Source organism: Lycium barbarum, chromosome 10 (assembly GCF_019175385.1).
Source record: "Lycium barbarum isolate Lr01 chromosome 10, ASM1917538v2, whole genome shotgun sequence".
NCBI lineage: Eukaryota > Viridiplantae > Streptophyta > Magnoliopsida > Solanales > Solanaceae > Lycium > Lycium barbarum.
The window spans coordinates 121,574,330-121,646,418 of record NC_083346.1 but is presented as its reverse complement, the minus strand read 5'-3'; the positions used below and the strand labels follow the sequence as shown (position 1 = coordinate 121,646,418).

The 72,089-nt window shown below is 35.1% G+C and overlaps 3 protein-coding genes and 2 long non-coding RNA genes across 5 annotated transcripts; 2 read left to right on the top strand and 3 right to left on the bottom strand.

The window, feature by feature from the left end:
* Nucleotides 1-2,502: 2,502 nt before the first annotated feature.
* Nucleotides 2,503-6,265, bottom strand: LOC132614919 (uncharacterized). The gene is made up of 2 exons (XR_009572504.1): nt 5,345-6,265; nt 2,503-2,663 (listed from the first exon to the last, which is right to left on the bottom strand). It is a non-coding gene; the product is annotated as an uncharacterized LOC132614919 (long non-coding RNA).
* An 18,130-nt stretch (nt 6,266-24,395) lies between these two features.
* LOC132613429 (protein ACCELERATED CELL DEATH 6-like) lies at nt 24,396-26,961 on the top strand. Its single transcript, XM_060327451.1, has 3 exons — nt 24,396-24,996; nt 25,804-26,294; nt 26,485-26,961. The coding sequence occupies exons 1-3, from the start codon at nt 24,396-24,398 to the stop codon at nt 26,959-26,961; spliced, it is 1,569 nt and encodes a 522-aa protein (XP_060183434.1).
* Nucleotides 26,962-29,538: 2,577 nt separating this feature from the next.
* On the bottom strand, nt 29,539-31,089 carry LOC132613428 (protein FAR1-RELATED SEQUENCE 1-like). Its single transcript, XM_060327450.1, has 4 exons — nt 30,139-31,089; nt 29,826-29,960; nt 29,680-29,742; nt 29,539-29,595 (listed from the first exon to the last, which is right to left on the bottom strand). The coding sequence occupies exons 1-4, from the start codon at nt 31,087-31,089 to the stop codon at nt 29,539-29,541; spliced, it is 1,206 nt and encodes a 401-aa protein (XP_060183433.1).
* A 90-nt stretch (nt 31,090-31,179) lies between these two features.
* LOC132613427 (protein FAR1-RELATED SEQUENCE 5-like) lies at nt 31,180-32,437 on the bottom strand. The gene is made up of 2 exons (XM_060327449.1): nt 31,846-32,437; nt 31,180-31,736 (listed from the first exon to the last, which is right to left on the bottom strand). Exons 1-2 carry the CDS (start codon nt 32,435-32,437, stop codon nt 31,180-31,182), a joined length of 1,149 nt encoding a protein of 382 aa, XP_060183432.1.
* Nucleotides 32,438-33,187: 750 nt separating this feature from the next.
* Nucleotides 33,188-34,108, top strand: LOC132613738 (uncharacterized). Its single transcript, XR_009572070.1, has 3 exons — nt 33,188-33,362; nt 33,583-33,618; nt 33,820-34,108. It is a non-coding gene; the product is annotated as an uncharacterized LOC132613738 (long non-coding RNA).
* Nucleotides 34,109-72,089: the final 37,981 nt, after the last annotated feature.

The window sequence follows — 72,089 nt, the reverse complement described above, 5'->3', positions numbered from 1 at the left end:
GTTGATCTGAATCTTTCCGCACTGGACTCCTCTAAATCTTGGCATTTCCGTGAGCAGGCAAAGGATTGTTGACCACATTGGGCTTAGCTTCAGCGAGCTGAATTACTCCTTCCTTAATTAGGGCTTCGATTTTGTTTTTAAGCCCATAGCAATCTTCAGTGGCGTGCCCAACAACTCCAGAGTGGTATGCGCAGCTTTTGGAACCATCAAACCATTTTGGGATAGGCTCGGGAATTTTTCCTTCAATCGGTTGTATTATGCCTGCTGCTTTCATTCTTTCGAACAATTGAGCCAAGGGTTCAGCGATCTGAGTGTAATTACGGGTGTTTTTGGTGTCAGGGTTTGGACGGGCTCTAGGCATAGTATGTGGTCGATTTTGGTAAGTTGGAGCTTGGTTGGGTTGATACGGGCGTGGGTTTTGATGCGGAGGCGCTCGGGGTTGGTAGTAGTTTGCTTGGGTGTTGTAAACGGGGTAAGGAGGTAGTGGAGCTTGGTAGGGTTCAGGGTAGTGGTAAGGGTGGAAAGTTTGTTGTGGGTGGTTAAAGTATGGAATGGCTTGGCTCGGCTCATGTCCTTGAGCGTTCATGACTGCAGCGACATCTTCCTTCTTCTTTTTAATCCCGTTGATAGAACCAGATTGTATAGCTTTGTTCATTGCTTGTAAAGCATTAAGATCCTGAATTTTCCCCGATTTGATTCCTTCTTCCAAGGCTTCTCCCATTCGAACAACTTCTGTGAATTTTTGTCCCATCATACCTATCATTTTCTCGTAAAATATGCCAGCCTGGCATTCAATGAAGGTAGCAGTCATTTCCCTATTATTCATCGGAGGTTGAACCCTGGCCGCTTCTGACCTCCAACGTAACGCATATTCGCGGAACGTCTCAGTTGACTTCCTGGTTAACTTAGTCATGTAAACTCTATCTGGTGTGATATCGGTGTTAAAACTGAACCTGTCCATAAAGTCTTGCGCCATGTCACTCCAACCACGCCATTTACGGACATCCTGTTGTGTATACCAAGTAAGTGCTTCGCCAGATAAGCTTCTTATGAAGAGCTTCATCCTTATGCTCTGGTCTCTGCCCACTCCAACCAGTTTGTCACAATAAGCCCTTAAGTGTGTATGAGGGTCGCCTGTTCCATTGAATGTATCAAATTTTGGCGGTTTGTAGCCTACGGGTAAATCGACGTCAGGTTGGACACAGAGATCCTCATATTCTATACTCTTAGTTCCTCTAGCAACTTGAAGGTTCCTCATTGCTTCTTTGAGACTGTGGATTTCTTTTAGCAGTATGTTATCTGCCCCTGCCTTTGCATCCCTTTCCATTTCTTCGTATTGATCTACCTCGGGTTGGAACCTGACCGTTACTGGGTTGGTAAAGGTTTGTGTTTCTGTGGCATATACCGGAGGAACATATTGTGCATTTGGGGTGACAAAGTGTGCCCCGTGCATATGCTGGGTTGGATAAGTCTGGACGATGGGGGTGTTTTGGACAAGAGGTGGTGTGTTATAATTGGTGTTTATAGGTGGTTGATTTGGTGGGTTTAGAGGAGTGGTCGTGGGTAGTGGATTAGTGTTGGTGGGTAAAGGAACATAGGGAGTATGAACTAGCGATTGACTTGGTGGGTTGACGGGTGGTGGATTATGAGTAGCATAGGTAGTGTAGGTGGGTGGTTGATTTTGTGGAGGAGTATAGCTAGTGTAAGTGGTTGGTTGACTTTGTGGGGGAGTATAGACGGATGTTGGATTTGGTGGATTTGCGGGGGTGATCGGAGGCAAGTTGTTGTTAGTAGGTGCATTGTTTTGGGGAGGAAAATGCTCAGGAACTGGGGATTCGAGTGATGGGAAACGAGGTGGTTCTGGTGCAGTATTGCTAGGTTCAGAAGGTGAATTTTGGAGTGTGATGGATAAATTGGTCAAGTCCCTAACCCGATTTAGTTCTCCACGTAGATTCTCAATTTCTTGAGTCAGGCGGGCGATATGTTCATCCCGTTGAATAGCAGTTCCATGTTCGGAAGTTTCAGGCGGATCGCTAGCGATCACGAGGTTTTCTACACCAGTTGGAACAGATGCGGCCGGATCGGACATAGTAATTTCATTTCCTTGGACAGCCCAACTACGTTCAGGTAACGATGACGTCTTTGACCTCGTGATGTAAGGATGGTCGGCCATCGAGCGTCAACACGAATCAACTCTCTGTTTGGGAATAAGATAAAATAGACATACAGTATAAACGATGTTAATCTCATGAACATATCTAGGTAAAGTCATGGTCACGTAAAGTCGAGTAAGGCATGTAGCGAATAATTTATCAAGTAGAGTCAAACAAGTTGTCAAACAAATGTAAACGATTATATCGAAACAACTAGCACGTCCTAATATGCATGTGACCTCTTTGCGCCAGAGGTGGGCCTAACGTTGTTTAAAGGATAAAATGTGCCATAATATGTCATCCCGTTGCTTTGATTATTTAAACAAATTCTATTTCCCCAACAATAAAGTACAAAAGTAATGTAACGTTTATTACATGTCAAATGAATACAACATAAAGTGTTTCCTAATCTAAATGAAGTGAATACAATTTCCTATGTCTAAATCTCAGCCTCGTTTTTGTGATGTCATTGATCTTCGTCATTCATTGTACTCCAATGCAAATCCATACCTGTCATAGAAACGTTAATCATCCTTCCCTTCTAAAGTTTAATTAATTAAAGCAAATAGTCAATATTTAGGCACAATTATCCTTCAAACATGCACATAAAGTATGATTGGTGTCACTTGGGGTCGTGAACCCGCTTGGACGTTTGGGTAAAGTCATCTAATGGATTTAATGCACCAAGGGTATTAAACCTCCTAGGTCATGAAATGTATGCTCTTAATAAAGGGTGTTGGTTTAGCTCTATCTTAGGCTGACTAAGAGTTGGCTTCCTATGACACAAGGTTCTCCCAAGCGGACAACTTTAGGAATTAAAGCAATGATTATAAGAAGTGGACCAGGCGCCTTTAAGAAAAGAAAAGACCTAACTTGTTTACAAAAAAAAGCTAAAATGAGTATGTATTACGTTGAATGGGTGATATCAAAACTAACTAATTATTTCTAACTGGTGCAGATATATGAACTATATTCTAAAACATAAAATATGATACTAAGCGAGTAGACTATGGATCAACTAAACTATTTAACACAAGAAGTTTAGATAAGGCAAGTAAACGGATCAAAGGGCTAAGATAGAGAGGTAAGAAGCCCTTCGTATAGGCCTCCCGAAATCAAGAATTGTGGTTGTTAAGCTTTGATCCATCATAGACACGGATCCAAACATGAGAGGAAGCGTAGTAGTAATTGATGTAGCGGCGTCACCGAAGTCTCAGTCTGAGACATGCTTGAGTAGTAGGAGTCTTTTATAAAAAACTCCATTTTTCACTCCAAAGTGTACATGTAAAGAAAGGAAGAAATAAAGAGATTAGTAAAACAACTCAAGTTTTAAAAGATGTTGAATAAAATAGATATAACCAAGTAACACACAACAAAGATACCATCAGGAACACGAAATACAAAAATGCCGAACGGGGTATCCATCTTGCAACTGATGGCACTCGGAACAACTTAAAAAAAACAACTAATCCATGATACATGCTTAACTTTCAAAGCATAAAAAAAAAATGATCCCCAAAGTCCATCACATTTAAACTACAGTGAAATGAATTCTCTAAGACATGAAGAGTTAATCTTTAACCACTATCCTTCAGGGCATGATATGATATTCTACAAGAAGACTTCTTTTAGTAGGAGAACATGTACCAAGGCTTAACAAAAATACATATTTGTGTGCATAAAGACATGGAGTAGAAGTGCAGCCATTGTACTAGATTCAAGGATTTCTCATTTTATTTAGAGGTAATGTGTAGACATGGTTTGCATCCCTTTTAATTGCTGTTCCACTGTCAACATAAACTACATAGAAAATTATCATATCGAGACACCAAAAAGAACTAATAACTTATAGTGAAACTGATCTCATGTAAACATCTAATCCTAAAACGAAGTCGTTCTTTAACTTATGGTGGCAGAAACGTGCAGGAAAGATGACTTCAGATTTGGAATACATATTTTAGCAAGAGAAAACAGAACAGACAGTCATTAAATCGAATTATAACCTCACGTTCTCAAGCCCAACAAAGCAGTGTTTTTTTAGTTCTAAAATTCATAACGAAACAGAATTTAAAGGATGGTCTTTCTTAATATCAAAATGAAGTCCAAACAAGCAAAATAGGCATTCTAATCCTCATACATTCATTACTTGAATTTAAATGAACCAAACAGGTCGACGGGACTACTACTGACTCGATCGAATATACCCGTTTTCATATGTCTCTGACATGGAAGAGATCAAAGAAACTTCGCAGCTAGGACTCTTAGACCTCATGCTTAAACTGATAGGCTAACACATCTTTTAAGATTGGACATAGTTAAATTATCACGTATACACTGGTGTTCAAACATTGCCACATTCATGCCAACAAATTATCCCTTTAAATATGATATTCAAATAGACACATATCAACACACATTAAGGCTAAGCTAACCAACTAATTTATATGCTAAACATATATGAATCTATACAAGCCGAATCTAAGCAGAAACTGGCACAATCATCTATTAACGTTAACCAATAGCGAACCAACCTAACAGCTAACTATCGAACAAATGAAACAAGCAAGAAAGTAATGCTAATAAATAGATAACGAAGAGAGATTTACCGACTTTAGTGTATACAGCCTAAATGGAAAAGAATCCTTATTCTAAGGATATCTACAATATGAAGAAGCACTTCGCGAATTAAAGACCTTCTAACGCCTAAACACAGAACCATTAATACAACTTGAGATCTGAACAAAATGGCGAGAGAAAAATAAGATAGCACGGACTTTAAACACCAAAATCACTTTAAACGACAAACAACAAATGACTGAACTACTCTAAACAGATCAAAGTAAACATGACTATGTCAAATTAGAGGCCAAACACTATCATCATAATCATCCCTACGTGAATTAATACGACCAGCTAAACAACAACAATACTGAAATTGAACTAAGCTAAAGTTAAGGTATAAACAAATAGATTCTATCAACTTCTAGACTGCCAAATTCGAATCAACTTCTAGACTGCCAAACTCGAACTAAATTAAGACGCGAACATACAAGAATCAGTAAAACCAAAACCAAACTAACCAATCCTGAACATGCTCGATATTACCAGTCGTAAACTAAAATTCAATCGAAACGAAACAATCATGCGAACATATTCGAAACTTCAGATTTGAAAGAAAAAAATATACTGACCTTTTGTGGGTGCAGTGAATGGGGCGTCAAGTCTCGAATCTACTCTCGTATTGACGAATTCGAAACTTCGAGTCAAAAAATTAAAATGTCTTTGTTATACTTTAAAGTTCTTTTGCCGAGCGGCGACGAAAGTTGATTGGATCACGAAAAACTTAATTTTTCGACACAAATTTCATAACAGAGAGTATTCTCTGATTTGAAACAAAATGCAAGACCCGATTTTGAAAATGAAAGCGAACCCAAGACTTTTAGAAAATACTCATGCATCACCCGTCCGTGTCCGATCAGTGTTGAATCTCCCCCCTTTTCTCGATCTGTTTTTTCTTCCTCATTTGCCTAACTTCCCCCAGATTTTATAGGACTTCGTTTGGTTTAAGAAAAGAGAGGAGCGTAAGAGAGAGACGAAGGAATGGGGGACAAGCGGAAGTGGAGAGGAGCGGGTAACGTGGGTGAGGATGAAAGAGAGAGGGGAGGTGGGGAGCACGATGAAGGATAAAAAAAAAAAAAAAAAGAAGATGACAAAGGAGGCGGAAGAAAGAAGAAGATAGGAAAGAAAGAGGGAGCGGGTAGGTTTAGGGAGAATAAGAGATTGAGATGTAGTCCAAAAAAAAATATATGTGGAGCCCATTAAAGAAAAAGTGGAAGAAGAAATCAGATTGTGGCGTGGTGAAATGAAGAAAGAGGAATGCTGCAAAGTTTTTTATTTATTTATTTATTTATTTTCTCTTTTGTTTTTCTTTTGGGGTAGATAGCTATTATCAAGAATTTCCCCCTTGTAAAATAATGTTTTGATGAAATAAAAATTATAATACGTTGTTTTAAAATACGAGCTTCAAAATGAGTCCAACATTGATATACTTCCGAGCAATTGCTTATGAGATGAAAATTGTTGATTTTTTCTCCTCTATTTAATTATTTTGGGCTTCCAATTTAATGACTGGTATAATATATATTATGTAAAGAAAATAAATAATTAATATGTAAAAAAAAATAGATATTTTATAAAATGTTGTCTTGTAATTAATTTAACGAGTCCAAACTCGAAAAAAAATAAAATGATGACAAAATCATCTAAAATTTGTAGTAAAGTGATACATGTAATGTAAAAAAATAAAAGTAATGATATTAGTAGAAGTGGCAAAAATATTGTGAAGATAAAGTATTTAGCTCGTCAGTAAATTTAGAAAACCGAGTAAATTAAATAGGGGAGGGACAAAATTGGGTGTCAACAATAGTCACACGTGCATTTGGTATCAACTTACAATTTGGTTTTGCAAGGTTGTTTGCTCAAAATTTTAAATTAAGAGCACGATTTCAAATTATGAAATGATGTTGATTATGTTGGTTTATATCCAAGTTGGTTTAGCAGAATTTGTATGCCTCCAATTATAGCTAAACAATTGGTTATGAGAGCAAACTCCCAAAATGAAATTTGGGATGGGATATGTTCTTTAATATGTAGCAACACTTGTACGCTTCAAGACAACAAGTTATAATGAGTTACCCTATCATAATTGGTTCAGGGTTAGGAACCAAATAATTCGCATCAAAAAATTTGAATGTGCAGTAGATGATTTAATTTCTCCACTACAATGCATAAAGATGAGTACCCAAATAATGTTGGGAGGCAAATGTTAGATTTCCTAACATTAGGGGGAGGGATGATATGCGGCTGGAAAATAAGGTGTATTTAATGAATTATCACTGGTATGATCCTTGTTGAAAGGATAATTCAAGTTAACTACCAGACGCATTTGTTGATCAAAAGTGTGACTGGAAAATAAGGTATATTTAATGAATTATCACTAGTATGATCCTCGTTGAAAGGATAATTCAAGTTAACTGCCAGACGCATTTGTTGTTCCAAAAGTGAATATTATATTATAGTCGGAAATGCTCCAATTAGAACTAAATTCCATGAAGGGAGGGTCTATGGCAATAGATCGATCGATTCCAAAGATAAAACTCCTTGAAGAAGGGGAGGAGCAAATGATCAAGATGGTCATAATAATGAGGAAAATGCTTTAAAAGAGCATCACGACATAACACTTCATAAGGCCTTGAGAAAGGTTCAGGTACCTGAAAATAATAAAAAATAAAGAGATCCCAATAACTTATGTCGCTTTGGAACTGATATCAGATGCCCGTTGATAGTATCTTTTGATATAATGTAGTGCACAATATTATAAACGGTGACGAAGATCTTGAATTTAAATCTGTCAAAGAGTGAACAGATAAATGATTGGACAAATAAATACGCAATTCAAGTATATTTTCTTTCACTTGGAAAAGTGATATTTTGGATCTATAGTCCAAGGATCTCAAGATGTAATGTTAGTTGGGTATAGATAAATTATTGTGCGAAAAATAAAATGAAAAATAAAGTCGTAAGATATAAAGTACGGCTTGTGCCTTATTGCATAAAGGTTTTTTGTGAAAATCCTAACATTATTGTATGGAGACAAGTTCTCCCGTGGTAGATGCAATGAGGTTTCTTATCAGTCTGGCAATATATGAAAAATTTGAATGCGTATAATGAATTGTTGCCATGTCTAGCTAGACAATGAGATTTATATGAAAATACTTCAAGCATTTAAAAGGTTTTAAAGCGATTCCATTGAGTACCCCAATGACCATGACATCGCTTAACATTAAGAATGGCCAATTTCAATCTCATGAAAATGGTTAGAAAGTACCATGTATTTCTGTAATTGGTGCACTTATATTTCTTGCTCTAATAATTCATGAGATAATATTTTTATTAATCTGCTGGCAGGATATAATCTTACTTTTACGTGGATACTCCAGTAAAATCAAATATTGGTATAGATTAATTTTTTTAATCATATTGTAAAGGATTTGTTGGTTATGCAAATGCAGGAAGATTATATGCTTTATGTAACATTCGGTGGCACGCAATTTATTTATTTGCATATGTGTGCTGCCATATTTATATTGTTCTACTAAAGTCAATTATTTTCTATTTACGCAAATCATGCAAAGATAACAATGATAGTGAAACAAGAAAATGACATATTGATATCGGGATGAGCTCAAGGATGTAACATCGTGAGTTGCTCACCAAGCCATGAACAATATCAACACTTGGAAAGCTGGTATATAAGATCATTGGAAGGCATCATCTACAAGAATTGATACGTTGAAGGTGGAATAAAATAAAACACGTCTCACTGAAAGTTATTTTCACACACAATCTTCAAAGGGATGGTGAAAAGATATTCAAGAAATTCAAGCAACAATTTAGCAGATTTGTTAATGATAGCATGGTCAACCTCAACATTTGAGAAGCTGATATACAAGATTTGAATGTGTCATCTCCGAAATATCAAATGATGTATTTAAAAGGGGGAGTAAAATGTGGGTTGCACTCTATTTTCCTGAGTCGAGGTTTTGTCCCACTGGGTTTTCTTGGCAAGGTTTTTAACGAGGCAACAGATAATGCGTATTACAAGATGTGTGTACTCTTTTTCCTTCACTAGGATTTTTCTTATTGGGGTTTTCTAGTAAAGTTTTAATGAGACATATTATTTAACAATAGATATCCAGAGGGGGAGGGGAGTGTATGAAAATATTAATGTGTGGATGTCTATTACTCCTCTGCATATAGAACCCCCATTACTTTATGACCACCACTCCCACACTTTATTTCTATAACCCCCAAATAGTTACTACCTATGTTTATGACACACCCTTTGGTGTTCTCAATGTATTCCTATATATAGTTGGGTTGTATGTAATAGTTTGACACAGTTGGATCACATTTGTATGAATAAGAAATCTCTCCTCTCTTGTCTCTTTATTTCTATTGTTTTCATCCTTTATCATACTAACTCTTTTAGAATGATTTTACAATAATAAATCAATATTTGAATGTAGTATTATCATTTTATAAGTTATTTTGATTTTTCAATGTTTAAGTTCGGGCCTTCTCACTTAATTATATATACGCACTTCCATGGATAAAAATATATAATTCATTAAATAATAATTTAATAGTATGTCTGCTAGTATTCTTTGGCAGATAAGCAAATCCAATAGCATGATGAGTAACGGTTTGTTCAATTATAACTGCTATTCTCATTAGACGTGTAAATGCTTCATCTGTGAAGAATCCCAAAGGACTTGATAAAATCTGAGCATTTCATGTGTCCACGTCTATATTTTTCAAATTTAACTGTTTTTTTAAATCTTTATTAAAATGTATATTAGATGTTTTATGTTTTATTATATTTTAATTTCCAGCAAGGGCAAAAAGATAATTCAATTTTAAAGGTAAGAATTTTTCACTTTTAGTATAATTATTTCTGGACACGTGTGCTGCATGCGCGTCCCACGTAAATTTGTGTTAGACTTGTTATTACAATGTTGCTAAAAGCTGATAAATATCATTTCCAATAGAACATAACTGACAGAAACTTATTGAATAATTTTCTGACATGCAGCTAACAAACCGTATTAGTTGTGCTTATATAATTGTCATTTATCTGGAAATATTTTATCAAATGTGTCATTACGATAAGCTTATTACACAAAGGAGAAATATACTACTCTCTTTAACTCTTGCCGAAGCAATGGCATAATAGGCCTCTTCATTGACCAAATTTGAAATTCAACAAAGGCGGCCGTAAGTTTAGTATAGTAGAAAAATTAGCAAATATCAAACAAACGCAAGTGATTTTATATTCTATCAACTAACACGATAAAGTATAAAAATTATAACTCGGCGAAGATTTGAAAAATATTTTTGTATTTCTATGAATTTATGAGAATGTGATTTTTCTTTTATTAATAGGATAGACGTCTTTGATATTTATTAATTTTTCACTCATTATTTCATGTATCAAGGATTTATGCTAGTTAAATGTGATTTTTAGCCTTAATTTTAGATGAAATTCAAGATATAACCTAATTCATTAAATGAACCTAAAGAATCAATTTAATTATATATATATATATATATATATATATATATATATATATATATATATATATTATGCTTAAAAGGATTAACTCTTAATTAACAAAACAAGAGATTTTAAAGATAATTTGATCTTAATTGATAACACTACTTTTATTGTAACGTTTTACGGTACCATTTAATAAACTCTACTTTGTATATTTGTAAGCATATATGAACTTATCAAAGAAGCAAAAATTTTGAGATTTAAAACAAATAGAGAGAATAAAGTGCAATGGATGAGCTGCTCTTTCCTTAACCAGAAGTCTCGGGTTCGAGCCTCGGGTATGAAAAAATTCTTGATAGGGAGCGCTTCCCCCGAATGGGCCCGTCGACACAAATACGAATTTAGTCAGGTTCCAATGTAGGTACCAGATCAGACACTGAGTGGGAAACCAAAAAAGAAAAAGAAAGAAAATAAGATGGAGAAGAATATATTATGGCAGACATTTTTTTTAAATGTAAAGTAAGACCTAATAAATGCTTCAGTTAAAAAAGAAAATTTTGCGGTACATATTGTTAGTGTTTTTAGCTTGGACACAACCCTTAAAAACTAACTTACCCCTAAAAGTAAAAAGTGTTTTCACTAAATAGTAGTACAAATTTTAATGGGGGTGCTTGGTTATGCATGAATTCACTGATCTAAACATGGATAAATTTTTTTAAAAAAAATCTTTTTAATGTAAAAAATCATTTATTTTGATCTAAACATAAATATTAAAAGCACTACATACACCCAAGACCCAGTAAACTTATACTTGAGTACATAAAAAAACTTATACGTGAGCAGACAAAATGTAAGACTGCAGCAATGAAGGATTAGAATCGTTTTTAAGCTTTTAAATGTAAAAATATGCTATATTTTGATCAAGAATGCTTTAGGAATTAGAAATTTAAGCTTTGTAAAAAGGCATGTAAAGATAATTTTATTTACAAAAATATACAAGTTAACTGGGTAATATAAGATGGAAAACATGGATAATGACTACCATGCAAAAGTAGAATTGGACGTGGGACCCTCTGCAAAAGGTCTTCCTTAAAAGTCACTTCAACGCACCAATTATAGAGGTCCATCGATGGGTCTTCAGAAAATGAATTAAGTAAGGCAAACCGCATGATGACGTAACGGTCGATTCCAGTATAACTGCTAGTCTCATTAGACGTGTGAATGCTTCATCTGTGAAGAATCCCAAAGGACTTGACAAAATCTGAGCATTTCATGTGTCCACGTCTATATTTTTCAAATTTAACTGTTTTTTTAAATCTTTATTAAAATGTATATTAGATGTTTTATATTTTATTATATTATAATTTCCAGTAGAGACAAAAAGGTAATCTAATTTTGAAGGTAGGAGTTTTTCACTTTTAGTATAACTATTTCCGAACACGTGTTTTGCATGCGCGTCCTATGTAAATTTGTGTTGACTTGTTATTACGATGTTGCTAAAAGCTGATAAATATCATTTCCAATAGAACATAACTGACAGAAACTTATTGAATTATTTTCTGACATGCAGCTAACAAACCGTATTAGTTGTGCTTATATAATTGTCATTTATCTGGAAATATTTTATCAAATGTGTCATTACGATAAGCTTATTACACAAAGGAGAAAAATACTACTCTCTTAACTCTTGCCGAAGCAATGGCACAATAGGCCTCTTCATTGAAAAAAATTGAAATTCAACAAAAGCGGCCGTAGGTTTTCGGCTAAGTACGCTCAAAAGGTTTGTTATTTGACTTAAATTAAGAGGAAAAAGAAAATAAAAGGGAAAACAATGAATTTTGTTCTTTTATGTGAAATTAAGCACGCATCACATGATATGCGAAGCAACTAATAGAAACTATGTTGTCGCAATCTTAAGGTTTTCCAGTCACATGGTATGCGAAGCAACTAATAGATATTATGTTGTCGCAATCTTAAAGGTTTTCCAGTCACATGGTATGCGAAGCAACTAATCTTAAGGTTTTCCAGTCACATGGTATGCGAAAACGTTTTCCAGTCACATGATATGCGAAGCAACTAACAGAAACTATGTTGTCGCAATCTTAAGGTTTTCCAGACTCTTGATCATCCAGCACACATGCATGTACCCTGATATTGTTGAGTATATAATTTTAATTACATAAATAATATTAAACATTATATTAAAGTTATGAAACAAAAGAAAATATCAATCTCTGATTTGAATGTTGATCTTAATTATTAGTTGCTATAACACACCTTACCTTTTTTTGGTCCTATTATCCCCCCCCCCCCCCCCCCCCCCCCCAACCCCCCAAACTTATTTAAAACAGAATATTTACCCGCCTAAGCATTGACGTGGCAGGGAAAGTGATTTCACTCTCTCTGAGAAAGTGAGAAACATAAAAAAGGAAAAACTTAATTTTTTTCTTAAAAATCTGTATTGTCTTAAAATATGAAAAACTGAATTATTTTTAAAAAAATATGAAAAATCCATTTTTTTAAGAAAATAAACCTGAAAAACTGAGTCTTCTTATTAAAAGATTTGGACATTTTAAAATTTGGAAGACTGATTTTCTATTCATGAAAATAAATCTAGTTTTCCAAATTTAGTTTTAGAAAACGGGTTTTTCACATTTTAAAAAAATAATTAACTTTTCCAAAATTTTATAAAAATTCATTTTTTTTTCACATTTTGGCAAGAAAAACACTTTTTCCGGATTTTATTTGAAAAATAAAAGTGTCCTAAGAAAATGAAATCATGAAAATCAAGATTTTTTAAGACATTTTTTAAAAAATAATCAAGTTTTTCATATTTTTAACAAATCCATTTTTTCATATTTTAAAAAAAAAATCATGTTTTCAGTTTTTTTTTAAAACAAATGAGTTTTAAAAAATTTCTTTTTTTAAAAAAAAGGGGGTTTTAAAAATCATTTTTTAAAGATAATTCATTTTTTTAATTGTTTTAATCCATGTTTTCAATTTTTTTTAAATAGGTTTTAAAAAAATCAAATTTTCAAATTTGTTTTTTTTTTAAAACGGGTTTTAAAAATCATTTTTTTCAAAGAAAATTCAGTTTTTTATTTTAAAAAATTTACACGTAAGCTGCAAATATTTTTTTTAAAAAAATAAGTAAATACACATGTGGCAAGAAGAGTGTATGTAACTAACACTTAAATATTATCACCAGTTTTCACTCGCACGTTTAGGGAAGTGAATGTGGAGCATTAAAAATAGGACTTACGAGCTTCTTATTCACCCATCCCTTTTAATTAGGATTTCATTGAAAATAACTTAATGCCCCTGAACATGATTACTGAGCCTTCATGTAATGATAATATTACTATTTAATATTTAGTATCATATTAGATATTTATGTTTTATTACATTTTAATTTACAACAAGGACAAAACGGTAATCTAACTTTTCACTTTGGAGCTTATCACTTTTGGTAATATATGATATGATGATAACTACTCCCTAACTTCAATTTTTTTACGAACTTTCAATTTTAAAAGGCAAAATATATAAGCAGTCTTTTAAATTCGTCTGTTTTTTTTTTTCCCATTATTATACCTAAACTAAGAATATATACAACCTATTAAACACTTTATTTGTGCTAAAGCTAACCTCCAAGCATGTAAGATTCACTCTCCAAATCGACTTATTCTGGCACATCACACAACACCTTATTATGTACACCGCCCTACCCTTGTACAAATTACCCTTCCAAACCACACCATCCCAACCAAAATATTGTCAGCCTCACATTTTCGCTCATACTTGTAGGAGCCAACAAGAACACAACATTGAATTCTTCAATCACAATCAAGAAATCAAAATATTCTTGGTCTTTTTTTCAAAAAAGTTAACCACAGTGAAGCCTGAAAGACAATCTTTTGATAGAAAAAATCTTTTGAATTTCCATCTTCTTTGCCGTCTTCTTTATTGTCAAAATACCGGAGAACATATGAAGTTCAATTATGTTTACATGAAATACAAGCAAAATGACTGAATCCAACCACACAGGGGTGGACCTACTCTATTAGGAGGGGGTGCACAGGCAACGTTAACCTCGAAAAAAAAATTGTGTGTGTGTATATATTCCTTGAATAACTATATTTTAAAAGAACTCCTCAAATATATTTTCCGGATTGAGCCATCTAGTCGTCGCACCCCTTTGACTCTTGACTCGAGTGACCAACCCGAGTTTGAATCTAGCTACAATATTTTTTATTCTTTAGTCCCTACTATCACTCACTTTGTGATTAAATCCTTACCCTCAAAAAATCACAAAGTTCCAAAAGGTATTCTTCAGTTTCCTCATGTTAAGAAAGAAAAATTCTTTACCCATACTAATTTATAAACCCATCTTCCTCTTCAATTCTTCCATTCTCACAAATCATTAAATAGAGAACACCACCCAGAGTCGAATTCATCATCGACATTCAACAGTTTTTTCGGTGATCAAATTCTAGTTAACAATCAAACTTCTCCAAGAGTGAGTCTTTTTTCTGCTTTCTACTTAAAAAAATTTACTGTATTTGACAAGAGACAACTATGGAAGTAATTGCATATGTAAGCATCCGCAAAGGAAAATGAATGAAATGCTATTACATTTAAGTGTGCTGATGTTTAAAATAGGACTTATTTGTGAAGGTATATGATACTATGTTGCTCGGGGAATGCATGATATAAAAACATACTAATCTGTTGTTGTACTTGTGTCATATTATTCCACTAGATAAATGTTATACCCAATTTTAAACGGGTCAAGTAGAGTACAGCATATTGGTGATTCTTATTTGTTTATTTTAAGGAGTCGTCACTTAATTAATTTTAAAGGTGAATTAGGACACTTAAATATTAACTAAGGCCAAGTTAAACTAATCTCCGTTAATGGTCTGCTTAATTAATGTGATTCTAGGTAAGGGTTCTTGATTATCCTAAAGGGAAGGGGTTAGGCATCCTTTAGAATCCTTTAATTACGGTTACCGACCAAACTTAGGTTATTTAATTAGGACTAAAAAAATACAAATATAACATTTTAAATATTTAAGAAAATAGTTTGTAAATATTATCAGGATTTCAAAATGGAGAATATAAGGCGGCTATTTAGATTAAAATAAGGTGGTAATTTATAGAAGAAAGACTTTAGCCATATTATACTAAAAATATGTTGGGTTAGTCAATACACTAATAGGCATTTGAAACAATTCAATGATTGATTATCAATTGATTTTAACTGCTTAGTTTATTAAGTGACAAAATAAGATTAAGAAGACAAATAACAAATTAGCTCCCTACTATTATGTGTAAAAGCCGTTTACAACTGTAAATGCCTCTTTTATGAAAATTGGGCCCTGTTTGGAAAATAAGACATAAATTAAATTTAAAAAAAGAGGCCTATCTCCTATCACTACTAGAAATGGTCATTTGTTGCTTTGAAATAGAATTAACCATAAGACTTAAAAAAAGGCTTATAAAAATAACGTTAAGTTATAGTTTGAAATAGGTGGATAATTTGAAATCGGATTTAATTCTTAATCAGATTACTTAATCCATTTTAGACTTGTAAAAGAGTAATTAACAGAAATCTTGACGAAATAGGCTAAATTATTAAACTTCTAAATACGTTATTTCGAAAGCAAATTCAAACTCTAACTACCCATTATCACTAAATTATCCCCACTAATTTTACTAGAATTCATCTAAACCAAGAAAAACAAAGAGAAGGTAAATGTTAGTCAAGCAATCAAATATACAAGAAAAACAGAGCAACGGAAATAAAATGTTTAAATGGGCTCGGCCCATTTTACTGCTGTTGCGATCTATGCTTGATATTGGGCTTTGGCCCAGAATTCTTTTTTTTTTTTGCTGCGAACAGGGGGATGACTCAAGAGGGAAAATCACGTTGGGCTTTAGCCCAACACCGAATGTGGACGAAGACGAGTCCCCTTGGACTCGTATGTGATGGTCATGCATAAAAATGAAAGAAAAATGATTAGTACGTAATCAATAAATAAGGCTAAACATATATAATGTAAGTTCAAAACAGACCAGTGGATTATGTATATACTATGTATATTGAGTATACTTCGTATATACACATTCATAAGGATACTTAAAAGGTTAATATCGGAAAGCTTTTGCCCCCGTCTTCCCGATGTTGCATAAGTTCCAAGGAATTTCATGAATCATAGGCATGGCTAACACCGGGGAAGGTTCAAGCTTAATCCATAATGACCAATCTAATCTCCTCATCAACGTTCTTAAACAAAAGTATACCAACAATATACGCACATATACATAATTCACACTTGTAAAATACAAGCATGCAGCCTTTAGACATAGGCAGAATCAAACAGTGTAATATTTATTGTACTTAGGCCAGTATAGAGTTCAGACAAACAGAAAGCACAGAAATAGTAGTCACGACATCAAATAAAAAAACAGAAAAAACAAAGCTTAATCCAGTAGGTTAGGCAAAATTCAATAATCGAATGACATGAAGAGATCCACATAAGAACAAAAGCAAGTTCGAACTCGGGGGGAAGGGGGGGCTTAGATTGCAGGCAAGGTTTTGATATGGAAGAAAGAGGCAATGTCACAAATGATATTTTTATCCTCTTAAGAGACCATGCATGCATAAGGATGGATGATATATCAAGTTTATACTTGATATACAAGCCTACAACATACTAAAAGCATGTGAAGACAGTATACTTTGTATACCCTGATATATCCCTATGTGTATAACATCTTAATCAAGCAGAAAAGATTAAAATTCCAATTCAGACCAATATTTACTAAGGATGATACACATTATTACAAATCAGATCTCACCTAGTTCATTTCAGATTTGAGAGAAACTCAACTATCACAGTGAAAACTTCCATTTTTTGACAGCATATGCGAAACAAGTGTTAATTCAGAAAAGATTCATTCTATCTTTCCTTTTATTCTTTCATTATTTCAGTGACAATATGAAGTATTTCAAAGAAAGAATGAGGTGACCATAGACAGACATCAGATGAGCATACAAAGGTGTTGGCCACTCACCAGATCAATCAGTCTATCATTGACTTAGATATAAGTTTTATAGTTTTGGAAAAATAGGGCCATGATGATATCACACATAAGGGCTAGTTATTTTTCAAAATCAGCTAAGTAGGACTGAGTATTAAAGAAGCAATATTCTTCAGGTTTAATGGCATTTTATATCATCAGTTGCATAATACTACAGAGGCAGCACTGAGGTTAAGCAACTATCACAAAGACGCCTATCACATTATATCAGGATCAAAGGGTCATAGGTGACCTTATGCACATCTGAACAAGACACCAGGATGCTTTAAATACTACAGGGGTCAAACTGAAAAACTTAACAAAGCTAATGATGCTTATTACAAACCAGTGGGATCCTGAGCCAAACTCAAACATTTTCATAAGCAAGGGATCAAATTTCAGCAGTCTATGAGGTCACCAACCAATGACCATTTGAACTATGTATCATGCTGTAAAGTATTCTAGACCAGAACCAGGCATGGCATTCATCATATGACATAACAATATTCAGATTGCCCATATTTAGATGATATTGCAAGGACTTAACAATACACAATATTGAAAAAAAAAAAAACACTAATGACAATAAAGCAGGTATTAGAACAGCTCAGGACTTGCCTAAGACTCAGCAAATCAAACAACAAGGTCACAAAAATGAACTGGACAGCTAGTACTATCTCAGCCAGACAGGGCTCTCACGTTCAAGTAAAGCACAAAGATGTCGAAACTTGTCTCATATATCACGCTTCGAGATGTACCTAATCCTTTAGCGATCTTCCCTGTTACCTCTTCCTATTTACTTTCTCTTTCATTCTTCGGCTTTGCATTTCAATCATATCTCAATATTCTTACTCTATTCAACGCACATATTTCGTACCATTGCTTACCTTTGTTCGGATTCATTCGATTTGCTGAGTTCTCAACTTATAACTGAACTTATCATCAAAATACATATTTAATCAATTCCTCTATCATATAAACACTGAATTACTTTCACAACAATCAATTCATCATCATAGTATTACATATTTCGATAACGTAGCCTCAACGAAGGGGCTTACCTTCGTAGCTTTCAACGTCATCAGTCACTTTCTTCTATCGTTACCATTCTTCTGCTGCAATCAGGGGTTAGTATGAGGAATCTCATTTCCGATGGCTTAGCTCTATCGCACGATTCTCATGAAGAAAGAAGGTCATTCATTCCTAAAATGTCCGCAGCTTCTCGTTTATAAGTGTGGCGCGCAACACACCCATAACCAAGACTCTACTAGACACGGCTCGTAGACACACCCTAGGACTGAACTTCTCTGATACCACTTTTGTCACGACCCGACTAGGGGACCGCGACGGGCACCCGGTGCTAGCCCACCCGAGCACCCCTTTAGCTTACACTTATGTTTACATCTTGGCGAGCCACATAATTAAACATGCATTTCCAGTCATTCGTCAAACTAGTCCCATTGAACGACATTTCCATTATATCATAATTGACATTTATACCACATCAACGTACATAGGCCAACATGGCCGACAAAATGATATACACACATAGACCGACAAGTCCAGACATATCTAAACATGTACACGTGACTACTAGCCTCTAAGAGAGTATGACATAACACATGAGCGGGATAGGACCCCGCTATGCCCATAACTATATACACAAAAGAATAGATACCCAAAAGCTAAGGCTCCGGAAGGAATGGAGCTCTGCGATGTAACCTTTGAATAAGCAGCTATGGATCAAGTCTGTCTCCCTGTACACCTGCGGGCATGACGCAGCGTCCACAAACAAAAGGACGTCAGTACGAAGAATGTACTGAGTATGTAAAGCATGATCAACATCAATATGAAAGCATAATGAACAACATATGAAATAGCATGGGAAGGGAGACAATAATATCATCGTCATAACACTTACTTGCTTTTCATAGGGACTTTCCATTTTTATTGCGTATCCGCGTACATACATCCATATCCGTACTTAATTACTCTCATAATCATCTACATCTCATATTCGCAACATATTCGTACTCTTAATGATGTCATATACATAACATATACATATATATACATAGATACATAGCGTGCCCGACCATGAAGGTTCGGTGTTTTATACATACTTGGCCAACCAAGGCTCAAGGTTATATCTACCTGGCCCTACCAAGGCATCAGGGTTATCCGTACCATCTGTAGTCGTGCGCGCGCGTTACGTAATCATATATATTCATATACATATATTCTACCCGGCGTTATAAACTCGGGGTTTCATTATAGCCCTTCATAGGCACACATAAGTATAACAGCCCATAGGCACCTTTAGCATCATTATTATTGTCATCATTACTATCATCACCATTATCGCTATGTCTATATCATAGGCTTACTCATCATATAGGGTGCGTAGTACAATCGTGGTACATATCAAGGATCTTGAGCTTATGAGCTCGGAACATCAATCATTCGAAGACAACATACTCATATGGAGTGTTTAGGAGTTTGGCCAAAGAACCATGCCTTATGAAAGAAGGGTTAGCCTTACATACCTTTTTGTCGGACTAGTCTACACTTGTGCGTACTCCTCCGATGCTTACGTTTCTACCTTCATTAAGGGTATACTATCATTAGCATTGATAATTAGCACACATGGGTAAAGCTAGAGAAAATGGGGTAGCGTCTCCTTTATTTATACGACATTTTCCCATCTCGTAATTCAACTCCCAAACGTCAACATTACATTTACAATGTCATAACAATAGCCATTAATCATCCACGTTATCTAGATTCTCTCAATTTGCTTCTAATTCACCCATATTCATGGTCATAACACCCAACTTCGTCCATTCGTCTAAAGAGTCTAGTTCATGATCTTAATACCATTTATAACACATTCATATCTCAACACAACAACATTCATAATTCAATTCAAACTATTTCTCAAACGTCACTATTCATCATTTATGACCTACTTGACCATATTTTCTACAATCCATGTATTTCAACTCTTCAATACCTTAAACATCATGTAAAAATCATGAATCTTACCTTAGAAGTTGTAGGAACAAGCTTTGGTTGATAATACTCCACTTTGAGCAAAACCCTAGCTTTCCTTCATTTGGTTTTCTTGACTTGGATGATCTGGATGGTTTCCTTACTCTTGATTCACTTTGTTTAATGTTGTTGAACCTCAAATATCCTTAAACACTTGTATAATAAAAGTAGAGAGAGGTTTTTAAAGAGAAGTGGTGTAGTGTAGAAATGAAATAAAACAAGTCTTGGTCCCCTTATTTAATGACTTGGAAAATCTGTGTTGAAGTGAACAGTGGTCGTCCATCGTGGTTTACGGCCTGTCCTCCAATTTACGGACCATCCATCATGGGCGTATTTAACCATTTCAATGACCAGAAACCCAGGCTGCAACTATGGTGGTTTACGACCAGCGTTTACGGGTCGTAAATCACTTTACGGTCCATATTCCAGGTCGTATTATATCATTCCTCGTCTGGCAGAAAGTTGAAGTCCTTGCATGCCAATTTACGACTGCCAGTTTACGGTCCGTATTGTAGTTTACGACCACTGGACAGATTGTAATTCTGTAACTTTTCTCATTTCTTAGACTTTTCATTCTACTCGTTCCCATCCATGCACATGCATTGCTAATCTCATACTTGCCTTATCTTAGCTAACTTTCTCGTCCTACGTCGGGTGCCTTTGAAATCTCGCTTACGGTCATCAACGTCGTTTCTTACTCAAGGAACATCATACACTAGTTCATTCGCTTACGTACCAACGGAAAATTTTCTAAGGTGTAACAAATGGGTAGTATTAGCATATCAGATTCAAAGCAAACACCTTGCATTTTCCATTCTACCTTTTTGCACACATATGAACTTGGGGATTTACTACCATCAGCTATGGACACATTAAAAGGGGTTATAGCTGTCAAACTGCACCGCAGCCTTTTAGCAGTGTTGTAGTCTAGGAAGTTATGAGTGCTTCCAGTGTCAATCAAGACTTTAATGGCCTTTCCCCTTACAGATACTGTTACCCTCATGGTTCTAAAATCATGAGTACCAGTCATGGCATGCATGGATACATGAGGTAAGATAGCTCCCTCAGAGTTTGTTTCTAATCCTTGAGCCATGACAGCCAATAAGTTACCTGGATCCATCATCACCTCATCTCCTCCTTCATTTGATTCCTCATAATCCTCCACTTCCATTGAGAATAACTATCTCTTCTTCTTGCATATATGGCCGAATGAGTATTTCTCATCACAGTTGTAACACAGACCTTTACTCCTCCTTTCTTCCATCTCAGCAGTAGTAAGTAGTTTTGGATTTCTAAAAGTTGGTTTGGGATTGTTAGTATTGTTAGTGTTTTGGGTAGTGGTGTGTATTGGTCTAGGGACATGGGTTGATTTAGGAGGGTTATATGGCTTGGAGTAAGGTTGATTATGAGGTTGAAAAGATGGTGTAAATCTATTGGTATTTTTGGAGGTTGACAGATTAAAATTTTGGAAGAAAACTTGTTGTTGAATGTCTAGTGTCTGTTCTTGGATCCTTGCCAAGCTAATGGCCTTAGCCAATCTCCTTGGCCCTAACATCTTAACTGTCATCCCAATTTCAGGTTTCAACCCTCTCACAAAGCAACTAACTATATAATCTTCAGAAAGATCAACTCTAGTAAGTAATTCATCAAATATATCTACATACTCCTGAACAGAATTTACTTGTCTTAAATCCTTGAAGTCTCCCATGGGATCATCAAAAAGTTCAGTACCAAACCTAGAGTACAGGCACTTGATGTACTCTCCCCATCTTGGCCAATCCCTTGTTAGCCTTTGTTTCATATATGCTTGATGCCACTGTAATGCCTTGCCTTCCAACCTACAGGAAGCAATCTTTACCTTTGCATTTCACTTACTTCAAAGAACTGCTCACACTTGTATAACCATTCTTTCAACTCAGTTCCATCAAAACTTGGGAATTCCATCTGGTATCTATGGTTTGTGAGTTGATCTCTAAGTACAGCTTGCCCTCTATACTCAGCCTCATTGATTTCCACATCAGGTCTTCTGTTTGCTATATAGTTGTCTTCCTCCTGTACTCCATTCCTCTCAACTTCAATTTGAGTTGGGACATTTTTGTTTCCCACTAACAACCTCTTGATTTCCTCCATTTCTTGTGCCATCTTAGTGTCTACAGCTTGTTGCATTTCTGCAACAGAACTGACAACTCCTTCTATTGAGCCTTTCAAAGAATCAACTTCCCTTCTCAGTTCTTGCATTCGAGTGTTGTGGTCTCCCATTTTGCAGATCAGAAGATCGAGGCTCTGATACCAATGATGTGAACTGAAATTTTACACAACTAGATAACAATTTGAATGATCCTAAAGAGGGGGAATTAATCCCTCTTGAACAGATTCACTCTAGAGCAATTGGAAAAATAGGAAGAGAATGAGAATGGACTAGAATTGAGTTATTCTTTCATTGATCGTCAAAAACATCCTTACACAATGGAGAAGTAGATCTATATAGTTGAGTTAGGTACCAAATGCAGTTACAGACTTGTAACTGATTTTTGGATCTGTAACTAACTACTTCTAACTGATTTTAACTGATTTGTCCAGCTAAGCTACATCCATTAGTCCTAACTGACAGCTAAGCTACATTAATTAGTTCTAACTGTTCTAACTAATTTGTCCAGCTAAGCTAATTACACTACTACAATTTGAGCTCATAACAGTGAAAAGAACAAACAGGAAAGAGGAAGAAGAAGAATCCACCGGGAGAGAGAAAAAAAGCAACAGAGATGAGCGGAATATAAGCCCAAAAAGAGAGTGAAACAGGAGACCAAAAGGTGCCCACACTCACCTTTCGATATCACCTTTCTATATATATGGGGACCACATTTTTTTTTAAAATATTTTAAGTATGTTGGTTTACAATAATTTCATTTGCTTCCACTAATGGGTTAATATGCATGTGGTAATAAATCCATCATTATTGATTTAATTGTTTGATTTTCTAAGCACTTTTGTATTTTAAGTATGTTGTTGTACAATAATTCCATTTGCTCCCTCTAATGGGTTGATACGCATGTGGTAATGAATCCATCAGGCTATATGGGCCCATAATTTTTTTTCAAAAATTGGAAAACGTATATATATATATAAGTATTTTAAGTATGTTGTTGTACAATAATTTCATTTGCTTCCACTAATGGGTTGATACGCATGTGACAATAAATCCATCATTATTGATTTATTGTTTGATTTTCTAAGCATTTTTGTATTTTAAGTATGTTGTTGTACAATAATTTCATTTGCTCTCTCTAATGGATTGATACGCATATGACAATGAATCCATCATTATTGATTTAATTGTTTGATTTTCTAAGCACTTTTTTTTAACATTGTTTGTTTTTTTCATATGGGATTCACTTTTTTTTTTTTTAATATTACTTGATTTTGTTAATATGGGATCCATTTTTTTTTAATTTTTTTTTATTTTTATTACTGGTTGGTGTTTAATATGGGGACCACAATTTAAAAAAAAATATTAGTAGTTGTTTAAAATATGTGGGCCACAATTTTTTTAAAAAAATATTAATAATTGTTTTTAAATATTAATAGTTATTTAAAATATGATGGTTCTATAAATTAAGTCAGTGTCTAAGGAAAAACTAATTAGTAAGAAATTTGATTGAAAAATAAATGCCTGCATATCTAAATTATGCAAACATATTAATGATTATGTTAGGGAAGTGAGGAAGTTTTTCTAACCAGAATTCTAGATCTAAAAAAGTCCAAACTAATCGTGTGGTTTATTTCTTCTCTTCTCTAGACGACAAAAAAAACGTACTACGGACGACCAGTCACGCCTCACCTTTAGATATCACTTTTCTAAATAGTAGTACAGTAATATAAAATATCCCTGCAAGAACTTGAGAAAGAAGAATTCCAATATTTATTGTCACTTCCATTTTCTTTAAAGTTTGTCAATAATTAAACTCCACTTTAGGTCTACAAGTATGCCAATGGACGGACGGCTATACAGAGCAGCTCAAAGTGGTGATATGAAGGTCTTAAGAGAATACAAGGACCAGCTCACCACACAGTTAACTCCATATAAGAACACGGTTCTTCATATTGCAGCTGATTGCACTAATATCTCTTGCAAAGACGCCGGGAAATTTCTTGCTATAGTTAGACAAGACCTGTTATTCTGCTTAAACTCTAATGGGGATACTTGTATTCATGTGGCAGCTAGGAAAAGCCATTTCACTCTCATCGAAGCCCTTATTGGCTACATGAAACAAAATTGTCCAGCTGGGCTCGAAGGTGGTATTGAATCAATCCATGAGCTCCTGAGGATTCCCAACAACAAAGGAAACATGGCCTTGCATGAAGCTGTGATGAACCGGAATCACCGGGTGGTGGAAATGTTGGTTAGAGAAGATGCTGACTTCACACATCCGCCCAACAAAGCTTCGAAAAGTCCACTATTTCTGGCTATGGAGAAGAAAGACAAAGTTTCTGCTGAATTGATCTTGAGCATCTCCAGGTCACCATCTTATGCAGGCCCTTACGGCACTACGGCGCTACATGCAGCTGCATTAATCCGATATTGGGTTTATGGTATTTCCCACTTCTTACTTTGTATTGGAAATCTCAACTATGAGTTAACTAAAACCCATTCACGGTGTAAAATTATTGTATATTGTCAAATTATTTTATCTTATTGTTTCAGGTAATCTGTCTTATTTTAAAGATTATAAATCCTATATTTTATGAAAAGTTACTTGTATATATTTTTTGGTTGATCTGAAAATATAAAAATTATTTTACCTTGTCGATATGGGTTAAACATTTTTTGTTTATCCTATTTATATCATCACAAGATATGCACGATATATAGATTACACTATATACAGTAGTAGAGAAACTGGGCTACGCATCTAATGGGGAAAACTACAAAAGATTTTATATATACTCACTTCCATTTACCTTTTGCATTTGATCATGACTCAAGAGCATTAAAACTTGGGTAATTATGCAAATACTAGTTGATGTAGAATCCTTACGTTTTTAAAGAAAAAAAGGTACTCCTATTATGTAACACTAGTATTATCCTTTTCTACCGTTATTCAAATTTTTAATTTTAATTCAGATTTGTTTTACCAGAGATCTAGGGTTGAAGGTCCACTTATTATTATAATTATTTGTATTGGAACAAGTAAATTTAATTTCGTATTTGATATAGCGTATCATTTTAATGTCAAGAAGTAATAATTGGAGTTGTGGTTAGCCCTGTTTGTTCAAGTACTTAAGCAAAAAAGTTTCTTTGGTCTCCTCTTAATATATACAGTGTGTGTGTTTTTAATTATTTATTCTTTCACATTGGCTCGAGTGAGCTTAGCTAATTCGGACTATTCCTTCGGGCAGATTGCTTGGAAATGATAATACCAGCAGGATGCTTGGAAATGATACTAGGAAAGAACTCAGCAAGATGCTTGGAAATGATACTAGGAAAGAACCCAAGTTTGATAAATCAAGTAGATGATGAAGGATGGAGTCCTCTCCATTTCGCTGCATTCTTAGGGTCTCGAGTGACAGTGAGGGTATTATTAAAGAAAGATAAACAGATGGCATATGAAACCATAAAAGAAGACAATAAAACACCCCTCCATTTGGCAGCCTCTAATTTTAATTTTGGTGCTTTGATAGAGATTATTAAGCAGTGTCCGGATTCTAATGAGGCGGCCACAAGTCAAGGCCATAATGCTTTTCGCCTTGCAGGGCCAATATGCGTTGTGCCACTAGGGTGTTTTTGTTATGCTTGTGGCTATCGCACGGTGGATTATGCTGAACAGTCGAGTGACCCAAGCGTTGTCATACATCACCCTTACTTGGAGCAAGCAGGTCTATGGTGGCGGGTAACATTATTTAATACCATATTGCAATACTCTTTCTTTCCTTTTAGTAGAAGAGAAAAAAAAAAAATTAACTGTGCAAAATAAAAAATGAAAGTTTTAACAAGAGGAATAATTAATTAGGATTTTTTTTTGAACCTATGCAGTAGTTGGAGAAGTGATTAATAGAAAACGTTTATTATGTTTTATTCAGGGGAAAGAAGTAAACAATGAACTCGCGGAAGACAGACTCTCCTGGAAAGAAAGAGTAAACGCACATTTGCTAGTGGCTACACTCATAACAGCAATTGCTTTCACGGCTGGCTTCACCATTCCTGGTGGATATGATGATGACGAGGGTCCAAGTAAAGGCATGGCAATCTTAGCGAGGAAAACAGCCTTCAAAGTGTTCGTGGTAGCTGATACACTTGCCCTGATATCTTCTACGTTTGCAGTACTTCTGCACTTCAATGCAACCCTTAAGCGAGGGACTATGAAGTGTGATAGTTACTTTTGGGCTGCAATATTCATCATAATTGCTACGCTAGCAATGATGATAGCATTTACGACTGGCTTGTATGTTGTGCTGCCTTTCAAAGACCTAGCCATAGGTGTCTGTGTCGTGTGCTCTGTGTCACTTTTCGGTTTTGCGTTTGTATTCGACATGCAAGGGTTCTTATACTATTACTAGAAATCTTAAAATACGAGGATGGTAGACAAAAAAAAAAAATAAGAGTGGAGAGATATAATAGAAACATATGTATGTTGCAGACTAAAAGTACTAAATGTGGATGGACCACCAATGACCAATAACACATTTTCATATTGTACGCTAACCTGTTTGAACTTGCAAATACAGTCGAGAGTTAAATTTAGTGACCACATTAAAAAGAATTAAACCAAAAAATAAATAGATTGAATTTAATCGAGCTGTCTCTTGTAAAATTATTGTTTGGGACCACCAATCCCCAATTGACCTATTAAAAAGGTCGAAGTCATAAATGGACCTGTGAACTTATCCTGATTTTTCATTTAGACCCCTTAACTGAAACGTTGACCATCTCGACCCTCGAACATAAGATAAAGTGTGTCATTTGAACCCCTCGTGCCAGCTAGGCACACGTGTGCAGTCCACTTGCAGTGACATGAAAAAACAGACCAATGACATGGAAAAATAAACCAGTGACATGTAAGCCATGTCAACAAAAAAAAATAATTTAAGAAAAAATAATTTTAAAATATATTTAAATAATTTTAAAAAATCTAAAAAACCCAACCCATCCTCTCCGATAGCCCACTTCACCGCCGCCACTGTTGCTGCTGCTTCCGCCACCATCGCTTCAAAATCTATTTAAATAATTAAAACCATTTTTTGTCGGAAATTTATTTAAATAGATTTTGAAGTGGAGTAGCAGCGGAGGCGACGACGGCAATGGTGATGGCGGAGGTAGTGGTGGCGGCGAAGTGGGCTATTGGAGAGGATGGGTTGGGTTTTTCAATTTTTTTAATTATTTAAATAGATTTTAAAATAGAGTTTTTGTTAAAATTAATTTTTAATGATTAAAAATTTTTAAAAAAGAAAAAAATTAGTAACTCACGCTCTGTTTAAAGCAATGCATTGCACGCCTGTGCCCAGCTGGCACGAGGGGTTCAAATGACACATTTTATCTTATGTTCAAGGATTCAGATGGTCAACGTTTCAATTAAAGGGTCTAAATGAAAATCAGGACAAATTAAGGGTCCGTCTATTACTTTGGCCAAAAGCTTGTGCATGAAACATTTGTTCCCCTTCTTTTTGTCGGCAAAACATTTATTCCTCTTTCCTTCTTTTACCGCAAAAAGATTTTAAAATACTAAGACACCCGAACTTGTGCTGATAAATTCAACATCTAATACAAAGAGAACCAATTATATAGTGCCACTTGGAAAATGCAAAAAATGTCTTTTAATTTCGTATGGCTAGACTGCTAGTAAAGTTATTTTGATTTGTATTATAAAAAATGATCTTGCATTAGTTTACATTAGTATTGTATTTAGTAATATTTTTATTTGCATTTCTAGTTTCTTTGGGGGAAAAAGAAAAAAGAGAACCAATTATATAGTGCCACTTGGCAAGAGTCCTCCTTATGGTTGGATTTTTTTTGTTATATATATATATATATATATATATATATATATATAGTTTAATAGAAAAGTTTCTTTTTCATTTGGATCCAAACTTGGGATAAAGATCCAGTCCAGTAGAAGGTTGGTCATGTAATGTTCAATGGCCCTATAGATTAATGACATGTGTACCATTAAAAAATACATGGTGGAGATCCATTTTAACTCAAAAGAATAGTAAAATACACTAACGTTTGCCGTTTGTGTGTACACCCACGTTTCTTACCTTTTAAACTGCAAATATGTTCCTTATTTTAAACTGGAAACTAAAGGAAAGTGCACCAAGCAGTTATTATGTATACTTGGGAATCCTTCATCGTCTCCTTAAAGGATTCCATGGGAATGATCTTCTCTTAATTATCTTTTTGAAAAGAAATTTATAATAGCACGTTAAAATACAAATACAAGTATTAATCTTTTCTCGGTACTTGGTGTCAAATATTGTCAAATTTCTTACCAATAATTTTTCCTTAATCAATGGATACCTCATTTAGAGAAAGAAAAACTAATGAATTATCTCATAGTAATATAGTACTCAACGCTATTTATTTTTTTAACTAATCCACCTCCACGATTGGAGTGTCACGGGTATGATTTTGGCTAGCTATTGTAATATCAAAATTAGATTTTACGAAACCATCCCATCGTCTCGATTTCTCTTTTGTATCGGTACAATTTGATATTATCTTTAAACTATAATATAAGAGTCACAAATAGAAGTTGGAAAACACAATATCACGATATACAGTTCGGTTCAATCGGTTCTTAAAAACCGTTGACACCCCTACTCCACAAAATATTTGGCATCTCACAAGATTGCGAACGCTCCAAATGACTTATACTTAGGCTATAAAAGGTTCAAATCTAAAATATAAAACAAAATTAAAGTTTCATATTTTTGCAATGCTGCAAGTATGTTACTGAGGATTCACAATATCCTTCTCTTTCTGTCACCCTTTTTGCAAGTATTGGTGAAAGTAAGAATACCATTCTTTATCCATCCAATTAAATTGAGTATAAACGATACTCAAGTTGATTAAATGTACATAACATTCAATCTATAGAGTGCCAAAAAAAAAGTCAACGCGAACAAAATTAGCATAGATCATAATGTATTGTTATCTTGAAACTTTTGTGATCCTCGACTCTCAAAAAGGTTTGCCTGCAAAATGTAGACAATTTTAAAATATTAATAGCTAAATGTGTACTTTAAAAAATAAAAGTAAAAACTTCATCCAATATGAACCTGATCATGAGGAACTGAATAAGACCTTTGTGAATGTGCATCAACATTAAAGCAAAGAGGTTCCTATGCAAATGACAAACATGAAGTTAATTGAAAATGAAATTATATATATGACTATTTTTTTACAAGCAGTTCATTACTATTACCGTAAGCATTTGAGTAAAGCTGGGATATTCCATCGAAAGAGAAAACACTGAATTATGGGATAAGCTAGCACACGCCATATTTTGAGAAGCACTTAAATCAGAATTCTCGAAAATGGTTCCCGTTGATATCGAATCCTACCAATTAATAAAAAAAAAATGTAACTGAGTAAACATTGCCAGAGTTGATACACACACACACACACACACACACATATATATATATATATATATATATATATATATATATATATATATATATATATATATATATATATGAGACATTCTAATCATTGAAAAATAAAATTTGATATACCTGATTGAAAATATTTGCATTATCAGATAGAGTTCTATCATCGGCTCTCGATCCTATCTGGTTAACGCGACTTGACTTGTTTCCTCGAGCTTTCTTGCTATTTGCGTTTGCCTCAAGACAACCTTTGGCCCTTTTTTTACGTCGCGTCCCATCTTTCTTTTTTAAGCCTTTGGCTTGTGTGAGGATATCTTTACTATTATTTGCTTCTGATATATCTTTTCCTGAACTGCTAGTACAAAGAGATGGAGCTGTCACCTTCATGATTTCTTTCAATTTTGAACTTAGCTCATTAGCACACGCTATTGCTTCCTTATAGCCATCATCTGTTTCAGAAGCTTTTGCCGCCAATCTAACAAATATAGGACAAAGAACTCTATAACGATTCATAGTGATCAACTTCGGATCCTTGATATCTATGTCTTGCCCATCAACTTCTTTAATATCTTCGGCTTTTGCATCTATTGTCCACCTTTTTAAAATGTACTCAGTTGGAATTCTACTAACTCCTCTTACCACATCGAGAATTCTTATTGTATGACAACACAGTATACCCATGGACTCAAACTTCAAGCAAGTACAAGATATATGGCCTATCTCTGTCACCTTAACAATATACTCTCGAGCATGCCCATGCTTGCTGACCTTATACATGATGGATAAATCGTTCTCCTCACATCTATTCACTTTCATTGACAAGGATTTCATATATTCATCTTGAAAATATGTGAAAATATGTGATGTATATACCTCTCTAGCATGAGCCAAAATAGGGACTTGTGCTTTTAATACCGGAAATCGTTGTGATGCATCGCAAGTATCTTGCAACTCATTATATCTCTTATCCTCAATTGCTCGATCGTAATGCTTAAAAAATTGCACGATATTGTAATCAGACTGCAAGTAATCCTTCAAATCACCATTCAAACTTTCACTCAATTGTGTGCTATTCATACCACCTGAAAAAAAATTCTTTCCGTATGCCGCAAATAATTTTTCTCTTAATGCATATATTCCTTGCAACCATTCATTTTCATGAAGGTTCTATTCATCAAGCATGCTATTCCAAGCATTTATAAATTCGTCCTCATCCACATACACGTAAATGCATCGTCTAAAATCACCACGAAAGGAAGCGTACCTTTTATAAATTTGATTGAGATGTTTAGTTGCATTTTGCTCCATGTGCCAGACGCACAACCTGTGATGAACTTCAGGCATCACGAGTGAGATAGCCTTACTTATAGCAGCATCTTGATCTGTAAAAATTGTTATCGGTTTTTTTCCGAACATCGCTTTGAAAAATGTCTCAAACAACCGCTGAAATGACTCTGAAGTCTCATCATACATTAAAGCACCTCCGAAAACAACCATTTTCCTATGATTGTTCAATCCAACGAAACTAGCCAAGGGTCGGTGCTCTCTATTCGTCTGGTAAGTGGTATCAAATGAGAGCACATCTCCAAAAGTCTCATAGTCTATTTTCATTTTTGAATCTGCCCAAAATATATTTGTGATCATGTCATCAACATCCAACTGTACCGCAGAAAAGAAAGATGGGTCGTCAATTCTCTTCTTCTCAAAGCATTCTAATAGCACTCCTGGACGAAACAAAAAAAAACATAGTTACCATTTTTCTAATATTAGAATCTGGTAGAATTAAGAAGTTATCATATATTTCTTAATAACATTGTGTGTAAGTTTATTTACCTGCTTCCCCTTGTCTCATAGCTTTTTGTCGTTTTGTTCGGAGGTAGTTCTTCTGATCTAACTTGGTGTAACCCAAATTTACTCTGCCACCAGCTTGAAGACTCATAAAATCAAATGTCGCTTTAGAAAATAATCCAGCATCCTCTGCTAAATCTATTTCATGAGCCTGAACTTCGTTTATCTTTCTGTGAGATGGCAACATATGAACCATTGTCGATGGAACAAGAGAATGATTATGTTCCAACTCAACTTTAGTAATACGGTACTTTCCCATTGACTGACGGGTAACAATAATATGAGCTTGACACCCTGTTCGAGTTTCTCTTCGGGATTTTTTAACTTGTTCTTTTTGTTTATCATTCCTACGAAAACCCTCCTTGTAACATGTAATCTTCCGTGACGTCACATAACCTAATTTCTTATTTGTATTGACATACTCTCTGCGAACACTAAAACCAACCCTTCTTGCATACTCATTGTAAAAATTAAGTGCATTCTCATCACTATCAAACTCAAGTCCAAGTTTCGGCTCATAATCTACTAGCCCGTGAGAGTTACCTTGTAAAATTTCTTCCGGAGTAGTTTCACACATGCTTTCCCCCAAATTCTCAATTATACTTCAAAAAAAGAAAATCAACACATTATTCAATTCCGAACAAGGAATCAACGTGATACTAGATCAACATCAAATAACCAAACTTTAAAATAAATAAAGGAATCAAAATTATACAAGATCAAACATTAACTAATATTAAAAGAGAAGAAGAGAGTAAAACCTTCTTTTCCAGAAGAATCACTGGAAACCTTGGATTTCTTAGGAAAAGATTAAAAGGTACTTGTAAAAGATGAATAATCTCATATCTTTTAGTGATATGTATTATCTTTCCAAATGGAAAGAGTTTTGGCGGGTCAAAAAGTCGGGCATAGATTCCCGCCATCTAACTTTTTTTTTTTTTTTGAGAAAATATTATTGTGCACTTTGCGGCTTTATTCTGCAGCTTAAAAGGTAAGAAACGTGTGGGTGTACACACAAACGGCAAACGTTAGTATATTTTACTATTTTTAATTATTTTAATATTCCTTTGAGTTAAAATGGATCTCCACCATGTATTTTTTAATGGTACACATGTCATTAATCTATAGGGCCATTGAACATTACATGACCAACTTCTACTGGACTGGATCTTTATCCCCAAACTTGCCCCCAAAAATTTAAAAATCCCAAAGCCCAAATCTTTCCCCCAAAATTTAATAACCCAACCAAATACTGATTACCTTGCCACGAAATAAAAACCTAGAACCCCAATTCCCTTTAACCTCCCCCAAACCCTTTACGTCAGAGGCTTGTCAGCACTACGGGCGTGGTGTAACTTCTTCCTTTTCTTATCCCTCTCTCCATTTTTCTCCTTGGATTTTATTCGTGTTATTATTTTTTTTGATTTACTACTTTTTTGTAGGTTTTATAAAGTGGAGTTCCGAATTGTATAATATGGTTATTACATTGGATCAAATATTTGGTAATCCTCTTTTTTAATCGTATCATGAATGTAGAAGTACTCTTATTTTAGGATCTTTTGACTTCTCGCCACATCTTAAAGCCATTCGTAAAACATTTGACTATTCCAAATTTCATCAAAATTATATTTGGCCTTTAATTGATTTTAGGTAAGCCTCAATTCTATTGTTCTTTGTTAAGCACCACATAATAACTTTACTCTTATGTGGTTGAAAAAATAGGTGGGCTTCTTGGAGTTTGTTTAAGATCTTACACAGGTATACATTTGAAGTTCCTATATTCTGGAAGACTTGAAGTTTCTCATTGTTTTTTCCTAGACTTTCTTAAGCTATAAATATTGTAACATTGTATGTGGTATCACTTGCTAGATAATTTTTATACAAGTTGCCTGCTAATTATTTTTTTAACCATGTTTTTCTAACTTCTAATATTAACCTCTATCTTTGGTTTGCTGTCAGATACCTCTTTGCCATTTTCGTCAGAGCTTGATATGCAAAAATTACAGTCAAGAAGAGAAGTCATGTGAAGAGGGTGTCGTCATAGTCCATAGAGAATCCAGTTGTTACTTTGTTTGAAGGCTCGCCCAGTGATCATCAATAAATTTGTGCAGTAACTTGTCAACATTAGAATTTATTTATAGTTGGAAGTCTTAGTTTGATAGGAGAAAAATTGTATTATTTGGGAACCATTATTTAATGATGTTATGATAGGACTATTAAAAGATATAGTATGTCGAGTGACTCTTTCGTTTTGATTCAAAATTCTTTGGTGTATGACTTGTATATCGAAATTGTACATAAGATTATGGTATTAGCTTAGAGTTTTTTTAGTTTACAAAAATGAAATAAAGAAGCTATTGATTAGAGATGATTTCCGACATTTCTTTCTATGTGTAGCAACGATTGGTATGATTTCCTGACATTTCTTTATATGTCGCAACTAAATTGAATTAAAACTCAAAACTTGTGACATTTAATAAAAGTCATAAATAAATGTCATTAATTGTTTTGTCGACATAAATTTAAATGTTGGAAAATTTATTGTGACATTTTTTAAAATGTCGTATATCAATTACCGACATTAATATAAACGTCGGAAATTCCAGACATTAATATTTACGACATTTGTAATAAGTGTCAAATAAATGTCGCTAAGTGATTTTGCGACATTTATGCCACTCAATGCGACACCTGTTGCTCTTGAATTCCTTTAAGTGCTATGATGCTAGTAATAATAATGGACTAAACATATTCCTAACATCCTCTTCTAATATTTTGCATGGCCTAATATCTATCGTAAGTGTTACCTGATTTTTGCCTATAGGGTTGATGAGTCATGAAATTACGGCATATTCGACACCAACTACTTAGTCTTTTGTACATCCCCAAGTACTTTTGATGTCGTTTCTCGTGTTTTTGTGACAATTTGTAGAATAACATGTGCCGGAAGTAACTTAAAGCAAAATGAAGCAAAAACCCAGCTGAACTGAACAATGGCATCACATGTGAGTCGCATGTACTACATGAGAATCGCATGTGGTGTAGCATCTGCTGACAGAGAAGGTTAAAGAAGACACCACATGTGACACCACATGCGACACCACATGCGAGTCGCATGTGTCACATGCGAATCGCATATGGTGTCGCATATGCTGCTCAACAGATGACTGAAGATGCCACACCTGCGATGATGTGGTGCAACATGCAACTCGCATGTTGCACTTGCGACACCAAGTGCGATCCGCACCAGATGCGCAGGGGCATTTTTGTCTGGAAATTGTTCCCGTTTTGGACATGCTATAAATAGATTTTCTAGGGTTTTAGATTGATTATTCTGCAGTTTTCAGCATAAACTCTTGTGGAGTTCATTTATTATTGGTTAGTGAAGCATTTAAGGGATTCTTTTTGTCTTTTGTCATCTTCTCCATCCAACACTTTTGTAAGATTTATGAATACATTGTACTTGATTGTTTTACCTTTAATGAATATTAGTAACTAATCCTCCAACTAAGGTTGTGGGATCAAATGTGTTAGTTATGTGATTGGGTTTCATATTCATACTACATTTATATGCTAGTGGTGTTTTTTATTGACTCTTCAAGCATTAATGTCTTGTGATGGTGTACAACATTACTTGTGCCTTAATACCATTACTTTGCTTGGAAAAGAAAGTAGAGGTTAGGAAAAGAGTTAATAGTAACAATTTGGGTCATTAAATCCATCTAATAGCTTGAGCTAGGAATAGGAAAGCTAGTTGAGGCTACATGGGTGTTCTCTTAAAGGAAACATTCTAGGGCTTGGAAAAGCCTAGGATGAAATTTGCTGATTTGGTTGGAAAACTGTTGGCAAGAATCGCGTAACCCTTGGCTTAACGCACCTAGGCATATAAAGAAGTTGAATTGATACCCAATCGTATTACTATCCATTTGAACCACAACCTTAGTCAAATTTACCAATTGTTTACATCCTATAACCATTCTCAGTTTTTAATGAACAAACTACAATCACATTTTTATTATATTTCCCCTCCCCTGAAAATATAGACTAATAGTCGGGTGTTACACCTATCAAGTATTCTTCTTCATTGTATTCTCTGTGGGATTCTACCCCAACCTTGTTGGGTTCTATATTTGATAACGACCGCTTACTCCTAATATCAAAGGTGTAATTTGGGCGTATCAAATTTTGGCGCCGCTGCAGGGGAATACGGTCTAGAAATTTACTAACTAGTGTAAAACTTTACTTTTAGTCTTTATTTTCATTTCTTATTTCCTTTTGTTGTTGTGTGTTGTGCAGGCAATATGGATGAGGAAGGTATCCAGGTCCAAAATCCACCAGTAGCAGTTGGTGAAGAAGCTGCGATGGCAGGCTATGCAGCTGCAATTCAGCCCTCGCCTTTAATTGGAAACTCGAGTTTCCATATAACCAACACAATGCTGCACCTGCTCAACACTAAGGGCCTATTCGGTGGTCTACCCAAAGAAGACCCGAATAGGCACCTTAGGAACTTTCTTGGGTTCTGTTCTACCAATGTGCATCCGGGCGTCTCAATTGAAGCAGTCAGGCTACGGCTCTTCCCGTACTCTCTAACGGGGGAAGCCACAGCTTGGTTAGATGATCTTCCTTCCGGATCCATCACTACTTGGGAGGAACTGACCGAAGCATTCCTCAAGAAGTTCTTCCCTCCATCGCGGATGTTACAACTCCGTGACGAAATCAACAACTTTCGTCAACTTCCTGATGAGGCTCTCCATGAAACTTGGACCCGTTTTAAAAAGAAAGTCAAAAGCTGTCCCAGGCATGGGTTTCCCGATGGTGTGCTTCTACAAACATTTTATAGATCTCTAGATTCGGTCAACAAATCAGTGGCGAACAATATTGCAGAGGGGTCTATTATGGATAACTCTTATGCCACCGTTTGTGAATTGTTGGATAAATTGACCGAGACTAATGAAGCATGGCACACTAGGGATTCGGAAGTGGGTGGAGGAAGTTCCTCCAAACATGTGCTCACTCGTGAGATGATTAAGAAGGAGGAAGAGAGAGATGAGTCCATGGCTAAACTTGTCACCCAAATGGACCTTCTGACAAAACATGTCATGGGTGGCGGAAGCAAAAAGGTGAACGCGGTAGAAACCTGTGAAAGGGGTCCTCTGGATGAGCAATGTTTCCAAATGCATGATGAGGAGGCGAGTTATGTCAACAATCTAAGGGAGTGTTCCCGTCTGAACTACCAAGGTCCGAGTCAGGGATCTTGGTGGCAAGGTCAAGGGAATCAAGGTTGGAACAAAGAACAAGGTCACTCTAATTGGAGAGATAATCGTGACAACAATCAAGGGGGTTACAATAGCAATTACAACAATCATCGGAGCACAAATCCGTATGTCTCTCCAAAGGGAAATCAACCAAGCTCTGGTCAACCGCCCAATAGCGACCCTGCTAGTTCAAAAATTGAAGATATGTTGTCAAGGGTATTGAGGAAAGTGGAATCCACCGACACCTTTTGCAAGGAGACTAGAGATGAGGTCAAATCCATGGTTCAAGTTGTGAGTTCACACTCCACCTCCATTAAACAATTAGAGTCTCAACTTGGCCAAATCTCGGCAATCCTAAACCAAAGGCAGAAAGGCTCACTCCCTAGTGACACAGTTGCAAATCCAAGAAATGATGGTGATCATCAATGCAAGGCAATTACTACTAGGAGTGGAAAAACAATTGGGGAAAAAGCGGTGGTGAAAGAGAGTGTATTGGGTGATGAAGAGAAAATGGTTGAAAAACCCATGGTTATTGAAGAAGAAGCGAACCCAAAGAATATGCGAGCTGGTATTGAAAAGCCCATCGTTAATGAGGACCTTCCGGAAATCAATGATGCCTCGGAAAACAAGAAAGCGGCGGAGGAGGTACCAAGGACTTCACCGCCCGCTATGAGGCCTTCCCATCCTTTTCCCCAACGATTGGCAAAGAAAGCGGAAGATGGAAAATTCCTCAAGTTCATCGAACGATTAAAGGGGCTCTCAATAAATATCCCATTGGTTGAGGCACTTGAACAAATGCCCGGTTATGCAAAGTTCATGAAAGATCTCGTGACCAAAAGAAGGAGTCGTGGCAGTGAAACATTGGGAGACACTCATCATTGTAGTGCAATCGTCACCAAATCTTTGGTGCACAAAAAAGAAAAACCTGGAGCATTCACAATTCCATGCACCATCGGTAAATACAAGTTTGCAAAAGCTTTATGTGATCTTGGAGCAAGCATCAATTTGATGCCGCTTTATATATTCAACAAGTTGGGATTGGGCACCCCCCGTCCTACCACGATGAGATTACTTATGACAGATAGAACCGTAAAGAGGCCCATTGGTATTCTTCATGATGTGCTTATGAGAGTGGATCAATTTATTTTTCCGGCCGATTTTGTGATCTTGGATTGTGAAGTTGACTTTGAAGTTCCCATAATCTTGGGAAGACCATTCTTAGCGACGGGGCATGCCCTCGTGGATGTGGAAAGAGGTGATCTAAAATTTAGAATGAATGATGAAGAGATCACTTTCCATATCTGCAAGTCAATGAAACAACCGGCGGATATGAGTGTTGTGTCGGTTATTGACACAATTGATGAAGCAATGGAGACAACCATAGAGCGTGTGCATATAGGTGATATGTTGGCTGCGGTGATAATGAACTATGAAGGGGACGATGAAAAAGAATGGGAGGAGATGGTCATTGCATTGATTGGAATGGGGTCTTACCACCTAAATCCAAAGAGACTCGATCTTGACCTGGAAAACCGAGCAACTCCTCCTGCAAAACCTTCAATTATTGAGCCTCCTACCTTGGAACTCAAACCTCTTCCTTCACATTTGAGGTATGAGATTCTCGGACCCAACAACACATTGCCCGTGATTATATCTGCCCGGTTGACGGATGAGCAAGGAGAGAGGTTGATGGTGATCTTGAGAAGATACAAAAAAGCTATTGGGTGGAGTATTGCGGATATTCAAGGGATTTCACCCGGTATTTGTACTCATAAAATTCAGCTTGATGAAGACTGTGAGCCAAGCGTTGAGCATCAAAGGAGGTTAAATCCTCCTATGCAAGAGGTTGTAAAGGTTGAGATAATCAAGTGGTTAGATGCCGGGGTTGTGTACCCCATTTCGGATAGCTCATGGGTGAGTCCGGTTCAATACGTGCCAAAAAATGGTGGAATCACTGTGGTTGCGAATGATAAAAATGAGTTGATTCCCACTCGCAAGGTTACCGGATGGCGGGTTTGCATAGATTATCGGAAGCTGAATAAGTGGACCAAAAAGGACCACTTTTCAATGCCATTCATGGATCAAATTCTTGATAGGCTTGCGGGCAGAGATTATTATTGCTTCCTTGATGGGTATTCCGGGTACAACCAAATCACCATTGCCCCCCAGGACCAAGAGAAAACTACCTTCACTTGTCCTTATGGGACCTTTGCTTTCAAGAGAATGCCTTTTGGGTTATGTAATGCACCCACAGCATTTCAACGTTGCATGATGTCTATTTTTTCGATATGGTTGAGGAGTCCATTGAAATCTTCATGGATGACTTTTTCGTGGTTGGAGATTCCTTTGATGAATGCTTGCAGAATCTTGCCGAAGTATTGAAACGATGTGAAGAGATAAATTTGGTTCTGAACTGGGAGAAGTGCCTCTTCATGGTTAGAGAAGGCATCGTCTTAGGACACAAGATTTCGGAAAAGGGGCTTGAAGTCGATCAAGTTAAAATTGACGTTATTGTTAAGCTTCCCCCTCCAATTTCCGTTAAAGGTGTTCGTAGCTTCCTCAAGCATGCTGGGTTTTATAGAAGATTCGTCAAGGATTTTTCGAAAATAGCCAACCCTCTATGCAAATTGTTGGAGAAGGAGTCGAAGTTTGTATTTGATGATGCTTGTTTGAAGGCATTTGAGGTTTTGAAAGAGAGACTCACATCGGCTCCTATCATCATTGCCCCGGATTGGTCACAATCTTTTGAGTTGATGTGTGATGCAAGTGGATTTGCCATGGGGGCTGTTCTTGGACAAAAGTGTGATAAGATCTTCCACCCAATTTACTATGCAAGCAAGACTCTGAACAGTGCCCAAATGAATTACACTGTCACAGAACAAGAGTTGCTGGCTATTGTGTTTGCTTTCGAGAAGTTCCGGGCTTATCTGTTGGGCACCTATGTGATTGTTCACACCGATCATGCAGCCCTACGTTACCTCATGACAAAGAAAGATGCAAAACCGAGGTTGATACGTTGGGTCCTTCTCTTGGAAGAGTTTGACTTTGAAGTCAAAGATAAAAAGGGGTGTGAAAATCAAGTGGCGGACCACTTGTCTCATCTTGAAGAGGTTGGGCGTCCATTGGATGGCCTAGAAATCAATGAGTCATTTCCGGATGAGCAAGTAACGGCGGGGTCGCATGACATGATCCCTTGGTATGCCGATTTTGTTAACTTCCACGCAAGTGACATTATGCCGGTGGATTTCAACTTCCACCAAAAGAAGAAGTTTTTGAGTGATGCCCGGAAATTATATTGGGACGAGCCATATCTATTCAGGGTTTGCGCCGACAACATCATAAGGAGGTGCATACCCGAAATATAAATGATGCCCATCATCGAAGCTTGTCACTCATCACCGGTTGGTGGACATCATAGTAGCTCAAGAACGGCGGCCAAGGTTTTTCAAAGTGGTTATTATTGGCCGACAATCTATCAAGATGCTCATGACTTTGTAAAATCTTGTAATCAATGTCAAATTCATGGGGGCATATCAAGAAGGCATGAGCTACCAATGACACCAATTCTCGAAGTTGAATTGTTCGATGTATGGGGCATTGATTTTATGGATCCAGTTGTAAGCTCCTACAGCAACAAGTACATTCTTGTGGCAGTAGACTACGTGTCCAAATGGGTGGAAGCCGTTGATATCCCCAACAATGAAGTAAGAAGTGTCATTGCATTTTTGAAAAGGGCTATCTTCTCAAGGTTCGGAACTCCAAGGGCAATCATTAGTGACGGGGGCTCTCATTTCTGTAATCGATTATTCAAGACTCTTCTTGAGAAGTATGGGGTCAAGCATAAAGTTACCACCCCGTATCATCCCCAAACAAGTGGCCAAGTTGAAGTTTTAAATAGAGAGATTAAGAGTATACTTTCCAAAACAGTGAATGCTAACCGGACTGACTAGTCAAAGAAATTGGATGATGCTCTATGGGCGTACCGAACAACCTACAAGACACCAATTGGCATGTCTCCATATCAATTGGTATTTGGAAAAGCTTGTCATCTTCCGGTGGAACTCGAACATAAGGCATTGTGGGCCTTGAAAAAGTTGAATCTAAAATGGGGTGATGCCTCAAACTTGAGGTTGGAGCAGATTAACGAACTCGATGAATTTCGACTTAAGGCATATGCGAGTTCTTCACTCTACAAGGCCCGCATGAAACACTTCCATGACAAAAAGATCTTGCAAAGAGAGTTCAGCATCGGGGATCGGGTATTGTTGTTCAACTCCAGGCTCCGGTTGTTTCCCGGAAAGTTGAAATCCAAATGGTCCGGCCCGTTTGAAATCACACAAGTGTTCCCATCTGGAGCAATTGAACTTGTTTGCCCAAGTGGTAATAAAATCAAAGTGAATGGGCAAAGGGTGAAACATTACTTGGGATCTCAGAATGAAGCAAAGATTATCGAGGTCTTCATCCTCAACGAGCCATAAAAGGGCTAAACAGGTACCAACGTCGTGTTGCGATGTAAAATCAAGCGCTTCTTGGGAGGCAACCCAAGTTTCATTTTCATGTGTTTGTTATTCTTACTTTTATGATGTTTTGATGTGTGTCCAAGTGTGTAGGAATAAAGTGTGTGCACAAAGAAGAAGAATTGGAAAAATGCCAACAGGCATGACATGCGACACCACATGCGATTCGCATGTCATGCCTGCAATTGCATATGCGTCTCGCATGTGATGCCACAATTCAGTCAATGAGAACCAAACTTTCTATCAGCATATGCGATGGAATGTCACAACATGCGACTCGCATGTTACACATGCGACAGCATATGCGAGTCGCATGTTGTGCAGGTAAGTGAAAAGTCGCGGGTCGACCCGAACCGGTGTGAATCAATTTGTTTTAAATAAAAGAATGCAACGGTTGTTCTTATCAGTTATGATCTTCACTTTCCCTCTCCTCCTTCTCCTTCTTTCCTCCTATATCACCCCATAAGTCCATTTCAATCTAATTATCTTTAATCACTTCTCCAAACCCTAACTAGTGCTTACTTCTTTTTCCCCTAAAAACAAAGGATTTCAAGGTTTCCTACTTTCATTAACTCTCAAGGTATGTTGACTTTTCTCTTCTGTACATTAGGTGGTATCTACTACTTGCTCAATTCTTTGCCATTATCATACCATACCACTTGTTGTATTTAGTTAGTTGGGTAGATTTATTTTATTTGTTATGTGGGTTGTTGGAAATTGAGGAACAATGGGGAATTCTTGAGTACCCATGCTTGTGTAGTCCTTCTAGGAATTGGTTGTTGATGACGAATGAGATAGCGACTGGGGAATTCTTGAGTACCCATTTGTTGTAAGAACTGTTAGTTGAGGCACACTTACAACTCATGTGCTTAAATGCCTAAACGACCCTTTGATTGTTTGGATGTTGCGGAAATATGATCATTCGCCAAAATGGGGAATTCTTGAGTACCTATGGCACATTACCTGTGAAATATGACCCGTGACGCCTTCTAAATTACAAAGTGTCAGTGTCTGTTGTGAAGAACAACCATCGAACATAGGTGCGTGTAATTGAATAGATTTTTCCAATGAAAGACGGGGGACAATACGCTTAAGGGAAAAAGTTACGTAAACATGTTTTTGTGTGTGTGCATCTGTGTTGTTTTAAAAAAAAAAAAAAAAAAAAAACAAGTGACTCACCTGCGAAGCATCATATGCGATGCGCATGTTGGACATGCGAATCGCATATGATGCAGCAGGTGTTGACAGTGAGACACTCACCTGTAAGTGTCATATGCGACACTACATGCGAGTAGCATGTGGTGCTTCGCAAGTGGTGCCATCCTTCAATGTTTTTTTTTTTTTTTTTTTTTTTTATATATATACCTCTTTATCGTTGCTAAAGGAACACCATAAATAATGGGTATATTTTTGTATGTTGTGCAGGATGGTTCGATCAAATCAAGCTCAAGGTGGAGGAAAACGAGCAACACGACAAACCTCCACCTCTAGAAGAAAAGAAAAGGCACCTGCTGATCCCGTCCCCCCAGTTTGAAGAGGGGACACATGGGGCTTCCTCTCCTGAGCTCGAAGATGCAGTCACCAGAGGTCAACGAAGAGAAGCAATGGAGCAACGGTTCACCGTGCCTGGATCCAGGGAACTATATAAGGCTTGGAATACAATTAAGGCTGATGGGAATCCAGTCCGGGACCTCATTGTCGAAAAGAGAGTCACTCTACAGGGGCTGCACGACCAATGTCCGGGCATCATTCGCAAGCTTGAGACCTTGAGATGGACCTATTTCATGCAGCCCGTTGAATACTGCCCGGCCCTGGTAATGGAATTCTACGCAGCTTACGCAGCCACATTGAATGCGAAAAGGTCGTGCCGCCAACCAAAGAAAAACTTGGAACATTTGTGTTGGGTTCCGGTTCGGGGGCAAGAGATTGATTGTGCTGCCGATACCATAACATCTATCCTATATGAGCAACACAGCGAAACAGACTCTGTTGAAGGTTGGCCTCCGGTGAGTTCTGAATATGATTTGAAGATGGAGAACCCGGAGGAGCATCGAGAGTGGGTTGCTTCAGTGATTGCCTCTGGGACTCCACCATGGCTAGATCCATCGGTCCCGATTGAGAAGAACACTTTCAACCGCGAAGCCAAGTTTTGGCTATCCCTAGTATCATCGCGGGTGATTCCTTCCAATAACAACACCAACATACCTATTACAAAGTGTATTCTCATTGCTTCGCTCATGTCCGGGCATCTTGTCAATGTGGGGGAAATTATCCGAGACGAGATCAAGAATAGGTCCACTCAAAAGAACACATCGCTCCCTTTTCCTTGTTTGATTACTGAATTATGCCGCCGGAAAGAGGTTCGTGATATTCCTCGGGTGGACAGGAATGTACCGGCTGATCAAATGATTGATTACACCAAATTAGAACCGGGGACTAGGAAGCGAAAGCGGGTGAACACAGAGCCAAGAGCTTCGGGGACAACACTTGATGCTCATATTCTTGAGCCCGAAGACTTGGACACCGATGATAAGGAGACAACTCCCAGCACTGCCCCTCGAGCACCGAGGTCTGACCCTCCGAGTTCCTCCACTACAGTTCCTACTGACACGGTTCCGCCATCTCCCACAGCAGCTCGTGGAGTGTCTACCGAGGGTATGCGAGTACTCCGAGCAGCAGATGCTAAAGTTAATTGGTTGGTTGAGAGGCTTCTCAATTTTGTGAAAGAGGCGATTAAGGCAGCAATGTCACCCTACACTCAGGCGATCACAAATATTAGGAAAGATCAGGACAAAATTAAGGAGTATGTTGATCGTCGGTTGGAGCAGATTGAGGGGGGCAGTGCAGGCGGCCTTCCTGCCATCCGGGCGGACCTAGCTAAGGTCAAGGAGGACATTCGGGTATTGAAAGCCCACGACATTGAGCTCAGTGCACCCATTCTACTATCTGGTGCCTTCTTATTCTCCACTGGGTCCACAGCGCCTGCCATGCCCTCGGGAAAAGGGGTGGCGGAGCCAGCTGGTGAGGACGAAGAAACTGAGGAAGAAGAGGAGGAAGAAAGTGAGGAAGAGTTTGATGCCGAGCTGGAGGTTGACCCAGCTGTTGAGGAGGCACGTACTTCTGCCTGAGCTGCTGGTATTGCTGAAGACGAGATCGACACATATGTGACCATGTAGCAGTCCCTTGAGGCGACCAGAAAATCCAAGGGAGCCTCTCGACCCCCGAGGGCGGGTGAGGCCAGTTCATCCACCGCTCCTCCAGCTGACACGCAATTGCCTCCGTCTATGGGGCCTGAGATATTGACACCCGGGAGGGAGGGTGATGCTGCAACGCTCCCATTGATAGTACCTCCGTTGGAGGTCCTCCCTACTGATCAGACACCATCGGATGCCTGAGGCGTCCATCGTGAGTTACTCATCCCTTGTACTACATTTGATGCATTGGGGACACTGCATATTCCTTTTGTTGGGGGTAGGACAGCTCACGCTGCATATGTTTGTTTTTATTGTTTTTATTGTTTTAGGATAGCTCATGTTTAAGTTTGTACACTTGTAGTTTGTCATTGCCAAGTATAATAGTGATGGTTAATCGGTTTATAAATTTTTCTTGTTTAGTTTCTCCATCATATTTTGATAACACCCCTCCCAAAATCCTTGCATATGTACTCAGAGGGGAGGAACAACGCTAACATGACTCATTTGGTGACACACAAATGTTTTGCAAGTCTAGAATTATGGGTTGAGAAGTAGTTAGAAGTTAGCAAAGTAATCCATGTGCCATGTGTGTGAAAGGTTATTGTCTAGTCTTGTGCATAATTGTGATCTAGAACTTGCCCGGAAAGTATTTCAAGGCGAAATACTAAACTACACTTGTTTGAAAAAGGATATTAGGCTCTCTTTGGACCGCCACTAAACCTAAAAATTCCTACCCATTGCATTGATATCCTAGTTAACCCATTTTTTTAGCCGTAACTTTGTTTTTCTTTTCTTACATTACAACTTTGTGACAGGCCCCATTCCTTTTACCCTTGTTTACCCACCTTTTAGCACCCTATCTCCCTAAGCAAATCGAATGCGCTTCAATAGGCTAAAACGCGTAAGTTTGGGGGTGGTAGCTAACCAATATATATATATATATAGATATATGTATATATAGATATTTGTGTAAAGAAAGGTGTGTATATGTACATATAAATCGTATGTTTAGCAGTGAACGCAAGGGTGTGAATAATGGTTGAAGCCGTTTCTTTTAAAGGTAGAGTAACATTGTGTCATCAAGTGCAGCAGTTGGTTAATGCTCGCCTTTTGAGGAAAGGCACCATTCCTTGCAACAAGAGGGAGGGGAACTCGTATTTTGAATGATTATGTTTTGACTGATCACGATCATCATTGTAGTACCTAGCAATTGGCATATGTTGTAGTTCTGTTTTAAATGCTTGAGGACAAGCAAAAGTATAAGTTTGGGGGTGTTGATGAGTCGTGAAATTACGGCATATTCGACATCAACTACTTAGTCTTTTGTACATCCCCAAGTACTTTTGATGTCGTTTCTCATGTTTTTGTGATAATTTGTAGAATAACATGTGCCGGAAGTAACTTAAAGCAAAATGAAGCAAAAACCCAGCTGAACTGAATAATGGCATCACATGCGAGTCGCATGTACTACATGCGAATCGCATGTGGTGTAGCATCTGCTGACAGATAAGGTTAAAGAAGACACCACATGTGACACCACATGCGACACCACATGCGAGTCGCATGTGTCACATGCGAATCGCATATGGTGTCGCATATGCTGCTCAACAGATGACTGAAGATGCCACACCTGCGATGATGTGGTGCAACATGCGACTCGCATGTTGCACTTGCGACACCAAGTGCGATCCGCACTAGATGCGCAGGGGCATTTTTGTCTGGAAATTGTTCCCGTTTTGGACATGCTATAAATAGATTTTCTAGGGTTTTAGATTGATTATTCTGCAGTTTTCAGCATAAACTCTTGTGGAGTTCATTTATTGTTGGTTAGTGAAGCATTTAAGGGATTGATTTGGCTTTTGTCATCTTCTCCATCCAACACTTTTGTAAGATTTATGAATACATTGTACTTGATTATTTTACCTTTAATGAATATTAGTAACTAATCCTCCAACTAAGGTTGTGGGATCAAATATGTTAGTTATGTGATTGGGTTTCATATTCATACTACATTTATATGCTAGTGGTGTTTTCTATTGACTCTTCAAGCATTAATGTCTTGTGATGGTGTACAACATTACTTGTGCCTTAATACCATTACTTTGCTTGGAAAAGAAAGTAGAGGTTAGGAAAAGAGTTAATAGCAACAATTTGGGTCATTAAATCCATCTAATAGCTTGAGCTAGGAATAGGAAAGCTAGTTGAGGCTACATGGGTGTTCTCTTAAAGGAAACATTCTATGGCTTGGAAAAGCCTAGGATGAAATTTGCTGATTTGGTTGGAAAACTTTTGGCAAGAATCGCGTAACCTTTGGCTTAACGCACCTAGGCATGTAAAGAAGTTGAATTGATACCCAATCGTATTACTATCCATTTGAACCACAACCTTAGTCCTATTTACCAATTGTTTACATCCTATAACCATTCTCAGTTTTTAATGAACAAACTACAATCAAATTTTTATTATATTTCCCTTCCCCTGAAAATATAGATTAACAGTCGGGTGTTACACTTATCAAGTATTCTTCTTCATTGTATTCTCTGTGGGATTCGACCCCAACCTTGTTGGGTTCTATATTTGACAACGACCGCTTACTCCTAATATCAAAGGTGTAATTTGGGCGTATCAAGGGTAGACCAAGTTACTCTACATGTTTCAAGATAGCGTTTGTGAAATAATAACGAACATAAAAGTATGGACACAATATTTTTATGTGGAAATCACCCGACTCACCAGGGTGAAACACCACGACCTACACCTCTGTAGGATTTTCCCAACTCCACTACAACTATGAGCATTTGCAAATTCAAGTTACAAACTCAGTAACCTAGGAACTAAACTCTGATTCCTATCTCACTAATCTCCCTAAACTAATAAGCCCACTTCAAGATGCCCTCAACTTGAAGCTGAATTTGACAATCGTTTATACCTATGACTATTGCTTCTATGAAAGCTGATAAAGGTACAACTCGACAAAAAATCCTAATACACGAATCTAGACTTGAAGACTGTAAAACATAACTCTATGAAATAGGTTCTTCAATCTTCTTCTTTGTAGCAGGCCGCACTTCAGTAATCAGAACTCTCTCAAATATTGCATTGATAGGGTTTGCTCAGTTTCTGATTTTCTCTCTATGTGTGTGCGTCAAGTTCTTCATGGCAAGACTTGAATATATAGCTTTTGATATGCATCAAATGGGCTGAACTCAAACCCTACTTGATGAGGCTCATTATGAAAATAGGGTTTGAGTTGACTTCAGTTTCTTGCATTCACGCAGCTTCAGTATATTTTTAGGAGTCTGAAGTATCTTGATAATTACGGCAAGAAATCCTATAACTTGTCCGCCAAGTCCTTATCATAAATCACAAACCCTACTCGCAGCAAGACTATGAGCTGGAACATGTTCTTGGACCTAGTTCATTCAACTCTAACTCGTCTCAATGTCTGAGATAGAACATGTCCATTAACCTGGTTCATTTGCCCTTATCTTGCATCTGTGTCTGGTTCATTGACTTTATCTTGAATCTATCTTCGAGATCGAACATGCCTACAGACCTGATTCATTCATTAGTTAATCATCAAAACATACAAGTGCCAATGTGAGTGCCAACATTCTCCTTCTCTTTTTGAAAAATTTGTTTATGTAAACTCCAAACTTCCAGCCACTAGTATAAGTGTTTGGGAGTGTTGTGGAATCTTAGGGAATGATCGGTTTAAACAATTTGCACCACAGTCGGACCAAAATCACTTTCAAGGCAGTGCCTTAACATGACGCAACGTTAATCTGAAGAAGATGATTTTATTCTTTTGTTTAATTTTTTGATTGATAATGTTAATATTTCCAACAAATCAAACTGTTTAGCCTAAATTCTTCTTTCACTGAGGACAAAGATACGTACAGTATCTGCTTACAACAATAAAATTAATACATGTTTGGCCTTATACTCAACTTAACCAACTCCATCTAAATCTATATTTTCTTTTGAGAAAATTGATGATTCAAATCACTTATTTCGTGTTTAATATCAGTTTAACAGTTTCAAAATTTTGTATTAAGCCCTGCTTAACCTAAACTAGGTTATTGCACATGAAAATCACTTACATGGGCATCACGGACAATTTTGTTTGCACCACATTTGTTGAATCTCATTTCCCCTAACCATCCTTTCATCTTCTGGAAATTATGAATTTGAGTTTGAGTTTAGGTGTCCTTTGCTTAAAATCAGACGAAACGAGCGAAAAAATAACAAAAATGGTCCCCTTCTTCAAAGTAGGTTCAAAATAGTCTTGAACAGTTTTGATTCTTTAAATTGATCAAAAGTTAATATTTTTAGTCTTCATAAAAAAGTTTAGCAATTTATGTTCTAAGGTTTGATAAAAATAGTAGGGAGAAAAAGATTCAACAATAGATACCAAGAAAGTCTTATTAAATCTTAAAATATGTAACATAAAAAACTTCACTAGACACAAAAGGTAACAAAAATTACACCTCAAAAGCTGCATCATTTAATGTTTCCACTACTTTTGTTGAACCCCATTTCGCTATCCTTTCATCTTCACCAAGCTTATGGAGATGATGAATTTGAGTGTGAATATAGGTATTCATATGCTTAAAATCAGACTAAATGAGCAAGAAAATCACAAAAATGGTTCAAAATACTGCTTTAAATATGCATATGATAGTTTTGATTCTTTAAATTTATTAAAAGTTGATACTCTTAGTCTCCGTTAAGTATTTAACAGTTTATGATGATTAGATTTGAGGGAAATAGTGGAACGATAAAAGATTTAAACATAAAAACACGAAGAAAGCCTTATCAAATCCTAAAATATGCAACACAAAAAATTGCACTAAGCACAAAAAATATACCTCAAAAAACAACAAAAATAGGGTCCTTCTCGCTTGTTCGGTAAAGTCAAGTTTCTTCCCTTATCTTATAGGTGATGATGACGTCAACGTGGAGTTGACGGCGGAGAAAGACTCAGCATTGTACCTTTTTAAATGTGCATTCCTGCTAATTTCCTCTTTTCCCATAATTCCCGTTAAAGCTAACAAAGAGTGTTCGGTAAATATTTGACCGAGATTAAAAGTGTTAATTTTTGACAAACATACAGGACAAAAACTATTGAATACATACTTAAGAGGCTACTTTAAACTTATGCTCAAACATAAGGGATCATTTTTGTCATTTTCTCGCAAAAATGTGATAAGCAACTGTTTCATTTTGTTCGATCACAAGCACTGTTTCATTCTCTGTTTACAAGTGAATATGTTTTCTTTTCTTTTTATGGGCTTAAAGCCCAATGCAATGCATGGAGACAAGGTCCAAATGGGCCTATTACTTGTATTTGACAATGAGAATTTGGCACTGTATAAAATAGCCCAGTGTTTAGTTATTGACACTAAGTAGTCCATATTGAGTATCTCCTGTCTTGATGAGGAGCGTTTCTCTTTTCAATCAGTCTTACATAGCGTTAATTAGCATTAGTTGGTCGATTAGTGAATTTTAAATACTGGATAATTATACCAATAAATGAATTTCACTTCTTTCTGATGCCCTAAAGTTCTTGTTTGAAGTCATTTAATATATTTATCACAGAAAAAGTCCCCATAGTTTTTGTCGTAGTTCTTTTACAAGACAATCAATTAAACAAATCAACTATAAGAGGGAGTTATTTACAATATCTTAGGTCAAATGAGCAAATGAAGATTCATCTGAATTCAATATTTCTACAAAATTATAATATATAAGTAAAACTTTGTTAAAATTTAAATAAATATTAGATCTCAAACCATAGTTTTAAAAGTACAATTAGTTCGATGTTAAGAATCTTAAATTCGAACTCATTAAGTTTAAATCGTGGATTCGCCTATGAATCTAGCTTAATATCGAAGTGATTAATTCTTTTTGTTTACCTCTGTGTATGATTCCTCTAGTATTATTCACAATTTCATTATGATCAATTATATGTTTTTGTCTCTAATCATTAGCTCAATTAGTCATTCTTCTTTTATTTTCATTCATAAATTATATGGATCTTATATTTGACAGCCTAAAGTGCATCTTAATCATGTGAACTTCTGCTGTTTAAACCTTTTGGCTATTTGACTAATTATAAATTGGTAGCAAAGGATTATCCTTACAATTACAAACTGCATTTTAGTTGTTCTTTTCAAGGACTGAACACCTACAAGTAACAGGCTGGGAAATATATAATTAATTCTAGGTCACCAGTAGATAATATTTTTTCCCAACCAATTTTTTCTATTGAATCCAAGATTTTATATATTAATTTTCAATTTTTTTTAATTAAAATTTAATGACAGTTGTATGATAGATTTGTGTAAATATCTAAAAGTATCTCTTGTTGGCATAAGAACGATCATCTCCATGCATCTCATACAAAACCATCAACATGCCTTCTACCTCTCCCTTTTTTTTTTCTTTTTTTAATTCTTTTTATTATCTGAATAGCAACTTATTTTTCTCTTGAGGTAGCAAGAGCATGTAAAATAATTGAGGTGCAAACATGTACTAGTGAAAGGTAGTAGATGTTAGGCGAGGTGCAAGCACGTATCTGTAGGAGATATATAATAAACATAGAGCGCTAGTGAAACAATCGAGTATATATATATATATATATATATATATATATATATATTGGTAGCTCTAGAAGGTAGTAGGTGTTAAGTAGAATAATCAAGCTATATATTGATGAGTCGTGAAATTACGCGATATTCGACGCTAATTCCTTAAGCTTTTGTGACTCCTTAAGCACTTTTGTTGTTACTTTTTGTGTTTTTATGTTGTTTTGTAGGAAAAGATGCCCGAAGAGCATAAAAGAGCAAAATGGATCAAAATGGACCAAAATGGAACAAAATAGAGCAAAACAAGCCAAGTAGCTGAAATGAGTGATCGGAAGATACCAAGTGAAAAGAAAGTCAAAAAGAGGTCAAACTGGACATTTTTGCAAAACTGTCAAAACTGGACAGTTTTGCAAAAACGGGACAGATTTGCAAAACTGTCAAAAAGTGGACAGTTTTGCAAAAACGGGCAGAATTGCAAAAACAGAAATATGGGGGCAGATTTTGACATTTTTTGGACTTGGAAAAATTTGGGGGAGCTACAAAAGAGAGGCTAGGGCAAAACATTTTCTATCTTTTGCCATTTTGCAAGCTTGGAGGCTAGGGTTCATCTACACCACACTTTGGGGTTGAAGATTTGAAGATTTGGTTGAGCATTTCTTAAACCTTTAATTCATTTCTTCAATCTCTTGTTTTGTATTGTATATCTAAGTGTGTAGTATTTCATTTCAATACTTGAATCTTGTTTATGAAAATATTCTTGATTAAAGTTTGGATTGAATCTCTTGTTATGCTTATGTATTGAATGATTTTTATTTCTAATGAAGTGGGTTTATTGTTTTTCTATTAACTCTTCATGCTTAAATATCTCCTAATGGTTGCAAACATTATTTGTGCCTAAGCACTTTTACTTTGCTTGAGAAAGAAAGTGAAAGTTAGGAAAAGAGTTTGATAGCAAGGATTTGGGTCATTAAACCCATCTAATAACTTGAGCTAGAGATAGGATAGTTAACTTGAGGTTGAATTGATTGTGTTTAACATCACACTCTAAGGCTTGAGAAAGCTTAGAGTGAAATTCATTGATTTGGTTGAGAAACTTTCAATGAGATTTTAGAAATCATTATCTATTAACATAGACCCGCTCTTAGTTGTAATATCATAAAATATATTGGATCGTTACTTGAGTGTAATTTCCTTTGTATCCATGCTTGTGGCCATTGATCAATTTACTTGCTTTCTAGGTTAGTTTATATATTTTCGCATTAGTCATAAATTTCTCAAAAACCCAAAATATCATTTATCGTTTGGCAGAGCTTAGTTAGTAAAAATTCCTTACTTTCTTAATCGCCTAGCACATTGTTCCCTGTGGGATCGACCCCGACTCATAGTTGGGTAAATATATTGCATACGACCGTGTACACTTTCTCTTTGAGGAGTGTATTTGGACGTTATCATATATCGAAGTGCATGCAAACAAGTTGGTGGAAGACACAAGTGACAAGTAAATAATCAAAAATACACACGATTTGGCCCCAATGTCACTGTTATAAATAATTGTGAAACTAGTTACTCCACTTCTTTTTTTCTCTCCAAAGAATCTCATTAATATATTAGCGTTGAATTCTTTGGTATTATCTTCAACAGGCATATATGCATGCAAAGCATATCGTGGAAATATTATTTTTATTTATCAATATGAAGACAAAGATTTCCTTTCCAATGTGGGTTTCTTCACTTACTCTACAATATGTATGGCTTGCTAGTTGCTATCAGGGACGGATTTACTTGGGGCAGATCACCCGAACACCCTCGGCAAAAAATTATAGTGTATATATAAGGTAAATTTTCTGTGTTTATATGCATATATTAACTTTTGAACACCTTCGGCAAAAAATTACAATGTATATTCAGTTTTTTTTTTCCGAGCACCCTAAATGAAAATCCTGGATCCACTACTGATTGCTACCCATCCATTTCCCACTTCTTTGACACGATGAACATGTATTGTTGAAATAATAGTTGATCAGTTTCGTTAAAAGAGAAGACTTGTTTAAAAGGAAACTATTTTCCTTTTTACCAAATTTTGATTTGGATAATTCTAATTCAAATTATTAAATTAATTTTACATGTTTAAAATGAAACAAAGTAGAAATTGATTTTCTATTTAAACGAAGAAATACTATTTTTTTTTATATTGCTTGATTTTGTTAATATGGGGTTCACTTTTTTTTACAGTGGGTTCCAGTTTTTTTTTTTATTATTATATTGCTTGATGTTGTTAGTATGTAGTCCACCCTTTATGGGGTGCACCCTTTTTTTTGTTGGATATTATTAGTTTGTATTATTTTTATGCATATATTTTTATGCATATAATATATATATACATATATTATGTTCAAAATATGATTAATATAACATTATAGTTTGTGCTCCGTATCTAAAACTTTATTATATTAGTGTTTGCTATGAATACAAAGCCAGCACTTTTTTTTTTAACATTATATTTTTTTTAATATGGGGTTCACTTTTTTTTTTTTTTTTTTTTTTTATATTGCTTGATTTTGATAATATAGGGTGCACTTTTTTTTTTCCCATGAGTTCGGAGATGGTGAGTTCCACTTTTTTTTTTTTTTTTTTATTGCTCGGTGTTATTTAGTATGGGGCCCAACACCCCCCCCCCCCCCCTTTTTTTTTTAAAGGACAACGGACGACGAAGCATGGGTCTAAACCCATGCTTTATATAGTTTCTTTTTATTTTATTTTTTTATATTGCTTGGTGTTGTTTAGTATGGGGCCCACCCTTTTGGACATTATTAGTTTGCACTATTTTTATGCATATAATATATATATATATACTATGTTCAAAACACGATTAATATAACATTATAGTTCGTGCTCCGTATCTAAAATTTTATTATATTAGTGTTTGCTATGAATACAAAGTCTGCACTATTTTTTTTTGACATTGTTTATTTTTTTAATATGGGATTCATTTTTTTTAACATGGGATTCACGTAGCAAACGCACGTGGCAATGAATCCATCATTATTGACTTAATGAGATACTTTGGAAATTACATGAATATTGTTTAATTTTTTAATACGGGGTGCACTTTTTTTTAGACATTATTAATTTGCACTATTTTTATGCATATATATATATATATATATATATATATATATATATATATATATATTACTACTAATATAACATTGTAGTTTGTGCTCCGTATTTAAAACTTTATTATATTAGTATTTGCTACGAATACGCACGTGGCAATGAATCCATCATTATTGACTTAATGAGATACTTTAAAAATTACATGAATATTGTTTGATTTTTTAATATGGGGTGCACTTTTTTTTTCATTATTAATTTACACTATTTTTTTAATATTAGTTGTTGTTTAATATATATGGGGCTCATAATTTTTTTTTATGGGGCCCATCAACGGACGACGAAAGTGCCTCAAACTCGTGCTTCTAATAAGTAGTAATATGTGTCTGTGTGTGTGAGTGTGTTTTTAAAAATAAAAAATAAAAAATTGTATCTACATCTGGATGGTGTATCAAATTATGAAACTTTTCAATTTTGCTCCTGACAAAATGGCTGGACAATTTGGACTTATAACTCTGGCTTTGCACTAGAAAGATCATTAACAAATTGGTTATGGAGGATAATGATTTTTTATTATTGTTTTTCCTTTCTCTTTTCTTTGGAGAGAGGATCTTCCACAACGTTTATACTATTCATTGTTGACAAAAAAATCATTACTTTACTACTATTTAGAAGCACGACTTGGGACATTTTGGTCGACTGCTTCGTCGTTCATCATGGCAGTTTTACAAATTTACCTTCATTTAAAGGCAAATTTGTAATTGTGTCTCAATAGCAAATTCTGGAAGCATTGTCATTTTGCTCATAATACACCAGCCTAAGGTAAAAGCCACAGCAATAGGGGGACCCACTGTTGTACTTCATATCTCCGTGTGAATCCATGGAGTTCCTTAATTAGTTTTTTTACTTTTTCTTTTTTCAGTACACAAGTTGTTAATAAAAAATAGTAAATCTACTCCATAAATTCCATTTTATCTTTTAGGTAAACAAAATAAATTTCTATATCATGTGTTTTACTCAGTGATATAAATAAAGGGGGAAATAACACTCTATGGCATTTTGGGTAAAGTATTTACCCGAAATGACATATTTTAAACAACTACTAATATTTAAAAAAAAAATTGTGGGCCCCATATTAAACACCAACCAGTGATAAAAAAAAAGAGAAGAAAAAAAAGTGAAACTCACCACATCCAAACTCATGGGAAAAAAAGTGGATCCCATATTAACAAAATCAAGCAATATTAAAAAAAAAATGAATCCCATAATAAAAAAACAAACAATGTTAAAAAAAAAAGTGCTTAGAAAATCAAACAATTAAATCAATAATGATGGATTCATTGCCACATGCGTATCAACCCATTAGAGGGAGCAAATGAAATTATTGTACAACAACATACTTAAAATACAAAAATGCTTAGAAAATCAAATAATTAAATCAATAATGATGGATTTATTGCCACATGCGTATCAACCCATTAGTGGGAGCAAATGAAATTATTGTACAGCAACATACTTAAAATACTTATACATATATCTGTTTTCCAATTTTTGAAAAAAAAAATTGTGGGCCCATATAGCCTGATGGATTCATTGCCACATGCGTATCAATCCATTAGAGGGAGCAAATCGAATTATTGTACAACAACATACTTAAAATACAAAAGTGCTTAGAAAATCAAACAATTAAATCAATAATGATAGATTTATTGTCACATGTGTATCAACCCATTAGTGGGAGTAAATGAAATTATTGTACAGCAACATACTTAAAATACTTTTAAAAAAAAGTGTGGTCCCCATATTAAACACTGATGAGTCATGAAATTATGCGATATTCAATGTTAATTCCTTAAGTTTTTGTGACTCTTTAAGCACTTTTGTTGTTACTTTGTGTGTATTTTTGTTGTTTTGTAGGAAAAGATGCCCGGAGAGCGTAAAAGAGCAAAATGGATCAAAATGAAACAAAATAGAGCAAAACAAGCCAAGATAGCTGAAATGAACCAGAGCACCACCTGCGAATCGCAGGTACTGCATGCGAGTCACAGGTGGTGCAGCATCTGTTGACAGAGAATGGCCAAACAAAATAAGACAATGATGTAACACATGCGACACCACATGCGACTCGCATGTGGAACCCGCGAGTCGCATCCTGTGTCGCAAATGCTGCACCTCGGCTGATTTATGAGATATTGGTGCTCTATCCAGTTTTATGTGATTTAGAAGTGATCGGAAGAAACCAAGTGAAAAGAAAGTCAAAAAGAGGTCAAACTGGACATTTTTGCAAAACTGTCAAAACTGGACAGTTTTGCAAAAACGGGACAGATTTGCAAAACTGAAACTTTGGGGTTTATTTTGTCATTGTTTGGACTTGGAAAAATTGGGAAACATAAAAGGAAGACTTGGGGGGAAATCAGATCATCTTTGGTCATTTTGCAAGTTTTGGAGGCTAGGGTTTCACCTACACCATTGGAGGAGAAGATTGAAGCACTTTAATGAGATAATTCTTAAACCTTTCTTCAATTCCTTGTTTTGTATTGAATATTTTAGTGTGTAGTATTTCATTTCTATACTTGAACCTTGTGTATGAAAATATTCTTGATTAAAGTTTGGATTGAAACTCTTGTTTTGCTTATGTATTGAATGATTCTTATTGCTATTGAAGTGAGTCTTTGTTGATTTAATTAATCTCGTTCTTGAATGTTTCCAAAGGGATTAGCTAACCCTAGGACCCACCCATTTACTTTGATTGAGCTCGGAAGAGGAAATCTAGGTTGGGAAAGATTGATTAACAAGAATTTGGGTCATTAAACTCATCTAATAACTTGAGCTCGGAAGAGGATAGTTACTTGAGGTTAAATTGATTGTGTCTAATATCACACTCTAAGGCTTGGAAAAGCTTAGAGTGAAATTCATTGATTTGGTTGGGAGACTTTCAATGAGATTTTAGAAATCATTATCTATTGACATAAACCCGCTCTTAGTTGTAAAATCATGAGATATATTGGATCGTTACTTGAGTGTAATTTCCTTTGTATCCATGCTTGTGGCCATTGATCATTTTACTTGCTTTCTAGGTTAGTTTACATTTCCGCATTAGTTATAATCTTTCTCCAAAACCCAAAATATTATCCATCGTTTGGCTTTAGCGTAGTTGGTGAAAGTTCCTTACTTTCTTAATCGCCTAGCATATTGTTCCCTGTGGGATCGACCCCGACTCATAGTTGGGTAAATATATTGCATACGACCGTGTACACTTTCTCTTTGAGGAGTGTATTTGGACGTTATCAAACACCAACCAATATTAAAAAATTCAAAAAAAACCCAACTAATTAAGCATTTAAAAAAAAGTGTGGTCCCCATATTAAACACCAACCAATATTAAAAAAAAAAAAACACCAACCAATATTTAAAAAAAAAAAAGTAAATAAAGTGGAACCCACCATCTCCAAACTCACGGGAAAAAAAAAGGTGGACTCCATATTAACAAAATCAAGCAATATAAAAAAAAGTGAATCACATATTAAAAAAACAATCAATATAAAAAAAAGAGTGCAGACTTTGTATTCGTAGCAAACACTAATATAATAAAGTTTTAGATACGGAGCACAAACTACAATGTTATATTAATCATATTTTGAACATAGTATCCCATATTGATAAAATCAAGCAATATAAAAAAAAAAAGTGATTCCCATATTAAAAAAAAAACAATGTCAAAAAAAAAAGTGCAGACTTTATATTCATAGCAAACACTAATATAATAAAGTTTTAGATACAAGCACGAACTATAATGTTATATTAATCGTGTTTTGAACATAGTATATATATATATATATATATATTATATGCATAAAAACAGTGCAAACTAATAATGTCCAAAAGAGTGGCCTCATACTAAACAACACCAAGCAATATAAAAAAAAATAATAAAAAAAAGAAACTATATAAAGCATGGGTTTAGACCCATGCTTCGTCGTCCGTTGTCCATTAAAAAAAAAAGGGGGGGGGGGGCATACTAAATAACACCGAGCAATAAAAAAAAAAGGAAGAAAAAAAATGGAACTCCCCATCTCCAAACTCATGGGGAAAAAAAAAAAGTGGACCCCATATTATCAAAATTAAGCAATATCAAAAAAAAAAAAAAAAGTGAACCCCATATTAAAAAAAATATAATGTTAAAAAAAAAAGTGCAGACTTTATATTCATAGCAAACACTAATATAATAAAGTTTTAGATACGGAGCACAAATTACAATGTTACATTAATCGTGTTTTGAACATAGTATATGTATATATATTATATGCATAAAAATAGTACAAACTAATAATGTCCAAAAAAAAAAGTGCACCCCATAAAGGGTGGACCCCATACTAAACGACATCAAGCAATATATATATATATATATATATAAAAAAAAAGTGGATCCCACCTCTCCAAACTCACGGTAAAAAAAAGTGGACCCCATATTAACAAAATCAAGTAATATAAAAAAAAAGTGAACCCCATATTAAAAAAAAATAATGTAAAAAAAAAAGTGCAGACTTAGTATTCGTAGTAAACACTAATATAATAAAGTTTTAGATACGGAGTATAAACTATAATGTTATATTAATCGTGTTTTGAACATAATATATACTTTATCTCTCTCTTTCTCTCTCTCTCTCTCTCTCTCTCTCTCTCTATATATATATATATATATATATATATATATATATATATATATATATATATTATCACTATTCAAAAATAACTACATACACATAAATGCACTATAATCTAAAGTGTTGGGCCCGTGCGCAGCACGGGCATAGGCCGTCTAGTTATTATTACTATTTAGAAGCACGAGTTTTGGTCGTGCTTCGTCGTCAGGTCGTCAACAACCAAAAAAAAAATACTTTACTACTATATAGAAGCATGGGTTTGCACCCATGCTTCGTCGTCAACCAAAAAAAAAAAAACGTTTGGGCCCCACCTAAACATCAACCCAAAAAAAAAAATTGGGCCCCACCTAAACATCAACCAATATTAAAAAAAAAGTGTGGGCTCCAACTAAATCAAGCAATATTAAAAAAACGAATCCCATATTAAAAAAACAAACAATGTAAAAAAAAAATGCATATCATATTAAAAAATCAAACAATATTTATGTAATTTCCAAAGTATCTCATTAAATCAATAATGATGGATTCATTCCCACATGCGTATCAATCCATTAGTGGGAGCAAATGAAATTATTGTACAACAACATACTTAAAATACTTATATGTTAAAATAAGATAGAATTTAATTACTTTTTCATTTTTATCCTTACTCTAATAAATGTGAAAAGAGATTAATATCAAATGGAGATCAAATAATGAATAAGGTAAATTAGTCAAATTATAATTCTAATTCACGTTTCCTTAAAAAACCATGCAAAAGACAACATGACAAGTAAAATGAATTAAACCGAGAATATTTATCAAAAATTAAAAAATAGCATTTCTTCATTTAAATAAAAAATTAATTTCTACTTTGTTTCATTTCAAACATGTAAAATTAATTTAATAATTTGAATTAGAATTATCCAAATCAAAATTTGACAAAAAATAATAAGTATTTTACACGTTTAAATTAATAGAATTAAAATTGAAAGTATCAATTGATGCTTAAATATTGCTACTGTTTTATCTCAAAGAGAGGAAAATAGTTTTCTTTTAAACAAGTCTTCTCTTTTAAAAAGTATGAATAAATTTTCGTAGCAAACACGAATATAATAAAGTTTTAGATACGGAGCACAAAACCCATGCTTCGTGTGTATATATATATATGTTTATATATTATCACTATCCAAATACAACTACATATACATAGCTATACTATAATCTAAAGAACAGGCATAGACCACCCATGCTTCGTCGTCCGTTTCCACTGAAAAAAAAGTGTGGGCCCCACCTAAATATCAACCAATATTAAAAAAAAGTGTGGGCGCCAACTAAATACCAACCAATATTAAAAAAAAAAAAAAAGTGGAACCACCATCTCCAAACTCACGAAAAAAAAAGTAGACCCCATATTAACAAAATCAACCAATATTAAAAAAAAAGTGCATCCCATATTAAAAAATCACACAATATTTATGTAATTTCTAAAGTATCTCATTAAATCAATAGTGATGGATTAAAAAAGCGGACCCCATATTAACAAAATCAAGCAATATTACAAAAATGAATCCCATATTAAAAAAAACAATTAATTTCTAAAGTATCTCATTAAATCAATAATGATGGATTAAAAAAGTGGACCCCATATTAACAAAATCAAGCAATATTAAAAAATTGAATCCCATATTAAAAAAACAAACAATGTAAAAAAAAAATGTGCATCTCATATTAAAAAACCAAACAATATTTATGTAATTTCCAAAGTATCTCATTAAATCAATAATGATGGATTCATTGCCGCATGCGTACCAATCCATTAGTGGGAGCAAATGAAATTATTGTACAACAACATACTTAAAATACTTATATATTAAAATAAGATAGAATTAATTACTTTCATAAATGTGAAAAGAGATTAATGTCATAAAAGAAAAAATAATATTAAATAGAGATCAAATAATTAATAAGGTAAATTAGTGAAATTCTAATTCTAATTGACGTTTCCTTAAAACACCGTGCAAAAGAAAACATGACAAGTAAATTGAGTTAAACCAAAAATATTTACCAAAAATTAAAAAATAGTAGTTCTTCGTTTAAATAGAAAACCAAATTTCTACTTTGTTTCATTTTAAACATGTAAAATTAATATAATAATTTGAATTAGAATTAGAATTATCCAAATCAAAATTTGATAAAAAATAATAGGTATTGTTTAGGCCCAATCTACATACATTAACAATAGTATATTTTACACTTTTAAATTAATCGAATTAAAATTCAAAGTATCAACGGTTTCCTTTTGAATAAGTCTATTAGTAAATTTTTGCCAACTTTGTATTCGTAGCAAACACTAATATAATAAAGTTTTGGATACGAAGCACAAAGTACAATGTTATATTAATCGTGTTTTGAACAATATATATATATATATATATATTACTTACTACTATATAGAAGAATATCTATATTGATCGTGTTTATAAGCAAGATCGTCGTCCGTCCTTTGGTCCCACTTTTTTATTTAAGGGCAAAAAAATCCTTTGTGGTCCCACCCACTTTTTTATTTAAGGGCAAAAAAATGACATTTTATACTTTATATTACCAACTCTTTTAAAAAGTAGATAGAAATACTTTATTATATTTCTATTTTTCTACTATATAGAAGCATCGGTTTACCCCATGCTTTGTCGTCGGTCACTCTTAAAAAAAAAAAGCTTCTATAAAAAAAGTGCTTCTATGTAGTTTTTTAAAAAAAAGGTGGACCCCACCCTCTCCAAACTCATTACAAAAAAAAATTGATCCCGCCCTCTCCAAACTCATAAAAAAAGTGAATCCCATATTAAAAAAAAAAAAGGCAAAGTCAAACAAAATACGCCACCCCATATATTAAAAAATCAAACAATATTCATGTAATTCCCAAAGCATCCCATCAAGTCAATAATAGTGGATTCATTGCTACATGCGTATTAACCCATTAGTGGGAGCAAATGAAATTATTGCACAGCAAAAAACATGGACCTCATATTATTGTTTTTCTTCAAACGATTTAGTAGGCAAATACATACAATTTTCTTTCTTTTCTTATATTAGCCTGAGATCTAATCTAGATATATAATTGTTGTATTTGCTATTCCGCCATGTCATTTATTTGTTATGATTACTAAAACAAATATACTTAAAATATTTATATTTTAAAATAAGATAGAATTTAATTACTTTTTCATTTTTATTCTTACTCTAATAAATGTGAAAAGAGATTAATATCAAATGGAGATCAAATAATGAATAAGGTAAATTAGTCAAACTATAATTCTAATTCACGTTTCCTTAAAAAACCATGCAAAAGGCAACATGACAAGTAAAATAAACTAAACCGAGAATATTTACCAAAAATTAAAAAAATAGCATTTCTTCGTTTAAATAGAAAATCAATTTCTACTTTGTTTCGTTTCAAACATGTAAAATTAATTTAATAATTTGAATTAGAATTATCCAAATCAAAATTTGATAAAAAATAATAAGTATTTTACACTTTAAATTAATCGAATTAAAATTGAAATTATCAATTGATGCTTAAATATTGCTATTGTTTTATCTCAAAGAGAAGAAAATAGTTTTCTTTTAAACAAGTCTTCTTTTTTAAAAAGTATTAATAAATTTTCGTAGCAAACACGAATATAATAAAGTTTTAGATACGGAGCACAAAATCAATGCTTCGTGTATATGTATATATATATATATATAAATACAACTACATATACATAGATATACTATAATATAAAGTGTTGGGCTGTGCCATTATATGTGTCTCACTTGCAAGCAAAAGCAGTTTTTTACGGCTTTTAAGTCATACTTTGAGGAATAAAAAGTTCAATATTACGATAGATATTAATTACTATTCTTGAGAGTCAAACGAGTTATTGTTTATCAAACATGAAAAAGAAAAAGTCCACAGTGTCAACTTTATTAATTTAACCTTAAAGTGGTCTTATCAAACATGAAAAAGAAACGCCATATCAAGCCCTTTTTCTGATTTTTAGCCACTCACTCTTTCTTGGGGTGGTTATGTTTTTACTATTCCTTCCGTCTCAGTTTATTTAATATTTTTTACTTTTTGAGAGTCAAACGAGTTATTGTTTGATTATAATTTTTTCATATATCATTTAAATATTTTAAATTATTAATTATGATGACTTATAGTACTTACGTAATTTATAAATATGTGAATTTTATTTTGAAAAAATCAAAGATTATGTGTTCAAACACACGGTAAAAATTAAGAATTTGACTCTGGAAAAGCAAAAAGTGTCAAACAAATTGGGACAGAGGGAGTAGTTCTTATACTGTACATCCTACTAATAAGAAGCTCACATTAATAATTGGAAAAATGGCAATGTTTTGTGTTTTATTATATTTTAATTTACAGCATGGGCAAAACGATAATTCAACTTGTAAGGTAGGAGCTTCCCACTTTTAGTATAATATGATAACTACTCCTTAACTTCAATTCTTTTACGGACTTTTAATTTTAAAAGGCAGAATATATAAGCATCCTCCTAAATTTGCCAGTTTTTTTCATTATGATACCTAAAGTAAGAATATATACCACCTATTAAACACTTTATTTGTGCTAAAACTAACCTCCAAGCATGTAAGATCCACTCTCCAAATCGACTTATTCTGCCACATCACACAAAACCTCATTATGTACACCGCCCTACCCTCGTACAAATTACACTTTCGAACACCGCCACCCAACCAAAATGTAGTCGGCCTCACATTTACGCTCATAGTTGTAGCAGCCAACAAGAACACATCATTGAATTCTTCAGTCACAATCAAGAAATCAAAATATTCTTAGTCTTGTTTTCAAAAAAGGTTAACCATAGTGAAACCTGAAAGACAATCTTTTGATAGAAAAATTCTTTTTAATTTCCACCTTCTTAGCCATCTTCTTTATTGTCAAAAATACCGGAGAACATGTGAAGTTCAATTATTTCCACATGAAATACAAGCAAAATGACTGAATTCAACCACATGGGGGCCGACCTACCCTATTAGGAGGGGGTTCATGGGCATCGTTAACCCCAGAAAAAAACAATTTCTCTCTCTCTCTCTCTCTCTCTCTCTCCTATATATATATATATATATATATATATATATATATATATATATATATATATATATATTCCTTGAAGAACTATTATATATTTTAAAAGAACACCTTAAATATACTTTTTTCGGATTGAGTCATCTGGTTGTCGCACCCTTTGACTCTTAACTCGAGCGAGCTATCTGAATTCGAATCTAGCTACAACATTTTTTTATTCTTTAGTCCCCACTCTCACCCACTTTGTGATTAAATTCCTCCCCACAATAAAGCACCAAATTCCAAAAGGTATTCTTCAGTTCCTCCACAGTTAAGAAAGAATTTTTTTTTACCCATACTAATTTCTAAACCCATCTTTCCTTTCAATTCTTCATTCTCACAAATCATTAAATAGAAAACACCACCCATCTTTCCTTTCAATTCTTCATTCTCACAAATCATTAAAGAGAGAACACCACCCAGAGTCAAATTCATCATTGACACTCGACAGTTTTTTCGGTGATCAAATTCTAGCTAACGATCGAACTTCTTTAAGAGTAAGTCTTTTTTCTGCTTTCTACTTAAAAGAAGTACTGTATTAGACAAGAGACAAGTATGGAAGTAATTGCATATTTAAGATCCGCAAAGGAAAATGAATGAAATGCTATTACATCTAAGTCTGCTGATGTATAAAATAGGACTTATTTGTGAAGGCATATGATATCATGTTGCTCGGTGTACATTTACATGATATAAATACATACTAATCTGTTGTTGTACTTGTATTATATTATTCCACTAGATAAATATAGTATCATTTTTGCAATGTATTGATGAAAGTGAGCCTAATATTTCTTTTTTGGCAGTATTTGCATATCACAACTCACAAGATAGGATCTAACTATTTTAATTTCGTTGAACTAAACATCTTTTTATCTCAAGGTTATCTTTTTTCCGAATTGGTAAGTAATCATTCTAAAAAGATTATACATGACTTTAAACAACCCTGTAACTGTAAGTCTTCCTTTATTACCGTCTAGTTAGTCATTTTTTATCCACATTGTCCAGCTGACCTCGAAAGTGGTATTGACAAAGCTAGCAAGCTCCTTAGGATTTGCACGAAGTTGTGATGCATAGGCATCACCGGGATGTGCAAATATTGGTTAGAGAAGATGCTAACTTCACACATCCGCCCAACAATTCTTCGAAAAGTCCACTGTTTCTGCTAAATTGATCTTGAGCAACTCCAGTTCACCATCTTATGCAGGTTGTTACGGCACTACGGCGCTACATGCAGCTGCATTAATCCGATATGGTGCTTATGGTATTTCCCACTTCTTACTTTATATTGGAATTCTCAACTATGAGTTAACTAATACCCATTCACGGTGTAAAATTATTGTATATTGTCAAGTTATTTTCTCCTATTATTGCAGGTAATCAGCCTTATTTTCAAGATTACAAATCCTATATTTTATGAAAGGTTACTTGTATATGAAAGGTTACTTGTATATATCTTTTGAGTGATTTGGAAATACAAAATTATTTTACCTTGTCGGTATGGGTTAAACATTTTTTGTTTATCCTATTTATATCAATCACAAGATATGCACGATATATAGATTACACTATATACAGTAGTAGAGAAATGGGCTACACATTTAATGGGGAAAACTAAAAGAGATTGTATACTCACTTCCATTTACCTTTTGCATTTGATCATGACTCATGAGTATTAAAACTTGGGCAATTATGCAAATACTAGTTGATGTAGAATCCTTGCGTTTTTAAAGAAAAAATGCACTCCTATTCTGTAACACTAGTATTATACTTTTCTACCCGTGTTATTCAAATTTTTAATTTTAATTCAAATTTATTATTATTATTATTATTATTATTATTATTTAACTGCAGGATCACACTTTGGGATGGCGCTACTGAGGAACTTTTATAGGTTAATAACCCTGGCGATGGGTTTGTCCAATCTCAGAACAAGTCCAAAAACAACCCTAAACGCCACCTCGGCTAAGCGGGCAAAACAACAGGACCATTGCCTGAATTTGAACAGTCCGCCTGGGTTATTCTCTGCCTGACCTCAACACCACCCTTGGTGAATCCTGCTAATTAAAGCATTTTCACCATAATAAATAGTAGTCTAGTGTCATATAGTTCAACATAAGATGTTTAGCCTGTCATTTAAGCTAAAGATAATTATAATTAATTTGTTTAATAACACAAAAGAAAAGAAAAGAAAAGAAAATTACCTAAGTAAGTTTTGTCGTAACCAGAGGAGAGAGAGATGTGGCAAACTTCAAACTTTTGATTTAACATATTTTTACAAGAGAGAGAAGGCAGTGTATGAAAGCTTGCCTCTTCTCATTCACAAGTGATCCTTTTATAATGGATCATGAAACAAAACGACAAAATTAAAAAGATAAGGGTGGCCGACAAAGAAAAAGAAAAAGCTACCTTTAATAAAGTAAAAGTACAATAATTAAATAAAACAAACTACTTTGCTTTATTAAAGCTATCTTTTCATAAAAGCTGATTTTTTGTGGCGGGGTCCACCTTATCACTTTGTCTTAGTCTTGCCTTTGTCTTTTGCGGTGCTGGAAGATTCTTCCTTTTGGCTGTTGAATTGTGCCAAAAATTGTGAAAAGTCCTCTGTATGATCAGGACTTTGAGATTCTCCAGCTAAAACATGGCTATCACCTGCTTCTTCATCTTCTTCCTCATTTTCTTCATTGTCGGTGGTATGTCCAACCGATGCCTGATGAGTCGTGAAATTACGCGATATTCGATGCTAATTCCTTAAGTTTTTGTGACTCTTTAAGCACTTTTGTTGTTACTTTATGTGTATTTTTGTTGTTTTGTAGGAAAAGATGCCCGGAGAGCATAAAAGAGCAAAATGGATCAAAATAGAGCAAAACAAGCCAAGATAGTTGAAATGAACCAGAGCACCACGTGCGAATCGCAGGTACTGCATGTGAGTCGCAGGTGGTGCAGCATCTGTTGACATAGAATGGCCAAATAAAATAAGACAATGATGCAACACATGCGACACCACATGCGACTCGCATGTGGAACCCGCGAGTCGCATCCTGTGTCGCAGATGCTGCACCTCGGCTGATTTATGAGATATTGGTGCTCTATCCAGTTTTATGTGATTTAGAAGTGATCGGAAGAAACCAAGTGAAAAGAAAGTCAAAAAGAGGCCAAACTGGACATTTTTGCAAAACTGAAACTTTGGGGTTTATTTTGTCATTGTTTGGACTTGGAAAAATTGGGAATCATAAAAGGAAGACTTGGGGGGAAAAAAGATCATCTTTGGCAGTTTTCATACAAGTTTGGAGGCTAGGGTTTCACCTACACCATTGGAGGAGAAGATTGGAGCACTTTAATGAGATATTTCTTAATCCTTTCTTCAATTCCTTGTTTTGTATTGTATATCTAAGTGTGTAGTATTTATTCCATTACTTGAATCTTGTTTATGAAAATATTCTTGATTAAAGTTTGGTTTGAAACTCTTGTTATGCTTATGTATTGAGTGATTTTTATTCCTAATGAAGTGGGTCTTTGTTTCTTTAATTAATCTCGTTTTGAATGATTCTTAAGGGAGTAGCTAACCCTAAGACTCGCCCATTTACTTTGATTGAGCTCGGAAGAGGAAATCTAGGTTGGGAAAGATTAATTAACAAGAATTTGGGTCATTAAACCCATCTAATAACTTGAGCTCGGAAGAGGATAGTTACTTGAGATTCAATTGGTTGTGCTTGATATCACACTCTAAGGCTTGGAAAAGCTTAGAGTGAAATTCATTGATGTGGTTGGAAGAGTTTCAATGAGATTTTAGAAACCATTATCTATTAACGTAAACCCGCTCTTAGTTGTAATATCATAAAATATATTGGATCGTTACTTGAGTGTAATTTCCTTTGTATCCATACTTGTGGCCATTGATCATTTTACTCGCTTTCTAGGTTAGTTTACATTTCCGCATTAGTTATAATTTTCTCCAAAAACCAAAATATTATCTATCGTTTGGCTTTAGCTTAGTTGGTGAAAGTTCCTTACTTTATTAATCGCCTAGCATATTGTTCTCTGTGGGATCGACCCCGACTCATAGTTGGGTAAAATATATTGCATACGACCGTGTACACTTTCTCTTTGAGGAGTGGATTTGGACGTTATCAAAAATGGCGCCGTTGCCGGGGAACAATTTGGCGTATTTGGGTTAGTTTGAGATTTAAGCTAACTTGCTTTGGTTCAAACTTTCTTTGCTTTATTTTATATAATAATAATAAAAAACAAAACTGACCAGTTTTTGCAAAACTGTTAAACTGTCCAGTTTTTGCAGAACTGTCCAGTTTTTGGATAGTTTTTGCAAAACTGTCCAGTTTTTGCTTTTGTTAAAAAAAAAAAAAAAAGGCATCATATAATGAAAATTGGTCGGATGGTAGTTATGCATACTTTGATGACCCTTGTATTTATTGTGGAGGACCACACTCATGGCAAAATTGTTTGAATTCTCCCGGGGGCTGATTGTGCGCACAATCCCAAACCTATGAGTGGAGTATTTGTGATAGGTGTGGTGGTCAAAATGGTCATTGGGATAATTGTGCTTAATTGTCCTTTCCTTCGCCGAACCCCACTATGACTATTCTAGTTTTGATTTTGATGATAGTAGGGATATGGAAATGGAAGAAGCCTCAAATGCTCAAAATGAGAGGATAATGCTCATGTTGGAGACCATCCTTGAAAAAGTTGAAAAACAGGACTTAGCGGTTAAGTACTTGAGGCAACCACTTGATGACTTGAGGCAAGCAATTAATTGCAATGACAAAGCTATTCACACCTTGGAGGATCAAATGGAATCATTGGTTCATACTCATAATGCTCAACAACTTGAGGGTGTTGAAAGTAGGCAAGAAAGTGACCGAAACATGAATGTCTCAAAGGGTGGATTTTTACAAGCTTTGAATGACCCTCAACTTGAAGAAAGCCTTGACAAAGTGGAAGTTGTGAGCCAAGATTGGCTTATGACTCAAGCTCAACAACTTGGAGCCTGTGGAGATCATCGTGAAGGCATTTCAAGAATTATGGAATTTTTTTTAAAAATCCATGTTGAGCAAAGTCAAGAGTTGAAGGAACTTGAAATTGCTATCCGTGACTTGAATGCCGAATTGAATGCAAAAGTTGAGGTATGCAATACTCAACATCAAATAGTCATGGCATGCCTCACTTAAGGGCCAAGAAGTGCAAAATGCGACACCCGAGAGTTGGCCTCCTTGTTTTTCTACCACCGCCCCATGAGCGTCATCATAATCTTGATTCAAAGTTGGGGCGCAAATTCATATCTTCCAAATGGAAGGAAAAGTGGTAAAGGTATCCGTCGTGCCGCGACGTTAAATCAAGCGCTTGGTGCGAGGTAACCCATCGTTTTAAAAGTTTTAAATCGTTTTTGAAATTTTATTTTTTAGAATAGTTTAGTTTATGATTTTTGACTAATCTGCAAAGTTTCGGAATTTTTGGAGTTGTTTTGAGCATGTCGGATATCCGGACAGCCCCCAAAACCAGTAAAAGCTGCGATATTTTTTTTTCTAGTGTCATAACATGCGATTCGCAGGTCGGATCGCACATTGTGACAGAGAGCAAAAAAAAAAAATCGGGTGACATCACTTGCGACTCGCAGGTCGCGTCGCAGGTGGTGATCGAGAGTAAAAAAAAAAAAAAAAAAATTTCCTTTCTATTTTTATGTTTTGTTTTGATTATGTGCAGCGAGGACACTGTAATGTTTATAGTTGGGGGTGGCACGTGGTAGCACATTATATTTTGAAACTTGCTCAAAATTTTTGAAAATTTTATTCTTTTGACATGTTGTGGATTAGTCACTCTTATTATTTTATTTTCTTTGAGGAAAAATGTGAAAACTCTTGGCTTGTTTGGTACTAATAGAGTTAGTCTCTTGCATGTGAAATTGAAATGCGAATACCCCTCCAAATTGTTTTGTGAAAGTTAAAAAGCAAGGTGCATGGGAAAGAATGATCTTTGTGACAACTTTTTGGATCATTTGGTGACTCTTTACCTACTACCTACTAGTTGTGTTTACTTTGGATTATGAGATATTGCACTAGTTGTTCATACTTAGGAAGTGAAATTGATCCATCTTGACTAGTTCATATGCCATGTGTGGTGAGTGTTTATTGAATAATTCTTGTGTTTACTTTTATCATCTAGAACTTGCCCGGTTAGTCTTTCAATTCTAATTTTGATTACGTTGGTTGGAGAGATGACCTTGGGCTATCTTTGAGATTTAAAAAAAAAAAGCCTCTTTAGCCTTTCTAGCCTACCATTGCATAAATAATATCGCTAGTAACCCCATTTGAGCCTATGACCTTTTATTTGATTGCCACATTACAAGCCTTTACCCTTTTTGAAGAAAAGTCTCTCTTTTGAACCTTTCCCTCCTTGAACATGAAATTGTGAATTTGAGGCCAAAAGCCTAAGTTGGGGGTGTTAGTGTTGCTGGAGAGTGGTGAAGGTTGGTGTTGTGGAAAAGTCAAAAGAAAGGAAGAAAATTTGAAAAATACAAAAAGGTTGCAAAATTTTTGTGCAAAAAAAAATGTATCTTTGTAAAATAATAATAATAATAATAATAATAATTTAGAAATCAAGAAAATGGTTGCACAAAAAGAAGTGGAATAATTGGGGAAACTAGTATGCAAAGGAAGGAGTGATGTTTTGAAATGAAGAGGAAAGTAGACAAAAGGTATTATGTAGTGTTCAAGGAGGGCGTAGTCACTTGTATCCAAAATACTTAGCCTACCCTTCCCTAAGCCTACATTACAAGCCTAAAAAGTCCCTATGTGATCTCCAACCGAATGTTCTTGAATTAGTGATGATTGAAAATAAGGGCAAGCTTATGGTGTGATATTTGTAAGCACTAGAATTTCTTTGTTGAGTGTGAGTGACTTTGTGTATTTGTCCCTTGCGTTATTGTTGTGAATATAATGATTTTGGGACTTTCTTTCTTGTGAGGGCATATGGATTACGATAGAGTGGTGATGTTCAAAAATTCCAAGTTGAGTCAATTGAGCATATCTAGTAAACTAGTGGTTTTGAGTCACTTATTGAGACTTGAGTGTTGTTGCTTGATAGTTTTATATCTCTATTGCATCCTTGAAATTGTATTTTGAAATGAGGGAGTTATTTGGTTGAAGCTTCACATGCTTGTAGCCTAATTGTTGGTACCAACCAAAGTCATGTTTTTGTGCTTAAAGTGGTTCCTCATTGAGATTTTTGTTTTGATTTGCATGAGGACAAGCAAAGACTTTAAGTTGGGGGTGTTGATGAGTCGTGAAATTACGCGATATTCGATGCTAATTCCTTAAGTTTTTGTGACTCTTTAAGCACTTTTGTTGTTACTTTATGTGTATTTTTGTTGTTTTGTAGGAAAAGATGCCCGGAGAGCATAAAAGAGCAAAATGGATCAAAATAGAGCAAAACAAGCCAAGATAGTTGAAATGAACCAGAGCACCACGTGCGAATCGCAGGTACTGCATGTGAGTCGCAGGTGGTGCAGCATCTGTTGACATAGAATGGCCAAATAAAATAAGACAATGATGCAACACATGCGACATCACATGCGACTCGCATGTGGAACCCGCGACTCGCATCCTGTGTCGCAGATGCTGCACCTCGGCTGATTTATGAGATATTGGTGCTCTATCCAGTTTTATGTGATTTAGAAGTGATCGGAAGAAACCAAGTGAAAAGAAAGTCAAAAAGAGGCCAAACTGGACATTTTTGCAAAACTGAAACTTT

Bases quoted from the DNA above. Each gene is read 5' to 3' on its own strand.
- LOC132613427 (XM_060327449.1), bottom strand. From the start codon at position 32,437: ATGTGTGAAACTACTCCGGAAGAAATTTTACAAGGTAACTCTCACGGG. The intron at 31,737-31,845 runs GTAAATAAACTT...TGTTTCGTCCAG, and splicing joins TATGAGACAAGGGGAAGCAG to GAGTGCTATTAGAATGCTTT.
- LOC132613429 (XM_060327451.1), top strand. From the start codon at position 24,396: ATGGACGGACGGCTATACAGAGCAGCTCAAAGTGGTGATATGAAGGTC. The intron at 24,997-25,803 runs GTATTTCCCACT...TCCTTCGGGCAG, and splicing joins AATCCGATATTGGGTTTATG to ATTGCTTGGAAATGATAATA. The intron at 26,295-26,484 runs GTAACATTATTT...TGTTTTATTCAG, and splicing joins AAGCAGGTCTATGGTGGCGG to GGGAAAGAAGTAAACAATGA.
- LOC132613428 (XM_060327450.1), bottom strand. From the start codon at position 31,089: ATGAATAGCACACAATTGAGTGAAAGTTTGAATGGTGATTTGAAGGAT. The intron at 29,743-29,825 runs GTAATAGTAATG...TCATTTGCATAG, and splicing joins GCTTTACTCAAATGCTTACG to GAACCTCTTTGCTTTAATGT. The intron at 29,596-29,679 runs GTTCATATTGGA...TACATTTTGCAG, and splicing joins ATTCAGTTCCTCATGATCAG to GCAAACCTTTTTGAGAGTCG.